Below are 72,089 nucleotides of genomic sequence, written 5' to 3' on the forward strand. Positions count from 1 at the left end.
AACTGCAGAGAGTATTCTAGCCAGGTGCACACACACTGACATGCTGGTGCCTCCTCCGTACTCTGCCTTCTCCCCACTCTAAGTTCCATGCAGGTTGCTACACCTGGATCACCTGGTCTTCAGCTGTCGTTAAGACTGCGCCGATCACAACACGTCTGCCATTCTTCTCACACTCTTGCCTTTCTTCTCCACGTTTGTCCGAAACGTTTAACAATGTAATTTTCCCATTTTCTTGGAGGCCGACCGGGTGGTTTTTTCTGTTCTCATGGGTACCACTCAGCAATGCTTGCGATCCACCTATTTTCTGTGAGCCGTGCTGTGTGGGCTGCCCATCGCATCTTGTTATGTCTGCTTTCCATGACAATATCTTTCACACCGCTGTGTTCTCTGATCATTTCATTTGGGATGTGATCCAGAAGGGAAATTCCCAACATAGCTTGTTCCATTGCCCTTTCAGCTACTGACAGCCGCTGTTCATCTCTCTTCGTCAGTGCCCACGTTTCACTGCCATATAGCATGGCTGACAGCACTGTTGAATTGAAGATATTTGTACGTGTGGTCTTGTCGATTTTTCCTTTGAGGACATCCTTAATGGAATTAAATGTACACCATCCTGCCCAAATCCTTCTCAAGAGTTCTCCATTCAGGTCTTGGCACATATTAACTTCTCGGCCCAAATATATGTAGTGTTCCACGTCTTCAGTTTCTTCTCCTGTTACCATTATTCAGGCTTTTTGTAAGACGTCTGATCGCACATATTTCATTTTGCAGCGGTTCATTTTCAGGCTGACCTGACTGCTTTTCTTGTCGAGTCTTCGTAGCATGCTCTGCCATTGGTTGGTACTTTTGGCTATTAGTACGATGTCATCTGCGAATCTGCGATGGGATAGTCATTCTTCATTTATGTTGACACCACTCCTCCAGTTGATCTTGTTCATAACCATTTCGAGGCAGGAGGTGAATAGTTTTGGTGAAATCATATCTCCAAGCTTTACGCCCTTCTCGATTGGGATGCGGAGGGGAGTTTCGAGGAGAGTAATGTCTGTTGTACATCCAGTATTCGCTTCTTTCAACAAACTGATGTACTGTATGTTAATGCCCTGCTCTGCGAGCGACTTTAATATTGCGTTAAACTTGACGCTATTGAAGGCCTTTTCATAGTCGACGAAAGCAACGCACAGCGGGAGTTTGTATTCCCTCGCTCTTTCTAGGAGCTGGCTAAGGGTAAATATATGGTCGATCGTGCTGAAATTTCTTCGAAACCTTGCTTGCTCTCTCAGCTGTTGTTCATCCAGACTCTGCGAGAGTCAGTTCATTATCACCTTTGTAAAGAGCTTGTAGATGTGAGTGAGCAGGCAAATAGGGCGGTAGTTCTTAAGATTTTCTCAATTGCCCTTCTTGTGCAGCAAGATGGTATTTGACTCCTTCCAGCTTGATGGTACCATCAAGCAGGTTGCTACAATAATAATTAATTAATGATACCTGAAAAACAAATCTGCTCTGTCTTTATGCCGGCGTGTAGGGAGGGGGGTGCAATGTAGCTTATGAACAGATTACCTGTGATTTTAAGAAAAGGCAGTTGTACTGGTTGGAGGTGAGGAAAGACATGCTACATTGTTTTATCTTGCTTTCCAAGGGCCGCATCCAAAAGCCACTTAAGTCATTGATGAGAGATGAGGTCTCATGTATATCCTCCTGCTGAAAGCTTGGACTCAAACGTCTTCCCCCCACTCATAATCTTTCTATTAACCTCACACCCACGATGAATTGACACACAGAAGAATCCCTCCTACCTGCAGGCTTGGTCCCCAACACTGTGGGCTTGATCCTGAAAGGCCATGTTGACCATTGCACTGGGGATTGAACTGAGGCCTCCACAGGTAAAAGCATGAGTTGCAACAGCTTGAGCAAAAAGGCCAAGCATCCCTAGCTCGGGCTGTAACAGACTCCTGTCCTCTGCAAATCAGGAACAGATTGGGACCCGCAACACACGCTCATCAGTAGGTTACACTGAGAACTTTGGCCCTGCATAGCATTTAAGCACGCAGTTAACTTGGAGCATATACATAGTGCCATTGAGGCCAATGTCAGTGGGCCCTCAATCCCACAGCACAGTCTCTGCCCAGAAAGTATTTACTGTTTATTAGTATTCAGTTTGTACCCGCAGTGTGATGAGTCAGACCAGGCTCTGACACCCCCCTACCTTGCTATGACCATGCGAGCACACATTTCTCTCTTTTACCTCCCCACTCGGTTTTATCATTTAAACTTCTTAGTGGTGGTGGTTGCTCTTATGGGACGCATAAGGGACACCTGGAAAAACTGATAGCACTGACTGATGCTGGCGTGGTTTATAAGGAGGGATGGATTTTGAAGTGCCCGAGAGGAGTCCTGCAGATGGTGTCAGGCCCAAAGTCTTCCTAGTGAGAACCTGTATTCATAGCATGAACAAATATGCATCCTTAAATCCCCTATCTAAGCGAGAGTTGCCATGATGCATGTTAAACAGTATCGACCATTCTGCCAGTAAATGGTGACGGCTAAGGTTAATGATAATTTCTAATTTTAAATAGTTTATGGAGGAAAGATGTTTGATACCTTCTAACAAGGCAGCTATTTGAACTCGCTGCTCTGTCTACTGACTTGCATATCATTGATCTTTTCTCTTGAAATGATTATCCCCAGGCAATCTATAAATCTTACTAACGTGGGCTCAAAAGTCCTGGACGATGTAGTAAACGGCTGTGAGGGCAGAGGCAAGGAATTGGGTTAGCACTTATGAACTAGTGGTACATGTGCTTGAACTGTGTGTGTGTGTGTGTGTGTGTAAATCCTCAAGGTGAAATTTTTAATTAAAAATTAGTTGTTAGCTTCAAGTTCGCTATACAGTGTCAGTTTTAGATTCTGTTAACTATAATGGGCCTGATAGCAGTCTGGGATACGTGAGCATGCATCAGCATTTATCTTGAAGTGTCTTCGACTATGCATGTATCTGCAAGGGCAATACCAGATCTATTGCTTCAGTTAAAATGAACATCCCAAAAGTCAACATCCAGGGGCTTTGGTTAAAATATAAGTAATAAAGCTGAGTTCCTAACCCCTATTGATTTCAGTAGGAATTAGGTGCCGAAGTACCTTTGAGAATCTGGGCTTGAATGTCCACCCTCAGCCACACTTTCACTCAGACATCAAATTAAACTTCACAAAGGCCAGAAGGGCTCATATGATCCTCTAGTCTGACCTCCTGCACAACACAGGCCAAAAAACCTCATCCAGTAATTTCTGCATCAAGCACGTAACTTTTGTTTGAGCTAGTGCAACTCATTTAAAAAGACATTCAGTGTCAATTTAAAGTCTTCAAGTGATGAAGAATCCACCATGTCCCTGGATAAATTATTCAATGGTTAATTACCCTCACTGTTAAAATGTTGCGCCTTATTTCTAATCTGAATGTGTCTAGCTTCTGCTTCTAGCCATTGAATTTCATTATGCCCTTTTCTGCTAGATTAATAGAAGTGTAGAAATCTGATCAGAGTTAGTCAGGAAGTTATTTTTCCTGCTTAACATTTTTTGATGAAAACCAATTTTTTCTTCATTTTCTTGATTTTTTTCTATGAAATTTTGCAGTTTTTTCTCAAATGAGGAAAATTTTAAAAATTGTTTTCTGTTGCCAGTTTTGTTTGTTTTGCTTTCAGGTTTTTTGCTGGGGAGGAGAGGATAAAAACCAAAAACAAACAATTTAGAAGAAAATGGACATGTTTTTCCCACTAAGAATTCCATTTTTTTGTCAAAAAGCCCAAGATGGAAAATTTTAGATCAGCACTAGAAAATACTCATTCTTACTCAACCCCTAATGGAGGATAGTCCATTCTTACTCCTCCTCCTCCCCCTATGACTGTCCTCCAGCCAGACCCACCAGCCTTTGCTTTCTTCCACTTTTAAGAGAGCTCATTCAGTGGCCAGCACCCCCTGCAATCTCTCTCTGATGAAACTTAGCTCAGGTCAGCTCAAATCTTGTGTGTTCTGTGGCAGGCAACGTTCTCTTGAGTGTACAGAACTGGATTTGCATGAAGGGATAGCAGGTCCCAACAGAGAGTACTCCAGAAATGTTGGGTCTTGCTGATGCTGCTAGAAGAAGCCATGAACTTCACAAAACTTTGGCCTCAGCCATTCTGCGGAAAAGCTAATTAGCTACTCTAAGGGTGGAGAGGAACCTAGGGAGAAGCCATGATGACACCTCTAGTAGAGGGCTTCTTCTCATGAGAACTGCTTGTAAGATTTCTGTTCCATCAGCCTCGAACCCCAAACTAAACACAGATTTACCCTGAAAGTCTGAATTGCTAGGTCTGAAAGCTAATTCCAGGCCACCTCTTTGGCCCAACTCTCTGCGTATGGCTGAGATTAGAATGAAGGCAACAGAGGTATTTCAAAGGCCTCATTTGTCAGTGGAAATCACCAATGTTTAGATGGAGTATTCTAATTAAAATGACAGGCATCAGGGGGTAGCCATGTTAGTCTGTATCCACAAAAACAATAAGGAGTCCGGTGGCTCCTTAAAGACTAACAGATTTATTTGAGCATAAGCTTTCGTGGGTAAAAACCTCACTTCTTCACAAAAGCTTATGCTCAAATAAATCTGTTAGTCTTTAAGGTGCCACCGGACTCCTTGTTTTCCTAATTAAAATGATCTCCCTGATTCTCTAGCAGTGATGATGCAAGGCCTAATTCGACTCACAGTCACACCAGCATAAATCAGGAATAACTCTGCTGAGGCCATTAGAGATACACCTCTGTAAAATCAGAATTGGACACAACAAATATCTCCTAGGCCATTATAAGGAGATTGCTAAAAGGGTAAAATTGCACGCTGGTTATAGTCAATGGGAATTTAACCAGTCACCTTACCAAATACTGCTACCTTCTGTAACTATAACTAGACTTGGAAAGTTGGTGTCTGTAATGCTGCCTGTTTTATTTTCTAATCTATAGCACTCATCACTGTGTTATTGGAGCATTTGGCCAACATCTATCAACGTCTTTCTACAACACCTCTAGACAAGTATTATCCCCATATTACAGGTATGGAACTGAGGCAGATAGAGACTAAGTGACTTGTCCCAGGTTACACAGGGAGTCTGTGACAGACCCAGATCTCCTGACTTCCAGTCCAGTGCCCTAAACTCCCTTTTGTTTAAGATACAGATCAATGACCACCAACTGATGGATTAAAGCAGTGGTATGGGAGGAAAAAATTAAGTGTATAAACCTGGATAAAATACTGAGAATGTTACTAAAAGGTGAAATAAGGTAAGAAGAGAATTGCAGCCACAGCCATATTTCATTAATGCATTAAGAGGGAAGACACTGAGTGAGGTAGAGGGAAAGAACCTGCATAATATCCCTGAAGTCATTAATGAGAGCCTTCAAGGGTGGTGGAGGCACCAGAAAGGTGGTTTAAATCTTTGACATGTTGGCATTTCTGCAGTATTCACAAAGCTGTTCAAGCCCTCAGGACTAGGACTAACAGTCAATTTTGCACTAAGGGCTTTACAGGTGTTAAGTTGATCAGGAAGTTAGCGTCAATTTAGCTGTGTTCTATGGCAGCATTAGAACAGTAATGCTGCACAGTGCACTCTTTAATGCTGCAATAAGCAGGAGAAGCCCCTGGAGTACTTACCTGTCACTGAACTCCATTCAGGGCCTTTCCATGATGCTAATGAGCAGCTGGAATGAGCAGCTCCTCTTCCTTTGTGCTAGCAACACCTTGAAAGGATCAGACAGAGTCAATCAGAAAGGATGTTTGTCAACACCATTATTTTTAATGGGTCAAAAAGATAATAACATTGGCAGTCCTTAAACCCCAGACAGCAATCACAAATATAAATCTCCCTAGGCAAACCAGTGTAAAGTACTGATGCACTTTATAAGCTGTAAACTCTGTTTTTATTAGCCATTTATAGGCCACTTTTCACAATGCTCCTTTAATATTAAACAATAAAGCTCACAATACACTTCTAAAATAGATAAATAGACTCCCTCATTTACTTTGGATTGGAAGTGTGGCATCACTTGATCATGTGAAATCAGTGCTGATCGGCTAATACAATTTGGGTTGCATATTGTTCATGCCTGGTACATGATGTGGATATATAAAGACACATAACGCAATCTCATAGTGAGGCTGGCAGGAGAGGTTTGGAAGCATACAGCTACTAAAAGAAAATATTTGATTGAACTGGTAGAAAGCGATGAACAACCTCGGAGAGCCACAAAAGCAAGCACACAGCCTCTGAAGTGACATTTTCCTGCAACTGTTATTATTTATTATTTGTATTGCAATAGTTTCTGGATGTCTCACCTGAGATCAGAGCCCCATTGTGCTAGGTGCTGCACGTACATGTACTAAGAGACAAAAACCCTGGTGCTGGAGCTCAAACTAAATAGAAAAAGACAAAGCATGGTGGAAATGAAGTATTCTTTTCCTCATTTTACAAATGGGAAGTGGAATCACAGAGCGATTAAGGCCCAGATCCTGAAAGGTATTTAGGCATCTGACTCCAATTGACTTCCATTGAAATCAATGCAAAAGTGGGAAACTAATGTGAGTTAGCACAGTTGAGGGTCTGGGCCTAAGTCACTTGCCCAAGGTCACACAGGGAATCTGTTGCAGAACCAGGAAAAGAATGCAGATCTATTGAGTACCAATCTGGGGTCTTAAACACAAGATCATCTGTCCTCTTTTTTCACATGAAACATAACAGTCTGGGGAAACCACAGACTGCAAAGCTCATTCATGCGAGTAATCCCAGTGAAGTCAACCAGTTGTGAGTGAAGGATGATTTGCAGAAGTACACATTGCAAGATCAGGTCCCAGTTTGGGGAATTGTAAGTATGTATTTTCCTTGTAGTGCACCATCTAAAATAGGGCTGTGCATGTAAGGGGTTATTATACTCTGCGGGAAGTTAGACAACTACTTGAGCTGTGTGTAACTCAACAGTGCCAGCCCATGCTGCTTTATCCATTCACCTGGTACAAATGCCCTGATTTTCACATAGAGGTTTGGCTTCAGACCTCCAAAGAGAAACCCACTTTTTCAGTTTCCTCGTCTGAGATGGAAGCCACATGCTCTGGGTCCCACGCCAAGCCACAACCCGGCTTTGTAATAAAATCCTAACCAGACAGGCCAAAACTCACCAAGTTTGGCATTTATTTCAGACAATTCAAGTAAGAGGCAAGATAGAAGAATTAGGGTTTTCTTGCTCAGTGAGCAAGCATGCCTTGTTGATGGAAAATCAGGTTCTAAAATGAGATATAATATAAAATGTCCATTAGCGTCACTGCGGATAGTGGGGTTTTAAGAACCAAAGGCAGCAACAGGTGTATGAGGCAAAACATATTGCAGAATAGTGATCACAATTTAACAACACAATCTGGGCTTCATGCTACCCCCCACTCCTACTCTGGGTAGGGATAGGACTACAATTTGTACCCCATCTATTTGTGCATGCGGTGCACTGAAGGGGCATTCATCCCTGGGAAACTGGTAGTAGTACCATGACCACCCTCCCACAGAGGTTCTGCCAAAGGAGGGCAGGTTTCATTTATAGCCAGACTTCCATGGACGCCCACCTGTGGGAGAGATTCTGAACCAGTACAGTATTTTTCCTAGATGGCTTAACCCCACTGACACTCTGGTGGTAGGTCCCACTCCCTTTTGGAGCTGCCCTTACTAGCTACAGTGCCTCTGAATTGTTTGGTAGGGTTGCTGTGTGCTGCTAAACTGTTGGAGAGACAAGATGGGTGAGGTAATATCTTTAACTGGACCAACTTCTGTTGGAGAGAGAGGGACAAGCTTTCGAGCTTACCCAGAGCTCTTCGTCAACTCTGTGTAAGTTCAAAAGCTTGTCATTCAATAAAAGATATTACCTCACTCACCTTGTCTCTCTAATATCTTGGGACCAACACGGCTCAACAACACTGCCTTAAACTGTTGCTAAGTTTCACCTAAAGATGGATGAGCAAATCCCTATACAGAAGGTGTCTATCAGTTTGTAAAGCACTTTGGTATCCTTTAAGAAGAAATATACCATATAAATTATAATATATTGTTATTTTGATTATTAGAAATAGGCCTGGACCACTATCTCAGATCCAAACCTCATCAAATGTCATAGAGACTGAGAATCCACAAGTAGGTGCACATCCAAATCCTATGGCTGATCTACTCCCTGTGCCAAGAAAATCCCCCAGATCTGAACTCTCAGACCTGGAACTGCTCAAAGTCCAGATCCCAATTAGAATTTTGCAGCTTGGGCCCATTTATTATGAGTATTAAAAAAGCAAATTCAATTCCTGACATTTCCATTCCAACAGACTTCATTGCTCATGCACATCATATGGAAACCTCTTCATGAAACTTATATTTTAAAATATATATATAAAAATCATTAAAGGGATATGGGGTGGGAGGGGAGGAGGGAACAGATTAGAAATGACACCTGCTCTCCTGGGATGAAATTCACCTCTCTGCAGCAAATGTTTATGCACCATTTTATTCCCACTCAAGCCATCAAAATCGGATTCAAATAGGACTTCAGTGTGATGCATATGCCTTATGCTAGTTGTCTGTGAAGGGGTGGATTTTACCGATGATGCCTTTGAGAATCTCTTACTTTCCAAATAAGCAACTACTCTGCTTTTGAAAATCCTAATAGATGGAGGATGGGTGACAGGTGGCCAAGTATGTCCACCTTGAATTTTAAATTATGTCTTGGATTTATTAACTACAATTTTACCTTGAACATTTTCTAGATGAGAACTTTGATCCAAAACAATACACTATACATCTCCATCAGTTAAACATCCTGAATTTTAAAGGAGTTGGAGAATTGACCAATATATTGCTAAGATGCCCACTGGATTTACTGCAGTCATTTTCCTCCCCGCCCCCAACCTCCTAAAGTAAACTGTCTAGACTATTCAATATAATGTTATTTTTCTTATTTGCTGCCAGTTGCCTGACTGTTATTAAGACTCATCTTACATGTGGGTAATTGACAGAATTTCAGTCCTAAAGTATTGCACATGGCAGTCACTGAGTCCTGTTTGCATTGTACCTACAGATTCATCAGTCAGCTGTGTCACTGCACCCATGAGGTTTGTGTAGTCTTGAGTGACCAGGGAAGACAGACTGCTGTTTTCTCAATGAAGTGAGAGTGGAAGGCTGCTTGTTTTAAGTGGATTAAACAATTATTGACACTGTCACAGAAAAGGGCTTTTGGATTTTGTCTGCTAAAAGAAGAATAGTGAATGGATTTTTTTTTGAGCTTTCAGAATTTTTATCTCATATTGGTTATTAGAGAAGTCTAGAGAGACACTGTATAAAAATAGTTTTTAATTGAACAATGTGATTCATGAAGTAAAGTAGTCACAAATCAGCTACTGGAGATAGAGCTTGGTTGTCTTTTAAAGAAAAACTGCTTGTATTTAGTTAAGCCCAGCAGCAATTGTCACAATGAATCCAAGGAATAATATATATTAGATAGATATATTAATTACAGTTGGCATTTCTGAGATGTGTGCTGGGGACTGCCATCTTATAGAAAATTGCTGTCATTTTTCTAACCCTGCGGATATGAAAATTCCACAAAAGTGACTGTAAACTAGTTTCCAACCTGCTTTAATATTGGCTTAACAATTTGGAGAGAAAGTTTAAGCTTTAATATAGAGCTGAACAAATAATTTATTTGTCAGTTCAGTGGCTGAAAAATGCCCCCCAAAGTTGGTTTTGGTTTGATCCAAAATGGAGAATTTGAGGGGTGTTGTTTTGGCAAGAAGTCGCCGCAAAATTCCATTTCAAGTTGACCCAAAATAATTTTTTGTTCGTATTTTTGTTTTGTTTGCTGCTGGGGGCTTGTTAAAAACCTTTTTTTTGGGGGGGGGCGGGTTAAAAATAAATCTAATTACATTATGAAACAAAATGTCATTTAAAACAAAAAAGTTGAAATGTTTTATTTCAAAAATGTCAAAATAAAAGATTTTTACTTTTTCCAAACTAAAGAAAATTCAGCCAAAACATTTTGCCATATTTGACCTGAATTTGCAAAGAGTTTGGCAGTCCTGAAAACTGCATTTTCTGAGAAATAGACTAAAAAAAATGTTGACTCACTTTAATTAACAAGGCCAGGTCTAGTCCCTATATTTTTTCACACTTTAATCTCAGTTGATGGGTGGTAAGCTATGAGAGCCAAGATGGGTGGTACTAGTCAATTACAGGATGCTATTGATCAGCCAGAAGATCTTGTGGTAAAGGCACTGGAGTAGGATGCAGAATTAAAGGGTTCAATTCCTGGCTCTTCCACAGACTTGTCATGTGACCTTGGGCAAGTCACTTAGGTGTAAACTTTTTAAAGTATCTACTAATTTTGGATGTTTCAGATTTTGGGGGCCTAACTTTGACCTGGATGGGGCCTGATTTTCAGAAGCACTGAAGGCATTGGGAGCAGAGGCTGTTTAGCACTTCTGAAAATCAAGGCCTAAGTATCTCGGGCAGAGCAGCGAAAACCAATAGACCCTTTTGCTAATGTCAGCCTTAGTCTGAGCCTCAGCTCCCCATCAGTGAAATAAGCTTATTAATACATGCCTCCCTCAGGGAATTTTTGAGGATGGTTTCATTAATGTTTGTGAGGTGCTCAAATACTAGAATGATGGGGTACCTAGATGTGTATAGATATAGGGTAGTTCTGACCTGGGGCAGTTTTATGCAGAAAAAATGGCCTGAGTCACAAAATTCAGATGTGGCTCTGGATGTAGATTCCAACATTGTCTAAATTTGAAAGAGTGGGGGGGTTCTGGTCTGGTCTGGTCTGGTCCCCCTCTGTCTAGTTCTCACATGCAAAGCTTAGAACAGTGTTTCACTAGTGAAAACAGTGACACACCCAAACCCTGACTCAAAACATTTTTCAAATGAAAAGTTGGGATTTTAACTGAGCTGATTGGCAGAACTAGCCAAAAACTACCCAGTGGGAACTGCCCAGCTCCTTCTTCATAAGGCAAATAGGTTTTGGAACTGATGTGCCTATTTAAAAGTAGAAGGGAAACAAAGCTATATCCTCCTCATTCATTTTTAAGCTAATACAGAGGAAATAAGCGGCTCTGTTACTGATAACATCATAAAAGGAATCTATTGCTGTTGGTGAGCAGGTCCTTTTGACACACATGACAACTTGCCTGTTTTATGACTCTGTGTCTGGGAAATGTACCTGAAATCTAAAAGAATGCAATTGTTGGTTCATTGTGACATTAATTCGTAGCCCCAGTGCTGAGAGTGCATTCTCCTTGTGCTTTGATTTAGAGATTTTGGTAGATTCTTCCCATCTCCATACATATATATTTGATGTATTGTTCAGTAAGGCATTTGTTATCTTCTCAGAGAACATGCATGTAACTTGGTAAATCTATTTTCAGACTGTCTTTTAAGACGGATAGCACAAGGGTTGCTTCTGAGGCATCAATTTATCTGATACAGCAAAGGAGGCTTGTGACAAATGCAGAGGCCTCCAAGGTGATGGTATTATATGTCACACCTATGTGGTGTTTAGGATGCTGTTTGCTGGTTTGTTTTGATAAAGTTGTTATACTAATGAGTTCCCTTGCCACTATACTCCCAATAAAATTGGGTAGAACTAACAGATCCTTCAATTTCATTGTGATCTAGCAAACCAAGGTATTTTGGCTGTTACTAGTTCATTATGACAGGTTTCAGAGTAGCAGCCGTGTTAGTCTGTAGTCGCAAAAAGAAAAGGAGGACTTGTGGCACCTTAGAGACTAACACATTTATTAGAGCATAAGCTTTCGATGAAGTGAGCTGTAGCTCACGAAAGCTCATGTTCTAATAAATTTGTTAGTCTCTAAGGTGCCACAAGTCCTCCTTTTCTTTTTACTAGTTCATTAGTTTCTTCCCTCTTGCCACATTTTATCTTTACCTTAAAGAGTACTAATGGCAGAAGGAATGGCGATGTCACCCTAAGACAGTGGTTCTCAACTGTGGTCCACTGCTTGTTCAGGGAAAGCCCCTGGCACGCCAGGCCGGTTTACCTGCCACGCAGGTTCGGCCGAGGCTGCAGGAAGGGCAGCCAGCACATCCCTCAGCCTGCGCCACTTCCCGCAGCCCCCATTGGCCTGGAGCGGCGAACCGCGGCCAGTGGGAGCTGCGATCGGCCGAGCCTGTGGACGTGGCAGGTAAACAAACCGGCCTGGCGCGCCGGGGCTTTCCCTGCACAAGCGGTGGAACAAGTTTGGGAACCACTGCCCTAGGAGACCTAACCACTCTATAGCAATACATCTTATTAAATTACTTATATATTTTATCCCCACTACTGGAATGATTCAGTTCCTGTTGTCAATATAGCTGTCAGGCAACCAGATCATAGATGGTCATGCCTAGTGGTCGGAGCCCGAATGCCAGACCCCAAGGTCAAGGCAGAGTCAGAGTCAGGGATGGGAGCCAAAAACCAAAGTCAGAGTCTGAATGTCCAAGCCCAGGATTGAGACAGAGTCGGAGCCAGGAATCAGAGCCGAGGGTCAGAACCACATTACCTGGCGTCAGAGAAGGCAGAAGCAGGGTTGGGACAGGACTGGAACGAGGCCAGGTGCAGGGCAGGGTCTAGGCTAGAGAGAGGCTCCGTGCTGGGGTTGCAATGAGGCGAGCACAGGGAGGCAGAGAATACGTAAAAGTATGTGTTGAGCAGCCACTGAGCCTCTGCAGCTGCTGGGCTTCAGAGCAAGCCACCGGACTGCCTTAGCCAACTGGGTGATTCTGCTGTGGCCCAGCTGTGCGCACTGGCTGCCTGGCAACCGGGCAGGTGCAGCTGCAGGCCCTCATTCCTGACAGGAGCATTATATCATGTTGGTTCGAGTTACCAACTCTGTTATTATTCTGTCTACTTATGTGCCCCCTCCTGTGTTCTCTAGTATCTGAGCACCTCACAACCTGTCACAGTGACACTTGTGTGGGGTAGGGAAGTGCTCTTATCACCATTTTATAGGGAACTTAGGGCACAGAGCAGCTAAATGATTTGCCCAGGGTCACAAATAAAATTCTTTCCAGAGCAGGAATTTGACCCCAAGTCTCCTTAGCCCTAGGTTAATACCCTAACCACTGGACCATCCACTGGTACCTAGGAGGCCTAGATGCCATTGTGTTAGGCTGTTTTGAGGACAAGATTGTGATCTAACCACATTTCCATTACAATCTCTCTCTTCCTCCTCCCCCTGCTTCTTTCTGCTCCTTTTAGCTTAGTATCTCTCTATTTATTTGTCACTTGGTCCACTTTTTGATGAGGGTTGCCAACTGTCTAATCACACAAATCCAGACCCCCTTGCCCCACCCCCTTCCCCAAGGCTCCGCCCCCTCCCTTCATCCCTCCCCTCCCCCCCGTCGCTTGCTCTCCCTGACCACCACTCACTTTCATCGGACTGGGGCAGGGGATTGGGGTGTAGGAGGGGGTGTAGGGTGCAAGCTCTGGGAGGGGGCTCAGGGATGGGGTAGGGGCGAGGGTTGCAGGCTCCAGGAGGAGGCTCAGGGATGGGACAGGGGATTGGGGAATGGCAGGGGCTGAGGGGTGCATGAGGGGGCTTAGGGATGGGGCAGGGGATTAGGGTGTAGGAGGGGGTGTAGGGTGCAAGCTCTGGGAGGGGGCTCAGGGATGGGGTAGGGGTGAGGGTTGCAGGCTCCAGGAGGAGGCTCAGGGGTGGGACAGGGGATTGGGGAATGGCAGGGGCTGAGGGGTGCATGAAGGGGCTTAGGGATGGGGCAGGGGATTGGGGTGCAGGAGGGGGTGTGGGGTGCAGGCTCTGGGAGGGAGTTTGGGTGCAGGAGGGGGTCTCAGGGCTGGGGCAGAGTGTTGGGGTGCGGGAGGGGGTGCAAGGTTTGGGAGGGGGCTCAAGGCTGGGGCAGGGGGTTGGGGTCCAGGAGGGGGTGCAGAGTGTGAGCTCTGGGAGGGAGTTTGGGTGTAGGAGGGGGCTCAGGGCTGGGGCAGAGGGTTGGAGTGTGGGAGGGGGTGCATGGTTCGGGAGGGGGCCCAAGCCTGGGGCAGGGGATTAGGGTGCAGGAGGGGGTGAAGGATATGGATTCCAGCCAGTTGGCACTTACCTCGGCCGGCTCCAGGGCAGTGGTGCAATGGGACTAAGGGATGCTCCCTGCCTGATCTGGCCCCACGCTGCTCCCAAAAGCATCCAGCACATCCCTGCAGCCCCTGGGGGAGGGGGGGAGGAGTCTCCGTGTGCTGCCCCTGCCTGCAGGCACCACCCCCACAGCTCCCATTAGCTGCAGTTCCTGGCCAATGGGAGCTGCAGACTCGGGGCTTGGGTGGGGGCAGAGTGCAGAGACCTCCTGGCTCCCCCTCTGCAGAGGATGCAGGGACATGCTGGCCACTTCCGGGACTGGTGCATAATTGGGACTGTATTTTCCAGTGTGCATTACTTTGCATTTATCAACACCAAATTTCATCTGCCATTTCGTTGCCCAGTCACCCAATTTTGTGAGATCCCTTTGTAACTCTTTGCAGTCAGCTTTGGACTTAACTATCATGAGTGATTTTGCATCATCTGCAAATTTTGCAACTTCATTGCTCACCACTTTTCCCAGATCATTTATGAATATGTTGAACAGCACTGGTCCCGGATTATTGTGGGGACCCCTGCTATTTACCTTTCTCCACTGACCAGGCATCATACAAAGTAACTGGCAAAGCCCTTATTGAAATTCGTTTGTCCTGACTCCTAACCTCATGGTCAAGCCACTATATCATATTGAATCACAAGTTAATTTACTTCCGTTCACCAGATTTTCTAATGCCATTCCATATAACTATGAGTAACTGGAAATGAGTACAAGTGGCTACGAGCTACTATTTCCAGTGACTCACAGTTATCTGGAATGGCATTGGAAAATGTAAGAGATCTGGTGAAAGGAATGAAATTAAAATTCTGTCCTTCTGACTGTGCTGATTACAAGTTGTTCCTCATGCTTACCCTGTGCTGTACACGGTGGTAGTAATTAGTAATTAGGCCCTTCATTTTGTTTTAATCCATCAATTGTTGGCCATTGTTTCATATCTTTAACGGGAAGGAGGAGGATTTTGGGGTTAGGGCACTGGGCTGGGAGTCAGGAAATCTAGGATCATTTCCCAGTTGTGCCACAAACTGCTGTAAAACCTCCCATTGAATTGAATGGGAATTGGACACCTAAATACCTAAAGCCCAATTCTGCAATTATCTGAGCATCTCTTGCAAGGGGATTTCAATGAGAGTTGAGGATGTTCAACATCTTGCAGGATCAGTCCCATAACAAGTTTAAAACAGTGGAAAAGAAAAGTGTGTGTTCTTTTCGGCACAATCTGTGCCTTATAATCAAGCCTAAATATTCACAACTTGTTCAGATCATAATTGGGAGAGACTTAAATGTAGAATGTTCTGCTCTTGTCTACAGGTTTACAGAAATGAAATTAAATGTAGGCTTTCTATTACAAAACAATAGGCAAATTGAAGGCCAATTATGCAAACCCATCAGAGAACTTGGTGAACTGTAGAGAATTTTGCATTTCTGAGGCGGAATGACTTTTTAGATGAAAGAACTCTACCACAAGAAACTGAGAACATCTGTGCCATCAAAGAAAGAATGCGGTGAATAATTGGACAATCATAGACAAGCAGCCATTTGAATATGAAACTGTTTGTAATGTTGCAATGGAAGGGAAATTAAAGAATACCAATGGTACTCAGTTGTCAAATGCTCACACTTTTCCATATTATTATGGCACATTGGGCGCTTATCCTGCAAAGTCTGAAGGGCTGACAGGAGGGGCATTTGGATCCATTATTTTTCACATCACACACACGCTCACACACAGAGGAAAAAGTCATAGGAACTCTATTTCTATGAGCATCCAACTACTAACCACCCCTTTTAACCTTTCGTCGGCAGACAATCCCACCTGCAGCCATCTCCCAGATGAGAAACCCACAGTGAGCAGCAAGCTTATTCAGCGTCCCAGCTGAAAAATTTTGGGAAACAACTTGCCCCAAGTGGCAATATTAACTGGCTTCCAGCTGGCAAATTTTCTTACCACACTCCTGAGGGAAAAACACTCTGTACAGGTTCATTAGCTGGGAAGTGAGTCAAAGTCCCATCCCATCTCAGCTGATGACCCCACTGGAGACCCCATTCTCTGCCAACTACTACTGGAGGTGCCATTTGAGGCACAGTGGTGGCCCAGTCTTCCCCAAAGTGGATAAGGGAGGGGTGAGGCTATTCTTTGCACCATTCAGTATTGCTAATCCTGCAACAAGTGGTGGGGGGGTTAGATATGGCAGACTCTTGGATGGTGGTGTGTGGCTATCCTTCCAAGTGGCTGCAGAAGGCATTGATCAACCTATCTAGTAAGTGTCTCAAGCATATTGCTTCCAGGAGGTTAGTAGTTGGATGCTCATAGAAATAGAGTTCCTATGACTTTTTCCTCTGTGTGTGAGCGTGTGTGTGATGTGAAAAATAATCTAAGCTAGGGTGCTTGACCTCAACTTTGATCTCAAACATGGACTATGTTGCAGTGCAACAATTGAACCCATTAGTCTTTTCTATACATAATCAATGGAAGTACAGTATTAAGACAAATTTTCCACAGACAAATGTTTCGGGAAGCCTTAATTCCCCCAACAAAAGTTGGGGGGAAAGGTTCAACTTTGTTATGATTTTATGGCGAGTTGCACAGACATTCACATGTTACTTTGCACAGTCAGTCTAATAACAAGCTTTCAGAAGGACAGAGTGTAATGAACGGGATGTAAAACATCTCATAAAAACATTATAGCGTGTCTCAGAGCCTTTGTTAGCCGCTCTTGATTTACTGGGAGCCCCTGTTTTACGTTCTTATAATTTGCACATTTCCTATTAAAAAACAAGCTTTCAATGTGCACACAATTTATTTTAACCCCTCTTCCCCGCCACAAGATGATAAAACTTTTACCGCCATGAACAGTGGGATTATAGTCACAAGATTCATTGTACAATAATTAATACATGTCAAGTATACTGTAAATATTTTGTTGTAATGAGTTTAAGTAAATATATAGTGTACATTGGCAGTACCCATTAAGTGCCATGTAAAATGAAAATGTTACTAATTAATCTATTTTAAAAGGCTAATGTCAATTTGGATATTTAAAAATTATAATACAGAGTTCTGAAAGTAAACAGTGAGTCAGTTAACATCTGATTATGTATCTTTGACATTAATGGCTACTTTTCTGGTTCCTTTGGACACATGTACCTGTATCCCAGAAGAAAGTGGCATTTTCATTGTTATAGAAGAACCATGAAGCTACGATAATATACCCCATTATCAACTCTCAGGTCGGCTGAGAACTGACACACAGATTATTACCAAAGCATCCCCTTGCAAAAGTGCCTAAAACTTGAGCTTTTATTAATCTATTCTAAGCAGACAATGCAGGTACTGGAACGCTGATTTCACGAGGAATAGTTGGGCCTCTGCTGTGGTTTTGTCAATTTGATACATGATATCACTTTATGAAGGGACCACGGCTGCCTCAGCTATGCAATGGCAGAAGCAGCAGCTTTGTTCTGCTCTCAGCTGGAGGCTTAGACACCAAGCACTTCCTTTTGTCCTATACAATGCTTTGTTTCCCTCATCAAAGAGTAGCCCCTCACAAAACGACCAGCCATTTAACGATGTCAGTCACTTTGTATAGTCCTAAACCAAAGCAGCTGGAGCAAATCCCTGAGTTGATACAGGATATATATTATGCAGGCCCCTGACATCCTGCACCTTACTTCATACTCCGTCACTGGCTATAGGAGGAGTGGGGAAAAATTAACCTCCGAGAGGCAGTGCAGTGCAAAGGCGAGTGGCACAGGTAAGAGGCATGGCCTGTGACTGGAAATAGGAGATTTGTGTTCTATTCTGGGGTCTCACACAGATTTCCAGGGTGAACGAGAGTAAATCATTTAACATCCCCAGGCCTCAGTTTCCCCATCTGTTAAATAGCTATAATACCTGCCTGCCTCTTAGACATGTTGTGGGACTTAACCAGTTAATATTTGCACTTGGAGAGCCACAGTTGGAAGCTGCTTTTAAAGCTATTCTATAGCATGTACCCACACTCTCATCTGAAGGATATATTTAGGAGCACAGGGGTACATCGGAGTACAAAGTCTGCTTGTGTCACAATTTGGGCTTGTTAAGCAGGGAGTTCTTATCTTGTAGCAATCCCTTCTTTTAGCCACCATGGCTCAGCTCTTCAATGCTTAAGAGTTTATATGCTTTTTTTTTTTTCGTGATTTGCAGGTGGTTGTGATTTTTATTGTCCCTCATACACATTTGCCTTCAATTGAACAGCAGAAGGACATGAAAACCTGCTCTTATGTTCAGAGAGAAGTGCCCAGCACTGTTGTTTGTACTATTTACCAAGGGTGTTAACCTAAAATTAACATTCAAACTCAGGACAAATGCTGCCTATTTCACACATATGGGTAGTGCATGAGAGCCCTTTCAGCAACAGAAGCAAACAGAGCTACAATCAAGGAGCTCAAGGCGCAACCCTCTAATAGTGCAGTAATCAGTGATAATCACCCACACTCTTTATGTACAGTAAGACCTATCAGAATGGAGCTATTCTACAGTGAATACATTTTCATTTATAGGACTAAATGAAAGCATACATTATCTACTTAATTAAAATCTAAATTCTCAAGCCAACCATTTGCTCTCTCTCCTGGCTGCATGTTATATACATTACTGGTGTTTTCTTGAAATCTACTGCTAATGGATTAAAATAACTTGACACAATGCCTCCCTGCTGCACTCGGGTAGGAAAGAACTCAAAAATCATCTGGTAGCATGCATACAAAGAACTCACTTCCATTGTTATTCTAAGGCTATGTCTACACTACTGTGGTAAGTCAACCTATGCTACGCAACTCCAGGTACGTGAATAACGCGATAAATCGACCCCCGAGCACTCTCCCGTTGACTCCTATACTCCACCGCCATGAGAGGTGCAGGCAGAGTCAATGGGGGAGCGGCACCAGTCGACTCACCGCAGTGAAGACACCGTGGTAAGTCGATCTACGTACGTCGACTTCAGCTACGTTATTCACGTAGCTGAAGTTGCGTAACTTAGATCGACACCCCTCCCCACCCCGGAGTGTAGACCAGGCCAGAGTCTACACTGCTTGGGGGGGCAGGGGGGGCGTCGATGGGAGAAACTCTCCGTCAACTTACCTTACTCTTCTCATCAGGGGGTAGAGTACAGGGGTCGACTGGAGAGCAATCTGCTGTTGATTTGGCAGGTCTTCACTAGACCCGCTAAATCAACTGCCAGTGGATCGATCTCAGAGCGTCAATCCCAGCTGAAGTGTAGATGTAGCCTAAATCACTGATTTCCACTTTTCCTTACCAGGTCTCTCCCTGAGGATCCCTCCAATATAGGAAAGGCAGGGAGGTTGTCACCCTCCCATAGCTGTTTGCAGATCCCCATGTCATGTTCTAAGTATTTGATCAGCAGTTGGCAAGGAGTGGAAGAAAACTTCTGCAATACAGGCAAACACTGAGTCTAGTCATTGGTATGTTCGCTGTGCTAATAACTGTCAAATAAAAAAATTGAATGTATTTATTATCCTTGAATGATAATGGTAGTCATGTCTGTGTACCAGAGGAGGGGAAAAAAAGCCCCCCTAAGTGCTTTGGGTCACAGGCTTTCTTGTCCCAAAAGAAAAAAGAAACATACTATTGCTAGAGTTTGAAAATCACAGCTTCACTGGCACTGAAATGATCCACTTTCATCATCTCTCAGAACATGGATCCTTCTAATTTTTTACCATTCACTGACTAGATGGATCCAGTGCCGTCACACATCTGCTTCAGACCCTTACCTTTGTACCTTGGGCTCATCGCTAATCTATTAGGTGGAGCATCTGTCCAAATGATGATCTTGTAAGGGTGTAGACCTAAGAGCCCCTCAGTGTCAAATGGCAAAAGGCTTGCTGTTCTGTAAATACAACTGTTACCGGGCCTGACAAACTCATTGCACATAATACATTGTTGTCATAATATTTATCCAAAAAAATATCTTGGAAGGTTTCAAATGCAAACTGGAGACCTTCTGGTGATTAATATTATTGTGTGATGTATGTATGAGTTATGTATGTGTGCATGAAATATGTTCCTAAAATATGTCCAGACGAAGCAATCTGAGTAGAATGAACAAACAGGTTTCTCTGAGACAAAGCAATGTGGATTTGTCAGTCTGCCTGGGTCAAGTCTGTAAGTTAGAGACAATGAAAGTACATTTGAAGTTAAACAAGGTAATCAAACCAACAGAAAGAGCTAATTAACAAGAGGCTGAAAAAGCGACATTGGACCTGTACCCCAAAGAACAAGCAGCAGCAGAAAAGAACTTTGTCTGGGGTAACTTTCAAAAAATAATTTCAAAAGTTTTCTGACCTATAAGAAGGGGAGGGAAGGTAGGGTGACCAGATGTCCCGATTTATAGGGACAGTCCCTATATTCAGTGCTTTTTCTTGTGTAGGTGCCTATTATCCCCCACCCCTTGTCCCGATTTTTCACCCTTTCTATCTGGTCACCCTAAGGGGAGGGGAACATTGTGGTTATCCATCACTTAAGGGACAAAGAGGCCAACTCTCTGGGAATCTGGGAAAGGTGGGTCCGTCAGCCATGTGGGTTGAGGACACAGAGAACTGACTGTAGGTGAGAAATTGCCTGTTTTATTTTTGGTTTATTTTTAACCATTTTCTGTTTCTATTTTCCTTGCTTACTCTCATTGAAATCTCTGTTCTTTATTAAGAAACGTGTGTTTTGTTTGACTATAAAATCATCTCAGTGCAGTGCATTAAAGTATGGGTCCTTAGTGAAACTAACAAGCTGGTGTGTGCACTGTCTCTTGGAGGCAGAGGATTTAGTAATTTCTCTGCATGTCCAGTGATAGGCACTGGATGCTGCAAAGGAATGCTTTTCAGGAGGGTTTGGGAACTGGGGTTCACTGAATGTTACCTGCACGGCAAGATTAATCCTGGCAGAGTCTTGAGGAGTTTGCTGGTGAGGCAGACAGGCTGGTGTGGCAGGGAACTGACATACAGTTTAAGCTCTCACTGAGACAGAGGGGTAACACAGTGGTTTAAGGGTCTGAGCACCCCAAGAAAGTGTGACAAAGGGTCATACTCTTCTCCAGTGGTGCTACCCCGGCTATAAATTCCAACTCTCTTCGCGACCTACAAGCTGATCCTTCCTCTCCTTTCTTCCATGATCATCTTCTCTCTTAGCCTCCTCTGCAGTAACAAAGTATGTGAACTAGTCTGAGTGGCATGAAGCATCATTCTGCCACGCGTGGGCAGGTGGGCATGTCAGTATAAAATTAGGACGGACACAAGGAGAGGGGATAAGACCCTCCAGCTTCATTTCTTTACTACAAATCAGAGGGATCTGAAGTATTTCAAATACGTACCACCAAGAATTGTGTTTTGCTTCCAGCAGACGTAAAGGAAAAGGGCACCTCCTTCATGCCTGTCAATCTATGCTCTTCTCCAAGGGGCAGTGCCCACCCTATGTGACCTTGTCTGTGTACACTGTAAACTCAGTGAAACAGCCTGCTTCCTACTATGTACCTGGATAGTGCCTAGCTCAATGGGGCCCTGTTCTCAATTGGGGTCTCTAGGTGCTACAGCAATTTAATAATAATAGTGTCTAAATGTGTTGTTTTGTAAAGGAGACCTAAGCTGTTCCAATCCCTGAGACTATACATATTATTGTCCTACCCCGCTTCTTGATATAGCTTGCTGCCTAATTAGCCATTTTACTATTGTTATAGTTTTTATTATATTGCATGGACTTGTTTACAGCAGTTTGTATACATCCAGCCTGACATTGTTGTAAATTAGGTTTATCCCAATGAGTGCTGATGTTGTTTACTGAGAACAGAGAAGTAAATATAACACCTCAAAAGATTAGCTCACATTACTTTCTTAGATGGCCTGTGGCCGTAATAGCAATTCGTAGTGGATGCCACATCTTTGGAACTAGTTTAAGAGGCCAAAAATGTCATGTGAACAACAACGTTGCATTGATCAAACACAACATATGGACATGCAAAGGTAAGATGACAAATCCAGTGTGTGTTTCCTACCAAAAGACTCACAAAGGCCAAATTGGTGCAACAGAGCAATTATTACTAAAAATTGGAAATGAGTCAGAACAAAAGCTCCCTGGCCCATGGGAGCATCTGAAATGTAGGCTCAGGTCCAACTGTTGCAATCGAACCTTACTGATATTATAAAGGGACAAACTAGGTATTTATAGGTCCCTCACAATCTTTAAGGTACTTATCCTCACAACTCAGTGGGAGATAGGGAGCACAATTAGCTCCATTTTACAAATGTGGAATTGAGAAACAAAGTAAGTTGCCCATCATAGAGAATGGGCAGATCATAGAATTGACCAGGATGTCTTAAGTGCCAGGCTAACACCCTGAGCACTAGGCAGTCCTTTCTCTTTAAAATCACTAATTCAAACATCCCTCTCAAATGTTGAGGCATTCAAAATCCAACTAGGAATTCTATGGTTTGTGTTCATCTCTGATTTTAAAAAAAGAAAGAGTTTATTTATGTAACAGCTGCCCTGTTAGCTGACACCAGGAATTGACTCAGGGACCAGAGCCAAGACTCAATAACTATAATGGTAACAACTCATATCCTCTGAAGACTGGCACAGAGGACTGGGCTCTATTCTAGGATCCTCTAACATCTAAATTCTAATTCCAGCTCTGCCATTAACTAGCTACATTGCCTTGAGCAAATTGCTCTTAACCTTTTGGTGTCTTCAGTTCCCCATCTGGAAAATTGGGATATTGATGCTGGCTGCACAATTGATGGATGGACCTGTTACAGTTTCCACTGTATTAGACAAGAGCTGAGTGCTTCTTATTAATTATCTTCTTATTATCATTATTAATGTTTCTTGTGTCCCTTGTGAAAAGCTCAGCAGAAGCTACAAGATTTCTCCCAAATTGAGGCAGGTGAATCCCCTGCAAAATTGACAGTTTCATTGTGGGGTGGGGGTGGGGGTCAAAACAAATTGGCTCTTTGCAAAAATAATTGTACATCAGTACAGTAATCTGTCCCAAATTAGAGCTGGTTGGGAATCTTCCACTGGAATAATTTTCTGAGAGAAAATGTTTTTTTCACAAAATTGGGAAAATTTCAACTTTGCTGAAAAGTTTGGCGTTTTCCATCCTGAAAATTGAAATGACTACACCTGGGCTGCACCCCTGGAAGGCTCTTCCCAGCTCCCTGCAGTCTTGCCACTGGAGAGAGGTTCAGCCTCCCCACTTTTTCACAGCTGGCTCGATATTGACAAAAGCCTTCCAGGTAGGCAGTTGACAAGTCAAAAAAAAATCTGCTTTGGTTCTCCCAACATGGAATTTTTCTGGAAATACTTTCCCGCAAAAAATGTTTCATTTTGGTCTGTTCATTCTGATTTGGTACTATTTTTTTTTCAAAAACATGACATTTTTCTTGGGAAGAGATTTTCAATAATACCCTAAAGAAGTATTATACACCATAGCTAATGAAGCACATGATTAACCACAGTCACCTCTGGCTTACATTTAGACCTAGTATTCTAATTTCAGTGCCTTTTTCCTTTTGTCCTAGTTTATTTCCTGAGTCTATCCCCTGAACATCACATGGAAAAGAGTGATATATGCCATCATGTGCCCCTCTGCCATGTACATTGGCCAAACTGGACAGTCTCTACGTAAAAGAATAAATGGACACAAATCAGACGTCAAGAATTATAACATTCAAAAACCAGACGGAGAACACTTCAATCTCCCTGGTTACTCGATTACAGACCTAAAAGTCGCAATATTACAACAAAAAACTTCAAAAACAGACTCCAGTAAGAGACTGCTGAATTGAAATTAATTTGCAAACTGGACACCATTAAATTAGGCTTGAATAGAGACTGGGAGTGGATGGGTCATTGCACAAAGTAAAACTATTTACCCATGTTTATTCCCCCCCTACTGTTACTCTCACCTTCTTGTCAACTGTTAGAAATGGGCCATCCTGATTATCACTACAAAAGGTTTTTTTCTCCTGATCATAATAGCTCACCTTAATTGATCACTCTCGTTATAGTGTGTATGGCAACACCTATTTTTTCATGTTCTCTGTGTGTATATATCTATATCTTTCTTCCTACTGTATTTACCACTGCATGCATCTGATGAAGTGGGTTTTAGCCTACGAAAGCTTATGCTCAAATAAATTTGTTAGTCCCTAAGGTGCCACAAGTACTCCTGTTCTTTTTATGTAAAAGAGAGATGGTCTCAAGCTACAAGGATACAGATCTCAAACAGTCCAAAATTTAGTGTATTTGAATCTTGGGTTTTGGTTATATTTGCAAAATTCAGATCCGGAAGCAGATGATTACTACTTATGTATATTACAATAGCTCTGAAAGGTCCCATTCAAAAATGAAGTTAAATTGTGCTAACTAAGTGCTGTATATATATAATGAACTGGTGAGTGTGTATGTTTCAGGTCTTAAGGTCACTAAGGTCACACAGGGAGCTCTCCTGAGTCCAGTGCCCCTACCACAAAGCCATCCTCCCTCCTTTTTGGACACCCCACCATGCAGGGGTGGGAAAGTCTGGGATTTGCACACAACTCAGCAAGTGAGAGACGAATTATCATAATCCTTAACACCCTGAGAGAGAGAAATCTAATGACAATGCTTCAAAGCATATTATGCTATGCATCAAAGATATGTCAAAATAGCTTCTTAAAAGAAAAAAATTACTCAATTCACCAAATAATCCACATGCTCATAGCCCTGGTTGTTTTATATCCAAGAATGGATGTATTATATTTCTAGCATTAAATTATAATTTCATTATGTGTATAATCAAGTGCTCAGAGTGAGCAGGAATTAAAGGAGTCTCCAGAATTAGAATAAGCGGTTCTTACTGCTTGCGCCTGCTTTATTTGAACAGGAGACGAGAAAAATGAATGCAGAGAAGGAAAGGAAGAGAGAGAGAGAGAGGGTTTCAGGAAATAAAATCCGGAAAAGCAGAAGGGAAGAGAAAATGTTGGAATGGGCTTGTTCTTCAGGGCTTGCTCCGACAGTACTTCATCCTGTCCCCCTCTGATCTCTACTCCTCTGTGTCCAAGACTTTGCCACATTCCTCTACGGCCCCTGTCTTGTACATTAATCCACCCCACTCTGTCCCCTGCTCCCACTGTATCCCACACGTTAACCCATCCTTCACTGGCCTCCTCTCCTCCATGTCCCCTACATGAGCCCATTCCTCAGTGACCTCTGCTTCCCTATGTCTGCACATTATCACATCTCCCACTGGCCTCTGCTCATATGTCCCTTCTAATCCCCAGCTCCAAATCTACAATGCAGCTTCTCAAAATGTCCCGTGACAGATATTGCCACCCTGTGCAGTACCTTTGGGGGCCATTGTATTAAATTTATGAATGGTTTATATATGGTTGTATTATTCTCCATGGAGGAAGGTGTCTACAAATCCTCCAGGAACTAAAAATAGTGGTGAGTGATTAAGGCTAAACACTGAGACTAAACCATTCCAGATAGGTACCACCTCCTGGGGTGGTTTGCATGTACTGGTTTAAGATGGGTTTTCCGGAGAGTAGTAGACAAAGAAAAGGTTTTGACATAAAAGGATGGGCTTGATGTGATTCATAGATTCATAGATATTTAGGTCAGAAGGGACCATTATGATCATCTAGTCTGACCTCCTGCACAACGCAGGCCACAGAATTTCACCCACCACTCCCACAAAAAAACCTCACACCTATATCTGTGCTATTGAAGTCCTCAAATTGTAGTTCAAAGACCTCAAGGAGCAGAGAATCCTCCAGCAAGTGATCCGTGCCCCATGCTACAGAGGAAGGCGAAAAACCTCCAGGGCCTTCCAATCTGCCCTGGAGGAAAATTCCTTCCCGACCCCAAATATGGCGATCAGCTAAACCCTGAGCATATGGGCAAGATTCATCAGCCAGATACTACAGAAAATTCTTTCCCAGGTAACTTGGATCTTTCTTTCTGATACAGGGCTTTCTTTCTGATCCAGAAAATGGACAGGACTGTCTGTCCCGGGGGGGGGCTCCCAACCATGGAGAAAGTTTGGGAAAACTTTGGCTTACTAGGGCCCCATAAGACTGATGGGTGACACCAGGTATGTGTGTGTTTAAATCGGTTTAGTATTTTATATGTTTTTTTCTGTAATACTTTTACTTTAAGAATAAATGTGCTTGCTTGGAAAGATCTGTGTGATAACTTGTAACTGCTGGCAATACACTAATCATAGCCCTCAGAGAGAAAGCAATGCACAAGTGCTGGCCATTAGGCAGAATGGCTTGCTGGGGATATCATAAGGTAGAGAGCTCTGCAGCCTTAAAACCCCTGAATCAGCATGGAGTGGGGCAAGGTAATGGCTGGAGACCTGATACCTGACCGGGCACTCCTTGAATGGATCATGGAGGGGGCATACTGGTGCAGTTACCCTGAAACGGTGATTTTTCCCTCCCATTCTGAATGCTCTGTATTATAAAGATCAGAACTGGAGAGGGATCCTAGCGAACCTCTTATGTGCTGCAGTTCTTATAGGCCCTGCTCTTTCCACTGCCAAAGGCAGACTGCTCTCCATCTGTGCAGCACAAAAGAGACAGCTCACTTCAGACTCTTTTTATCACTAGGGGAACTCATCAACCCGCTCACATATTCTCTCTCAAGCAAAATAATTTCCTATGCCCTCAGCGAATCTGATGTTGAGAAGCGGGACAGTTGGACTGCCCCGGGTGAGACCACAGCACATGGAGAGACAAGTGGAAGGAGCTGGGCTATAAGAATTGGATGTGTTTGGGCCAAGCCCTCCAGTACTCACTAAAGAATAAAACTCCCATGATCCCAGCAAGGGCTGAAAGATTAGGTTCTTGTGATTGCTTTGGACCTGATCCAGCCAAGTCCTGCATGCATCCTGTGATGCACTGAGTGCTTTCAGTATCCCCATCAGCTTCAGCAAGATGCACAGCAGCTCCCCAGCTCAGATCATCAAAAGTATTTAGGCTCCTAACATCCACTGATTTCAATAGACGTTAGGAGCCTAAGTAGCTTTGAGGATCTGGGCCTCAGTACCGCACAGGATCAGGCTGATAATGTCCTGCCACAATGGCATCTGACCTTCCATTTTTAACACCCATGTCAGTTTTAAAGATGTATTTATCCAAAGATACAGTAAGAAAGGATGGTCTTGTGGTTAAGGCACTGGGTTGGGATTCAGAACATCTGTGTTCACTTCCTACCTCTGCCATAGACTTGCTTGGGCAAGGCTCTTAATTTCTCTGTGTCTCTGCCAAATGGGGAAAATAATAGTTCCTTTATCTGTTTAGACTGTCACCTGAGAGGGGCAGGGATGGTCTCCTATTCTGTGCCTGTACGGAACCTTGCACAAGGTAGCCTTGATCTTGGTCAAAGGCCTCTGAGCATCACTGTAGTACAAATAATGGATAATAATGGGGCATTAACTGGTATAAACAATACAGGCACTGGCTGGCCCAACAAAGCATTCTGCATGCTTGGCTGGATATTCAACACTTGTATGGTGCATTTTATTGTCAATAAACAATTGAGAAGAACATGTCCACCCTCCCGCTTAAGACACCAAAATAAATACCACATGACTTCTCTAGCTTTAGTTTAAAATAAAGGGAAGCAGAGCTGGCTCACTTCGGCCAACCTCCACTTTCCCACTGATATCTAGATCTCCTTTGCCATGGGTTCCTTTGTGGTGTTTATTGCATGAGCAGAGATATTAGCTATAGTGACCTGACAATACAAGCCAGTCTTCCATGGAATCTGCTACTTGCCTCTAATGAGCATTCCTAGCCAGGAGTATCTGCTAATCCACCCATGCTGATTAGCAGAGAACAGGCTTGCAACTTGGGAGGCATTTTAGCCCCAGAGGCTGAGTCCCTTGATTCCCAACTGAACCAGCTCGCCCCTCATTAAAAGAGATGTACATACAAAAGCTAAACTCTGACTTTGATAAGCACACAGAAGTAATGCAAGATAAATCACAGGAGGATCAAAATCTGCCCACAACAAAGTCATCTTAGGATCATACATGGATGTTGCAAGTATCAACTATTCAATGTTTAATGCCAGAGACATGCAAACCATAGTTAATGACCATCTTTCATAAATCCTTGCACGTTTTCTGGGATGGATGCGCTTAGAAATACATTGAAAAGAGTTATTCTGCAACACTGATTATTTGATGGAGTATTTCCCACTAGTGAGAAGTTATCTTCAGTAGGATGCTTATATTTTTCTTTCTGAATTGACTAGTACTATATTTCCATTTGATAGATTTATTCATAAATCATTTAATTCATTGCTGATTTGCATATAAAACTGCTGTTTCCAACGCTCCTGATCTCCTACCTCTCCTTAGATTAAAGATTCCCATTCTATATCTTCAAAAGTGACTACTAGTGGCTTTGAGTGCCCCAGTTATTGAACACTCAATTTAAAACAAATTAAAGTGGCTTGAATTTCAGAAAGAGGTGCTCAGCGTTTCTCAAAATCAGATCTTTTAAGATGTCTGAAAATGGGCTATCCAAAACCAAGGGACCTAAAATAATCACTCACTTTTGAAAATATAGGGCTCTCCCCTCTGTAATCTTGAGAATGAGAAACCAGAATTCCTATCTTTATTATTGGTTTCAGAGTAGCAGCCGTGTTAGTCTGTATTCACAAAAAGAAAAGGAGTACTTGTGGTACCTTAGAGACTAACAAATTTATTTGAGCATAAGCTTTCATGAGCTTCATCGATGAAGTGAGCTGTAAGCTTATGCTCAAATAAATTTGTTAGTCTCTAAGGTGCCACAAGTACTCCTTTTCTTTTATCTTTATTATTGAAATCCCAATAATGCGTCTGGAGCTGTACATGAAACTAAAGCAGACAGTACCTACCCCCACCCCAAAACCTTACAATCTAAACAGCAATAATATCTATGTGTTATATATATCTATGTATATCTATATATCACATTTCATCAGTAGATCTCAAAGTGTTTTTTACAAAGGAGGTCAGTATCATTATCCCCATTTTACAGATAGGGAAACTGAGGCACAGGGGGGTATGACTTGCCCAAGGTCACCCAGCAGTAGAATAGAACTGGGAATAGAACTGGAGGCTATTAAGTCCCAGTCCAGTGTTCGATCCACTAGGCAACACTTATAGTCAAGACTACTGTAGAATAGACAGGATAAACTGGGAAGCCCCAGATGGGGAAATGAATGGTAAAAAAGAAACACATTATTACTATTATCTTTGACTATCACCTTATTATGCACATCATGGCAGATTGAGACATTAGGAGGCATTTGAATAAAGCGGGAATTCTGGGTTAGCCTCATCTAAAATGTGAACAGGAAATTTTGTTAGGGAAGTGTTTAAACTTGTTTTCTCCTCTGTTTTTCCAGGGCAGTAAAAATTTAAAAAATTAAAATGCAGACAGCCATATTTTTATTTTTCTGTGAAGTGTTTAGCTACCTGAAGTGATATTTAAAATAAAATAGGTCATTGGCATCCCAAATGTGGGGTATGAGAAGCGTGAGAAACCCATTATTTTCAATGAAGCACTAGGCCTGAAATAATGGACTCTACAGATTATATCTCGTTTCCTTGGTCAGCAAACCCAGATAGATTTTCTGGGGTTGAATCCCACTCTGCAGATTCTTGTACAATTAGGGTGCAGTATAATAATATTTTGACAGATGGCACTGTTACCCATAGTCTTTCAAGTTCTTTTGCATGTGAGCAAATTTTTAGTCTTGGAAGAAATGTGAATATCATTAATGTGGTTATACAAGGGTCCTTTGAGAGAAGCTGTGGCAAGCACTTCTGGATGAGCATGCTGTTTGGCTGCTTCTGTTCCAGGCTCAGCGTGTGTGTGTTAGTAAAGCAAGTTACACTTATAATAGACTCTGCATCTCTGAGTTCTCCTCCATTTGCAAAGGTGACTTGCAAGGTCCTGGAATAATATTACTGCCTGGCAGAGGGGCGATGCTGTTTTCAGAAATGGGGCACTTGCATTGGAAGATAGGGCAATGCTTATTTAAAAACAGATACTCTAATATATCTGAGAGCAACAATATCCTATCCAGATTTATATTGGCCTTTCCAGTCCAGTCTCACCCCCTAGAGGGAACACTAATGTGTTACCAACCCTGTCAGGAAACAATAAATAAAGAGGACAAAGGCCTCTTTGTAGATACACATGTTGTATCAGGGCTTACAGTATGTTACATTGTTCTACACCGACATTTATTGTTCTAAAACCATTGCTTAGTGGCAATCGGGTCTTAAGCTCACTCAGCACAGCTGCTTACCTTGAAGAGAGGGCAACTTTTGACTCAAGGAAGCAAGCTGTCATTTGCTTCTGCAAAGAAGGTCAGAGAGCTAAAACGTCAAGAAAAATTAGACCAAATAAAGACATGAGCCAGAGCTTAGTAGGCTTAATAGTTAGCAAATGTGCAGCAGAGAGTTGAACTGGGCTAAATATAGAGGACCAGATCCTGAGTTGGTGTAAGTCAGTGTTGCTCCATTTAAGTCAGAGGAACAACTCCAAGCTACAGCAGCTGAGGATGTGATCCAGAGTTCTCTGCCTCACAGTTAAAGGCTCCTGCAATTTCTAATGACCTTAGCAGAAAGGGGAGAGAACTTTTTTCCCCCCAGGGGTTCCTCTGAAGTAAATTAAAATAATGTTGTACAATTAATTCATTGCCCAAAATGCAACATTTAATGCACCCAGCTCTATTAGAAGGCATCTCCCCAGGAATAGGTGACCATAAGCATCCTGTCCCCACCTCTGTCGTCCTCCCAGTTCTCTAGTTTTCAGTACAGAGCTGCTACTCCTTCTCTGAGTCCCAGCTGCTTCCCTAAGTGCAGGCGAGGCCTAGCAGCGGGCAGAGGGAGGAGTGGCAAGTCCATATAGGCTGCTCAACCTAGGATTTCCAATTCAGCCTCTTCCCTCTACAGTCACACACACTCCCTGAAACCGCCCTCTCTAGATTAGAAAACTCATCTAACAAGTCAACTTAGATTTTCATACAACACTGAGCTTTTGATAATTCATACAAAAGTGCAGCTTTGGAGCCTGGTACTAAAGCAAGCTGAATACCCGCAACCCCCCTTGCAGGAGACATTCAACACCTTGCAGAATCACAGTATGTTAGGCTGTTTTGATACACAATGAACAGTGTGTTAGATTGCTCACCAATGCACCCATGTGTGCTATTTTAAAAGCTGTTCCCCTAATGTACCCAGCTGTTGCAGCTCATTTGGGGTTAAAACATTCTCTGCCTTTCTCTCCCTCTCTTCCCCATTGACAAACTAATAAAATCCTTTCTGATGTGGGCCGGATCTGCTTGCCTTACCCAGGGGAACAATTCCATTGACTTCAGTGGGGCTACTTTTCTGAGTAAAGCAAATGGAATTTGGCCCCTGGTCATGAACTACTGGGATCTTCACAAAGACCCTGTCTGAAGGTTTGTGCTTGTGCACAGAGTCAGCTAAGCTTTGCCTCCTGAGCTGCCATTGAGAGCCAGCTGTCTACCATTTATATTGTTAATTCATTAAAACCAGTTCTTTATCCTCTCAGGAAATCACGGCAGCCCTACTTACTGGCAGACAATAACATTTGAGGGCTTGCTGCTGCAATTGCTGACAATATCAATTATTTAGTTTTCTGCCAATTCCTATTAGACTTTTCAGGCTAGAGCATTTACACTGTGTTATTGAATTAAAAAAAGCAGCTAAAAGCTTTAGGGAATCCAAACTAATTAGCTGGCATTTGTAAACCCCTTTGTTCATGGTAATTTGTTTACAAGAGTAGCTCAACCTTTTAATTATGGGCACACTCATCGGCCACATACTGTACCATTACAGACTTTTTTTTTTTTTGTTTGGTGCAAAGAGGGCAAATATGGGAAGTTAATTTTTGTGCTAATGAGCTGTGATGACCCAGACTGGCACTGTGCAACAGAAAATATAAGTGTGTCTATAATTATAACTAAGGAAAAATAAAACTCCATCTGCTGCCAGTTGGTCCAGAAATGATCAGCATCCAATCCATGTCAACAAGACACCTCCATAGCTTTCCACCTCATTGAATCTTCAGCTTTTTTTCAGATCTCTTCTCCAGACATCTCTTTTCTCTTCTTGCCTAATGCTCGTAAAAAAAATGTTTTCCTTTTGCTTTTGACCTCAAAGCCCAATAGTCCTAGTCAATCACATAAAGAGCTAGATTCTCATCTGGTGTAAAAGTGATGTAGCTCAAATTTACAACAGCTAACAATCTGGCCACTCATCTTTAGATTGTATGCATCTTGGGACAAAGAACCTTATTTATCTGTACTGTAATGTGCCAAGCCCATCTATTACCCTTCATACAAAGTAATGTTATGGTAGGAGACACCAGGGGGCACAGTTACCCATAATGTTACAAGTTCTTTTTCTTCCTGTGCAAGAAAGATTTGTCTTGGGAGCAATGCAGTGTTGTTGGGGGGTTTTAGAGCAGTTCTTTGAGGATGTTGTGTTACACAGCAAGGAAATCGTCTCTCTTTCTTAAACTCTCTAACTAGAGTAAATTCTTGGAGGTGCTCCCTGGGAACTGGGCATTGGTGTTGAGGCTGAGCTTCCTGGAAGAAGGCATTGCCTGCATACTGTTTGTGACCACTTGTATCTATGTGTAAATGAAACAAGTTACACTAAGAATATACCTAGATTCAGCATGGGCTAGGGTCTAGTGCAGGGGTGGCCAACCTGTGGCTCTGGAGCCACATGCGGCTCTTCAGAAGATAATATGCAGCTCCTTGTATAGGCACCGACTTGGGGCTGGAGTTACAGGTGCCAACTTTCCAATGTGCTGGAGGGTGCTCACTGCTCAATCCCTGGCTCTTTCACAGGCCCTGCCCCCACTCCACCCCTTCCCACGCCCTCCCCTGAACCTGCCATGCCTTTGCTCCTCTCCCTCCGAGTCTCCTACACGCCACGAAACAGCTGATCGGGAGGGAGGGAGTGGGAGGCGCTGATCGGCGGGGCTGCCAGTGGGCGGGAGGTGCTGGAAGCGGGGTGGGAGAGCTGATGGGGGGCTGCTGACGTATTACTGTGGCTCTTTGGCAATGTACATTGGTAAATTCTGGCTCTCTCTCAGGCTCCGGTTGGCCACCCCGGTCTAGTATACATGGCACTGGGCTGGCAGTCAGAATTCCTTATTTCTAGTCTTGTCTCTGCCATTGACTTGCAGTGGGACCTTGGTCAGGTCAGGTCCCCGCTCTGTGCCTCAGTTTTCCCACCTGTAAAATGGTGTTAAGGATTCTTTGCCCATATTTGTAAAGTGCTTTGAGGTCAGTTACAAACTGCTATGTATTATATTTCATTTAACTGACATTTGACTCTTTAATTTAAAGGAAGCTGCCTCTCAGAGATATGTTTCAATAAAGTAATTGACGTAAAGTAATCTTTCTGAGTTTTGCCACAGCTCTTTTGAACTCTCTGCTTCTATTGTTAAAAAATTAAAAGCGTCTTCAAGTTGCCCAGTTTTCCTTAGGATTTGGATTCAAAGTTCTGGGTTTTCAAACCCATCTGTTTAGTTAAAATACAATTAATGGTGCAGCATGTTTGACAAGTATGTTTGACAGCACTGGCCATATGGAAAGCATAAATATTAATACTGTATATTGCAGCCATTTGCAAGAAACAGCATTAATCCCTTGAAGGTTAATGAGAATTATTCATGTGCATCTCAGGGAGAGAAGTACTTCACTTTAGAAATTGATCTACTTGACATGCCTGTTTTTTTCAATTACCAATAAATATGAAAATAGAAAATGGATGGACATCTCAATACCGTGCATGAACCAGAGTCCTATTAAAAAACTCCCAGGTTTGTTTTTCCAAATCAATATTTTATATCATTAATAGATGCAGTTCCAGGAATCAGTAACATAATAAATCATCCTTGGTCATAGGCAGTTCACCAAAACGTGGGATATTCTTGCAGGAAAGGAAAAATAGCTGTCAAGGAAAGCAGTACAAACGTGTTTTATTTTGCAATGTGGGGCCCTTTAGTTACATATGTGACAGATAAAAAGCCAGCAACAGAGCCTCTTTCTATTTTGATCCAAATATTTTAATTCTAAGGGCTGTCGATAAGACAGTCAAGCCTATTCAGAGACCATTCAAGGGATAAACACATATGGAGCAAATTGCATTACTGAAGTTAATGGAACTATGCCAATTTATACCCGCTAAGGATCTGGCCCAATCAGTTTGGAGATCAGTTTCTCTCTTTAATACAGGAGGTGGCCTAATAAGGGTGATCTCTGGTGCAAATGTCACCGTAGTTAGTTTATTATGAACTTCTTTGAAAACTGTGTTCTTATGCCATGATGTTAAATGATCTAACTGCATCAGTACAGTTCAGAGTACTGGTACAACTATTCAGAACTAAAGCTGATCAAAAGTCTCACAGTTCTTGATGAAAAAAAAAACTATTTCCCCATGTTTATTCCCCCCGCTGTTCCTCAGACGTTCTTGTCAACTGCTGGAAATGGCTCACCTTGATCATCACTACAAAAATTCTCCCCCCAGCTCTCCTACTGGTAATAGCTCACCTTACCTGATCACTCTCGTTATAGTGTGCATGGTAAAACCCATTGTTTCATGTTCTCTGTGTATATAAATCTCCCCACTGTGTTTTCCACTGAATGTATCCGATGAAGTGAGCTGTAGCTCACGAAAGCTTATGCTCAAATAAATTTGTTAGTCTCTAAGGTGCCACAAGTACTCCTTTTCTTAAAACAATACTATCTCCAGAAGGTGAAGATAAAGGGATAGGTGCCATTTCTGCAGAGGGGCTAGACAGAGCTTTATTTCACTGCGGGCATGTGTAGGGGATACTGGAGTTACAGTTTACTGTACAAAGAAAAGGAGGACTTGTGGCACCTTAGAGACTAACAAATTTATTAGAGCATAAGTTTTTGTGAGCTACAGCTCACTAGCTCACGAAAGCTTATGCTCTAATAAATGTGTTAGTCTCTAAGGTGCCACAAGTCCTCCTTTTCTTTTTACAGATACAGACTAACACGGCTGCTACTCTGAAACCTGTCCGTTTACTGTACATTTGCTTTTGTCATGTGGGTTGTCACTGCTTTTACTGCTTCAGGAAAAAAATGTACTGTGCATAATAATGGCAGCAAGATCCCGTGTGTCACACCACATGGCTTTTTCTTCTTTCTGAAGCTTCTTGATTTCCAATTCTAATGCTTCACAAATGTGAAGGGAGTCTGAAATGGAAGCAAAAATGTCCCCCTGGAACACATTGGGGCTCACTGGGGAAACTCTTTCTGGCCTGAGGCATCCTCCTCCATTTTCTGCACTGGGAGGGACCCTGTTGTCTGTGCAATAGCGCAGTGATGTGCTCAGGCCAGAGGCAATCATGTAGGCAGCCAGCTACAGCTCCCAAGGAATGTTTATGGAATTCTGCACAGATCCACATCCTAGCTGGGTCTTGTGGGTTGCCATTCGCTGAACTCCAGTAAAGTGTATGTGCTGAATACTTACTCCATTTTGTTGAGGCTCAGGTAAACCAGCTGAGCCAGTCACACTTTATATTAAAGGTATATTTAGAGCTTGTCCACACAGGGAAATTAGCCTGGAGTAAGCTAGGGTATGAATTTAAAAAACTCTCTAGCTACTCCACATTACTCCGCATTAACTCTCCATCTAGACACATTTACTCTGCACTACGGGCTGGTCAACACTGGGAACTTTCATCAGCATGGTTACATTTCTCAGGGGTAAATCCACGCTGTTGACAGATGTAGCTATGCCAGCTAACCCCTGGTGTAGACAGCGCTAGGTCGACAGAAGAATTCTTCCATCGACCTAGCTACTGCCTCTGGGAGAGATGGATTACCTAACAGTGATGGGAGAACCCCTCTCATTGGCGTAGGTAGTGTCTACACTGAAGTGCTACAGCAGTGCATGTCCCCTCATGTCTGTAAAGTGCTTGTAATATCTATTATTAACCCTTTGTCAACTATTCACGCATGTACCCTTCATATAAAGTGTGACTGTGGAGCCTTCTTGCAGATTCAGCTAATCCAGGAAATTGGGACTCTTTGGGTATGGCTACGCTGTGATAAAAAACCCACGGCACCAAGTCTCAGAGCCCAGATCAGCTGACCCGAGACCCTCTTCTTCACAGGTTTCAGAGCCAGGTTCCAGCCCAGGCTGGAACATCTGCTATTTTTAGCCCCGCAACCCGAGCCCTGTGAGCCCGAATCAATTGACTCAGGTCTGAAACTTGGTTCCATTGGCCTTTTATTGCAATAAAGACATGCCCTTTAAAGAGGCTGATGCTGCCTAGGAATCAGGTAGACAGTAAAACTCCAGTAAAGGAGAATTTTGCCCTGCTCTCATTGAGACAGCACACTATCACTGTTAACCCACATGAGGGAAAACAGCAGGTGATTCTGGACCATGTTTTTTTTTTTATTCTGAGCCATTTACCACCTCCTTTAAACAATCCCAGCAGCCCCCACAGCGGTTTTCTTTTACACCATTGCACGGCTCATGAGTGTCTGTTTCTGGCCTCCTCCTGCTTTTCAGTTTACATTCTGGACTGCATCCACATGTAAAAACTTTTTCAAGAATTGGACCGGATTCAGAGCTGAGATAAATCTGAGTTGCTCTATTGACTCCAGTCAAGCTGTGCACAGTCACATCAGTTGAGGCTCTTTACTTTTAAATATCACCTTAATATTGCTTTCACCAACAATTATAAAGCCTAATTTGAGTGTGACTGAAGGATCCTGCATTGAGGAAAGCCTTGAAGTTTGTTCCAAGGTCCCCAAACATTTTTCCAAACCATGGATCTCTATAGCATCTTCCTGTTTGGGGCTGTCACCATCTATTACTAAAACATAAAATAACATTAATAATTAATATTATGCACTTGATACCCTGGCCAGGGATTTTAAATGTACATTACAAATATTTAAACCCTGTAATGCAGCTACCTGCTGTTATCCCTATTTTACAGACGAGGAAACTCAGGCACAGAATACTGAGGGACAGCTTTTCAAAAAATTAGGTGCAAAATGTGCATTGCAAATATCATTATGTGAGAAATGGCCAGTTATGTTTTACCAACTATATGCATACAACCAACTCTGTACACAATACTGGTAACTAAGTTGGTGTGCAATTGCACACACAATTGGATATCTAACTTTTTGAAAACCAGAGTATAAGTGACTCAGGATTCAGGTGTCATTGTGCCAGGTGGGCTCCCCTTGTGAGCCCCACAAAGCCATTACACGCTATCTTTAAACCCTATTACCATTCTGCTTTGCATTGGTTCATGCCCCTGTATTTTTGTGCTCCAGTGAAGCCAAAAAGAGGTCCTAGTTTTGCATCCAAACTCTACAAAGCCAACTGATGCAAAACAAAACAAACAAACATACATGAGTGAAACCAACCTGTTCTGCCCCAACGGTCCAATTTTTTTTTTTGAAAGGGAAATCTGGTCTGAGTGGCAAGTTTGCAATGATCCCAGAAACTAGGCACAGGTGCTGGAACTACGGGTGCTGGAGCACCTCCTGGCTTGAAGTGGTTTCCATCATGTACGGGGCTTAGAGTTCGGTTCAGTGGCTCTCAGCACGCCCACTATACAAATTGTTCCAGCACCCCTGAAACTAGATGAGTCCTGCACAACTGTTAAATATCCAAACTGAGAATAACATAGCTTGTCTGGCAAATGAGTTCCTTGCATCACATCTGTTGTGTACTATTTGGAAGAGAGGGAGTGAATGGAAAGTCAGCATATCACTCACTCCCTTACAGCATTTTTGACATGTTGCCCAGCTGTGACTAACTGCTGAGCTTTACTCAAAGGTGGATGTGTCATTTATAGATTGAAGATTTTCTTGTCTCATAATCTGTTGACCTCAGTATTAACCTTTTGAGACACTGATCTGTTGTGGGTTTTTTACAGATTTATCATACAAGCCACCAAATGTGTCTCTCAATATATAGGACAGTTTCTGACTGGAATATTGGCAACCTCCCTCTTCCATGGTTTCTTTTTCATCCCAAATGCCATCTTCTGATTTTTAAGATAATGAAAGCTTTCATTTCACTTCGGGGAAAGTAGCGGTATGAGAACACATTTAGTTAAAACTAAGGAACATTCAGCTCTTCTGATCTCTTGGTGCTGTTAATATGCTGCCCACAGTTGCAGCAATCGGTCTCTCTAAATAAGTGATGCAATTCTGTATGGCAAATTAGCCTCTTCTTAATAAAGACCTGTTGTTCCCGATGAGTCAGCATTTTGGAGGAGAGATTTAATAGTCGTTTATTATCTCTATCCCCATTGCGGTGCCTGGATTTAATTTTACTCTTATTATCAGTAGCAATGATAGGAGTGAGTCTCTCGAACATGTGTACGAGGTGGCCTCAGAGGTCTGATTGAGAGGTGTCTTCCATCTGGTGAGCTTGTTCACTGCAGGGTGATATGATGAAGGGGATTAATTATGAAACACTGGGTCTCTCTTAAAACGGCACTAAGCTACAGGGGGGATGGGCATGATGAGTGAAATTCACCCCTTTGGAGAAGGTCAGCGTAAGGCATTTTTGCCACTTAAGGACAGATAGATTTTTATTCCTCCCCACAGAAATGAAATCACAGCTCTTGCACTGAGTTCATAGAGATATTACAAGGCATTCATTCTGTCTGACTATATGCTAAAGATGAGCTTGTGGCACAAAATCCATATTTGGACCCAGGGTTTTGGTTTGGACCCATCTCTTCTAAAAATGGAGTTTCACTATATCAGAGTTCAGAATACTACTATGTATTTGATGTTATAGCATAATACTATTCCTGCTCCTAATTAGTGCTTATGTAGTGCTCAAATATGCTATTGAGGCATAGTAATAAACGAAGGATGGTGCAAATGCCTCCATACCCCCACCCTCACTCTGCCCATACAAGCCACCTCGAGCGCATCCACTACCAGCCATGATAGCATGCTCACTCCACCCAGAGACACACCCTCTGGAGTAACTGTCATATGTCAGCATCACTAACTGGTGCACTCCGTATGCGTGCCACAGAACTGTCTGTCTGTCTGTCCACTGTATAGATATGGTGTGGGAAGAAGGTGTGAGCTCTGACCCTTTACTGCAGGGGTTATAATTTGCAGTGTGGGTTCCAATGTTCCTTGACAGAGGGCGGGATAAAGTCAGATTTTCTGGCCTAATCTTATGAGAAGTACTAAACCGTTTAATCAGAATGAAACCAGTAGATTTATCAAAAATAGAAATAGGGCCCTACTAGAAATTATGGTCTTTTTTATAGAGAGTGAGATCCTTCCATTTCAAATCCTCCTATGGAAATCTGTAGCAGAAATATATAGTTCTCTATAGAATTCTCGGACTCTTCAGAAAAACGGTCAATTTTCTATCCAATTCTATAGGACAATTCTAATGGTTGGTCGCAATTCTTATTTTAATGTAGAGCAATTTTATTGGGGCTAAAATGAATTTCCCCTGTATTTTGCTTACAGAAGCATATGTTTGTTTGTCAGAACTAATCAAAGGTTTTTAATTCATCACGCCTATATGAACTGTGGAAACTCTGGATAAATCATCCCGTCACCTTTTAGAGAGATGATGAAATGTAGCTCACTGCAATTCTTTTATATATATTCCCTTAACTCAGTGTTACTGCCATAAGCATGATATTTTCCGTTCGTCACTGTTACCAGTCATGCTTTCCTGGCTCATTTGGTCCAAACAAGATAAATCAATTTTCATCCAATTAGGCTACGCCTGAAGAATTAATTTGTTACACTTTAGATGTAGAATTTTGTATGTTCCTAAATGCAATTAGAAAACTTTAATTTAATCTTACATGCCAAATATGATTGTCTTGTACATAAGACAGTCCTTTTGTGGCTTGTACGGCATGTGATCCTAGTTGTCATGCATTGGAAAAAAAAATTTTTTTAACATATATCTTAATATTGCATGTCTTTTTTATTTGCTTTGGGCCTTGATCCTGCAAACACATAGAACAGGAAAAACTTTCTACATGTTTGTAGCCCCATTGAATTCAGTGGGCATATTCATGTGCTTAAATATTCACAGGTTGGGGCTTGCTTGGTCCCAAACCAGTCCAGTAAATTCAAACGAGAACATTGGAGCTTTTACCATTTTTCAGAATCACCAGGGGCAAATTTGTAAAGGTATTTAGGAGCCTAAAGATGTAGATAGATGTCTAGATGGGATTTTCAAAAGAACCTAGTCCCATATACTACAAAACCCATTGATTTAATCTAAATACCTGGAAGATCTAGGCCTAGGCTCTTTTGCAAATCCCTCTAGGAACATATTGCATCTTCAAGCAGGTAAATGTCTTTGAAAATCTGGCTCAAGGTGCTTAGTTACCACTGGGTTAGATACAGAGATAGCTTTTCTGTAGAGATCTGGGAGGGTATTCCTGTGAGTAGCCAGTGACAGTGGCTGGATATCACCGGGGATCTCTTCAAGAAGGCTCAGGGACCAGAGTGCACCTATTGCTAACCTGCGGAGCAAACAAGGGCTGGCATGATTGCCCTGAGGAGGTTGTTTGGGTTGTTAATAGGCTGGTGTTGCCAGGGAGCTGACACCCTGGATCACCAGAACGTTTCTCCCTCACACTAGAGGCAGAGGGGTAACAAGATGACTCAGTCCTGGGCACTCCAAGAAGTGTCATTCTTTGGAAGTATTTTGTGATGATATTGTTGCTTTTTAAACAATTCAAAAATAAAATAGTAATAAATCTGCTGAGTTCAGCCACGAATATACCACCATCTCTCCTTTTTAAAGGCAGAGCACAACTGGAAAGCGGACTGTGGCTGGGCATAACAGAATCCTAACGCCTCAGCTTTTATCCACCCATTTCCCAGAAGTGTTTGTATTTGAAACCATGGTGAGATAACATGAATTAAAGAAACATGATCTCACTTTTAGCTGTAGGTAAAGGATTTTTCTCTGGATGACATGGGGGCAAGTCAGAAATACACCTCACAGCCATTCTGATTTTTCACAGCATGTAGTTCCCACTGTTTCAGTGGGAAAGAGAATTTAAGAGAGGTGAAATGGACAACATGAAAATATTTAATGCAACACAGGAGATTGTGCCTATAAATTTTCCTCAGGTTTATTTTTGGTTTTGTTATGAGCAAAAGGTAGGGGGAATTTCCATCATGTGTGTTTGATATTTTTTAATAGTGTCAGATGAAATGCTAAGCTCAGTGGCAGGCACAGTACAATGAGGCTTTGAGGTGACATAATAAATGTCCGTGCTTCAGAAGAGAGGTTGAAACAGCTTGGAAAATTCACTAAAAAAAGTGCCCCAAACCATAGAACAACCATTATTATGAAGCACAGTTCCGGATAAGCCAGTTGTTGATTTAAAGCAGAAGCACACAGTGTTTTCATCCACTGCCATGCTGGATTTTGAAAGGAACAAAAGGAGATGTTAAAAGGACAATGATTTCATGTCCAAGGCTTCAGATTTCCTTTCTTCAATTAAAAGTGGCTAGCTAGGATTTTGCCCCCTCTCATTCTCCACCAGACTGTCTCAATTTAGTAGGTCAGGAGAGGGAAGAGACAGGAAATGCATTTCTTTATAAAACATTTATATTAACATTAGAAGAGGGCCGACTCTGCACTCAGTCCCTGATCAGGACTCATGCTGATGTCATTGAAAGTTTCTGGCAAAGCTAGAGAATAAAATATGACCTTAAGTACGTATATGCTAGCCATTAACTTTTCAGCACCGTTCATGAAGTTCATTGCCTCTGCTTCAGCTGTATCCCTACATAACTCGGCCTCTTCTTTTTCCTCTGCCTGTCCTGTACCACTCTCCCCAAAAACGTTCACTATCCTGCACTCTGCCTCCACTTATGAGCCTCTAAGGTGAGTGTACCAGACAGGTAACCCCAAGAGCCATAACTAACCATTTGGACCAGGGTTTCAGTTGACTGGAGTTTGATTAATTGAGGTTGACTTTAGACACATTTGAATAAGCAGGTACTAGCAAAGTGGGCAAGAGGGCGCTATTCAATACACTGGACCATCTTGGTCCAGATCCTGATCCTAATGCAGGGCTTGATTCAATGTTATTTAATGTTGAGGGCAAGACTCCCATTGGCTCAGATTTTGCACTGGATCAGGCCCCATGTCAAGAAGTTCATTGTCTCTTCACTTTTCAAACCCATTAATAACTTTACTTTGTAGGTGGGCATAGGGGGCCATGAGAAGCAGATCTTAATTTAGAACAGGCCTGGGGCTTTTCTAATTTATCAGGGTCTGGGCAGGCCCCTGCTCATTGCCAGAACTTTGCCCTGTGCCTTTCCATCCCTGGCCCAAGGACTGGAACAGAGTCACTGAGAGGTGACCATTGAGAAGTTAAATGTCTTGGCCAAGGCCACTCAGGAAGTCTGTGGTAGGGCTGGCAACTGAACCCAAATCTCTTTTTTCCTGTCCCCTGCTGTAACCACTAGACTTATTATTGGATTCCTCCCAGAAGGCTTTAATACCCTGGGAAATCACTTACCATTTCTGTTTGAGTAGCTCATTTGTAGATGAGCTAGAGACGGTTAGCAGCTCATCTTTCTAAGTAGTCAGGTCAGGGTAAGAAGGGATAGCAGACTCTGCCAGTTCTCCTTCACATTGTCTAAGGCTTGTCTATACCTGAAATACTACAGCAGCGCCACTGCAGTGCTTCATGTAGACACTAAGTCGACCTGAGGGGTTCTCCCAGTGGCACGGGTATACCACGTCTCCAAGAGGTGGTAGCTAGGTTCACAGAATTCTTCCATCAATGTAGCGCTGTCCACACCGAGGATTAGGTCAGTTTAACTATGCTGCTCAGGGGCCTGGGATTTTTCACACCCCTGAACGATGTAGCTGGATCAACCTAACGTTTTAGTGTAGGCCAGGCCTGTGGCTACTTCTACACTACGAGCTAGCGGTAACTCATGCTACCTCTAACTGTGCTTGCACGAGTATAAATAGCTCTCTCGTACCAGTGGAGGTATGGCTGAGCCATTCCAAGTATGGGTACGTACTCGGCAAGGCTCAGCCATGCTGCCTCTGTAGATGCCTGCGTTACCGTGGATATGCTGCTATCTATTCTCGCACTGGCTCTCAGACATAGCGCGAGTGTGTCTACATAGAATCATAGAATATCAGGGTTGGAAGGGACCTCAGGAGGTCATCTAGTCCAACCCCCTGCTCGAAGCAGGACCAAGTCCCAGTTAAATCATCCCAGCCAGGGCTTTGTCAAGCCTGACCTTAAAAACCTCTAAGGAAGGAGATTCTACCACCTCCCTAGGTAACGCATTCCAGTGTTTCACCACCCTCTTAGTGAAAAAGTTTTTCCTAATATCCAACCTAAATCTCCCCCACTGCAACTTGAGACCATTACTCCTCGTTCTGTCATCTGCTACCATTGAGAACAGTCTAGAGCCATCCTCTTTGGAACCCCCTTTCAGGTAGTTGAAAGCAGCTATCAAATCCCCCCTCATTCTTCTCTTCTGTAGACTAAACAATCCCAGTTCCCTCAGCCTCTCCTCATAAGTCATGTGTTCTAGACCCCTAATCATTTTTGTTGCCCTTCACTGGACTCTCTCCAATTTATCCACATCAGCAGGCGAATCACACCCTGCGCTCGTAGGGCAGACATAGCCTAAACAAAGAGCTTATTATCCTTTTAGAAAGGAGTAGCAGCACTCCAAATATTAAAGCAGCATTTAAAGGCCCTGACTCAGGAAATCACTTAGGCACATGGTTAATTTTAAGCATGTGAGTAATCCACTGAAGCATGTACTTAAGTTTATGCATGTAAAGCAGTCCTATTAACTTCAATAGGAGTCATGCCAATGCTCACATGCTCTAAATTAAGCATGTGCTTATGGACTTCACAGGTTTAGGGCAGTAGTCTATCTATTTCTTTTTAATACACCAGGTGTTCTTGAATTGCACTTTCAAAATGTTCATTTTCCCAAATATTACATTTCTTGTCATACTATTTTAATGTATCAGGAGAGCTTTGACTAAATTGCTTAATCCCATTTGATCTACAAACAGAGCTGCAACATGACAGGTTGGATTAATACATCTGGCATTTGCGAAATTATAGATCTCAAACTGCAAACAGACAGCAACTGCTGCTACAATATTCCCCCCCTCCCCACCCCTGCCTGTAACACAGGGCTGAACTAAAATAAACCCTCTTCCTATATCTACATTTGATTGAGCGATAGACATGTAAGAAAGGGTGAAGTATCCTTAGTGATGGGCTCAGTGGGATATTGAATTTCTGTCTATGCTTTGACACTTCAGGGTTTCGTTTTCTGCTCCTGAGTAGAATTAATTCTGTTCCCCACAGGGACCAATCTCATATTCTGCATGAAGCCACACATTTTATTGTTTTAAGTCCAGGTTTCAGGGAAAGACAAAAGATCCAGAGGAAACAGGAGGAGTAAGAGGTAGAGAGGGGAACTTTTACAGCCCAGATCCGTAAAGTCCCTTTTTAATAAACAAAATGGAGCTCGGTGTTTCTTCATTTCAAAAAAGAAAAGAGGTTTTTTTTAAAGAGGCCCTTGAATCGTCATTTTCAATTCCATGTTCTGCCTGACAATCCTTTACGTTCTATTCTTGACAGTTATACAACTGACGACATTACCTTTGAAATACCCAGCTCACATAGGGCCTGATCCAGTGCTCATTGGGACAGAATCCCATCTGACGTAAGTGGGCTTTGAAGCAGGCTCTTAGATTCCCTGCACCGTCACTAACATACTTTTGAGTGAGTTGAGTAACCTTTCCCCAACAGCGTGGAACCAATGAAATACTGCTACCAGAATCTGGCCAAGTCTAATCAGCATTCACTGCTGTTGCTTCCATAGCATGAGGGAAGAAACACAGAAGCCAAAGTATATATAAAAAGAAAGCAATGAATAGAAAAAACAAAATTAGTTTTTCATAGATTCACAGATATTTAGGTCAGAAGGGACCATTATGATCATCTAGTCTGACCTCCTGCACAATGCAGGCCACAGAATTTCACCCACCACTCCTACAAAAAAACCTCACACCTATATCTGTGCTATGGAAGTCCTCAAATCGTAGTTTAAAAACTTCAAGGAGCAGAGAATCCTCCAGCAAGTGACCCGTGCCCCATGCTACAGAGGAAGGCGAAAAACCTCCAGGGCCTCTTCCAATCTGCCCTGGAGGAAAATTCCTTCCTGACCCCAAATATGGCGATCAGCTAAACCCTGAGCATATGGGCAAGATTCATCAGCCAGATACTACAGAAAATTCTTTTAAACTGGAGAGAAGGTAGAGAAGGGCAGTGATACAGCCCTGAGTGCTTTGTTTGCAAGAATCTTCCTCAAGTGATGCAATGCAGCTGATACTAATGTCGTGCTTCTACGAATTCTTTTCAGTGTTTTCATTGTAATACAGGAGATGAGTTATTTAATAAAAAACTTTTATGAACATAAGTTTTATGGATATAAATTTTATAAAAAACATTCCAAAAGTTCAGATAACAATAAATCAACATTAAACAACAGCCTAATTTCTCTGGCATCCCCAGGCAGTATTGATGTGTTTTTCAGGGTTTTCCCCAACATCTTCTGAACAACAGTCTGTTGGGCTTGAAAAGCAGGAGAAGTGGGTCTCTTGGAATCTCCAGGTATGTCTACACTACGAAATTAGGTCAATATTATAGAAGTCGATTTTTAGAAATTGATTTTATACAGTCAATTGCGTATGTCCACACTAAGTGCATTAACTCAGCGGAGTGCATTCTCACTACCGTGGCTAGCATCGACTTACAGAGCGGTGCACTGTGGGTAGCTATCCCACAGTTCCCGCAGTCTCTGCCACCCATTGGAATTCTGGGTTAAGCTCCCAATGCCTAGTGGGGCAAAAACATTGTCGTGGGTGGTTTTGGGTACATGTCGTCAGTCGCCCCTCCCTCCGTGAAAGCAACGGCAGACAATCGTTTCGCGCCTTTTTTCCATGCAGACGCCATACTGCTTTCAGCAGGCGGTGCAGTAGGACTACTAACTGTCGTCATCCACCGTTTCTGCTGCAACTCTGCTCTGCTGCTATTGTCTCAAGAGCAAATTTCTCCATGTTGTCTGTCATGGGCTCCCGGTTACGTGTGTTCTTCCTCGGGGGCCTAGGATTGTCTGCGGTGCTAACTGTCGTCCTCCACCACTTCCGCTGCAACTCTGCTCTCGTGCTCTCATGAATTCACCTCGCAGATCCTCTGATCGTTCTCTATAAATATCTATTCTCAGAAGCTAGAAAGTTTGGTCATTGATTTAGAAACCAATGATGAGAGTCAGGGGGAGTTGAGAGTGCACAGTAGCTTGTAGGTTGGAGCCATCTCCAATGGGAGTTTTTCCATTGACTTCAGGAGGAGTTGGACCAGGCTCGTAATGAGCAGGGAGAACCCAGGGCTCAATCCTGCAAGATTGGTCCCAATCCAGCACCCTGTGCCCAGAGGCAAGACTGTCGAATCCCTGTGAGGGAAGCTTTCTAGTGTTCACAGCAAGGGTGAACACAAGCCGAGGCACATTACCCCTTTTGACCTAAATGGATAACCAAAGTTCAGGACCCTGCAAGTCATTTCCATGAGGAAGAGAAAACAAGGAGCAAGCCCATTACTTGTGAGTCTGGCTTTGGGGTGTGGGTCTCTGAACTATTTCACGATGGCTGATCACAATGGCTTCTTTACATTTATCCTAAATGTAAGGTGGTGGTTACGCCTTACCCATAACAACAAGGATTAACCCAATCCATAACAGGCAGTAGAGATTTCCACTTAGGACCCCATTTCCTGGGGTGAAATGTGGGCCCTAATGAAGTGGGGTCAGGCTGTCACCTCTAGAATCATCAGCTTTCAGCTAGAAAAAAGATTTATGTTTCTAACAGTCTTGGTTGCAAAGATAAACTGGAAAACCAGACTTGAGCATAGCCAAGGCAAAGGTGTAGGCCTGAGTTTGCAGACAGCCTGGAGCAATACCTCTGACAGATTTGAATTGTACTGTTCATCTGAACAGGATGTTAACTCTGAAATCAACTGTTCTCTGGGTCACCTGCCAGTTACACTTCAGTAGAGCCCTTGCTCCATTATGGATCAACTGGGGCCCCCCTGACCAAGTCCTTTGCTAAACTGAGCAGGGGATAAGTCCCACCTCTTCTATAAACATAGCTGAAGAGACCTCAATTTGGTCTGGGACCCAGAATGTCCAACAGACATTATATATGTCATCCCTGCCATTCTGTAGAGGAACATGGGCCTAGGATTTTCTTAATGCGGTCCTGTTCACAACCTGTGATGTGCAAATGGCTCTAAGCTATTCTGGCACTAATTAAAACAAATCTCTCATAAAACGGGCTGGATTCATCAGCAGTAAGCAAAGAGATATTTTTCATTTTTTTTCCTGAGAATTTTAATGAATAAACAGCAATTCCTATTCATTATTTATCTACTTCTGAATTTTAATGAATAGTTCCCAGTGCTCATTAACAAATCCCTGTATTTATGGCAAACTGACACTTCATAAATATCAAATTGTGCTATTTTATGTGCTGGTTTTATATAAATATAGAAATTTAGTAATCATCACTTGAACTGTTCATTAAAATTCAAAAGCAGATAAATAATAAGCTGAAGCTTTCTGTCTTATTAGTGAGACAAAATATAAAGATACCATGTCTCGTTGCGTGCCATGCCCTTTCTGCTGGTTGGTAGATGGAACCTGTTTGCTTTGGAGTCAGTTCCTTTCTAATAAGGTTTTATTATTTTGGGGATTTTTTTGGGCATTGTGTTGAGTGATTTCTTTGTTTCCTCTTGAACCCTTTCTCTCCCTGTGCCCCAGCATATCGCTGTTTGGTGTATTATAATGTGACCTGGGTTTCTCTTGCCTGCATCCTTGCATCTGCAGGTCGTTATTTAGCTTTCTGGCTTTGTCATTCTCATTCAGCGTTGCTCTGTCCTTCTTTCTGATATTATTTTTGTTTTGTTACAGCATGAACCGTCAGTCAGTTTATGCAAATCCATGTGTGGAATTTCAAGTCCATAAAATCCAATTACAACTTACACAATGATGTAATTGGCTGGAGCTGCATTGTTAGAAACAGCTGGAAGACAAAAAGAAAAGAAAACCACTTCCTCAATGTTTGGAGTGCTGCATAAGCTAGATCTTGATCTCATCTGCACAGGGGTAAGTCGGGAGTGACTCTGCTGCAGTCAGTGCAGCTCCTCCAGTTTTATGTCAGTGTACTTGAGATCAGAATCTGGTCTCACATGTCTATCATCCACATCAGTAAAAAGGGTAATAACATCATAGTGCACTGAGGCCTAGTGGATAGAGCACTGGACTGGAACTCAGGAGATCGGGCTTCTTTTCATGGCTCTGGCCTTCTGGGTGACCTTGGACAAGACAGATAGAGCAATGTTGAGTGACATACTTCATATCACAGAAGGAATCCATGTCAGAGTAAGAACTACAATGCTTACTCCGCAAGGAATTGTTCATGTGTATTTGAAAAGCAGACAGAATTATGAGTCTTATAAAGGGAAACATACAGTTAACCTACAAAAGCAGGAGCATTTTCAGCTTATATTATACAAGCACAGTAGTTGTCATTGTGCTAACTGCTGTCTCCTTAAATATCAAGCCAAAGACCAATGCTTAATTTGTAATGAAAGAGGTGCTCAAGCCATTTTTTTTTAACTCTCATAACTGATGCGGCAAGCTCAGAGACACCTGGGCTATGAACTGCCAAGCCTAGAGGTGCCAGGGTTCAGCCCTGGCAAGCCCCGGCACAAATTAAGCACTGCCAAAGACTGTCATTCCATTTAACGGCAGTCTGCTCTCCAGGTGCCTCAAACAGTGACCATTGGCTCTCAAAGCTGCTACACATCACTCGTCAGAGATCTGTGTGCAGTGCTTTCCTCAGGATTGTGTAAGATCGGTGCCATAACGGATGGAGCGGGGAGTAGCAACTTAAATAAAGCAGAGACAGGTGTGACAATTAGCATTAACTGATGTGTTCCCTGACTTGTGTGCAATGTTCACGTTCCCTTAGCATGGTTTTTTTTTTGCGGGGGGGGTGGTAATAGAAATATAAACATATTTAGCTCTTCTGTGGATCACTCCAACTGCCCTTGGTAACAAAGTGGAACTTGGGCTGCTAAATTTTGAGTGTCACTGTCTTAGTGTCCAATTTATCAACCTTACCACGTGAAAATCTATTTTTGTTTGTCCTAATAGGTCTTAAAGTGGTGCATAGGCCTAGAGCGGGAGTAGCACCGGGCATATTTCACCCACATGGTCTGTGCAGCATGTATTTGTTCTCCACATCTAGAGTTGATTGATATTTTTCAAATTTCAAAATTACATTGAAATTTGAAATTTCAACATTGTAACATGGCGTGGGAGGGGGGAAACAGACATTTTCTCTATATTTTTGTCCCCACTTTTTGGACATTCTGTTCATCATTCACCCTGCACCTTCTACAGTGTTTATCAGTGGACTTCAGAGTACTGGTAGAGTTGCATGTACTTACTTTTCTCTTACCCCCTTTGACACTGTATAAAGCTAAGTTGTTATGCTGAGCAGTGTTGTTTCACTGTTTCCTTGTGGTCTCCAAATGTCCATCTGTATCCACTTGTCTCTTGTCTTATATTATAAGCTCTCTGGGGCAGCGACCATCTTTTTGATCAATATTTGTACAGCGCCTAACACAATGACTGGCCTGTGACTGGGGCTCGAGTGCTACCACAATACAAATAATAACTAAGAATAATAATAAGAGGGTGCTAACTATGGTGCTCAACTACACAGGATGGGTGTGATTTTCACAGCTTGAGAGATTGGCTGCCCAGTTTCCATTAGAAATTAATGAGAACTGTGCATGCAAAATCCCACAATAACTACATCCCTGACTAAGAAAATTGCTAACTAGCTGCTGCCAAATAGAAACCCTTCCTCTCTCAGCTGCTTATTTCTCCCTTTTTCTCTTATTATTTTTAATTCCATCTCCGCTTTTTCAGTCTGACCCTTCCCCCCCGCATTGTGTGCAGCTTCTCCACAGTGCTGCCAGCTGCTATTCAGTGAGTCTGCAACACGGCTGAAGGTTTCATTATAGCAAAGCCCTCCTAATGTTGTGCATTGTGCAGGTTCAGCAGTGCAGTCATTAATCCTCTCCCACAGCTCTCTGCTATCCCTGGGGGAGGTTCCACTCCAGGAAGCATATCTCCTTGGCCTGTCATGTAGAGAGCCAGAAGCTCCTGAATTATTTTTGAATTTATTGTCACAGTTGTAGCAACAGAAACATTTGACTTTTCTGTCTAAATCAATACTGGATTTCGTTCCTTTAGTTTCTTTTCTTTTTTTAGGGACATATGCCTACACAACCAATTCACTGCCAAGCTCTTCAAAGCTCAGTCAGAGTAAGAAAGAGACAGTGGCTTATTCCAGTGGAGGCTTCAGTACATCTTTCAATTGCCCCTCTTCAAGCAGGTCATTCTTGCCGTTTTGATCCACATTTCCCCTCCATCCCAGGTTTGATGTTGGCCTACTTTTCTGTGCTATCATCCCCCTTAGCATTAGGGTAATAAAACAAGAAAAAAAATCCAACAAGTACCAAGTTGTTTCCACAGCCTTTTTTATTCACTGTGCTCATGCCCTTTCATTATATACAATAAGAAGATAATGATGTCGCTTTTCAGTTCTCTGTCTCCTTCTGTCTGAGGATCCCAAAGCACTTTGGGAACACAAGAATTGCCATGCTTTATCAAAGCAGAGGTTCATCCAGTCTAGTATCTAACAGTGATGTTTCAGAGGAAGGTGCAAAAAATGCTACACTAGGCGTTTATGGAACAACATAACCATATGGAACATTTCTCCCCAACCACCTTTAGCATAAGCTTTATTCCCTTTCCCAAACTCTTGGCTTTGTTTAATCCTTCCTGTTGTAACTCTGGGTGTCCTTGTTATCCATATTAATGAATTCAGCTGCACAATACCCGAATAAGGCGGCATTTGTAAATCGGGGAGCTGTAGCTCAGAAAAGTTAGCAGACCAAAGTAATTTAGTAAGCCTTTGGCAAAGCTGGGAACAGAGCCCATCTCTCCTGGTTATTTTATCTGATCCCTTGCAATAACTCAAGGGCTCCCTGTTTAGAATGTTCTGTTGCCATCTTCCAAAAGAGTCACACTGGGGATTTGGAGTTTCATAATCCCTGATACGTCAAGCTGTAGGGGATTGAGAGATTCTCTCTTAGATAGCCAGGTCCTAGCCTCTTAGAGTACATCTACACAGCCCACAGCAGTGAACCTCCCAGCATGGATTGACAGTTTTGGACTAGTGTGGGTTGCGCTAGCACTCTAAGAACAGCTGTGAAGTTTGGCTGGGGCTGGAGCTCAGACTCTGAAGCCCACCTTCCTCTCTAGGTGTCGGAGCCCAAGCTCCATCCCAAGCAGCAACTTCAAAGTGCTGGCTATACAGCTATTTTTGGGGTGCTACCATGAGCCCCATGAGCCCAAGCCTCTCAGGTGTGTAGACGTGTCCTGAATGGGTTTAAAGTGTAGTTTCAGGACCTCGAGTCAGATACAGGATCAAATGGGGAAACCAAGGGAGCTGTCAAGGTTCCTTCCCCACTCTGAACTCTAGGGTACAGATGTGGGGACCTGCATGAAAACCTCCTAAGCTTACTTTTACCAGCTTAGGTTAAAACTTCCCCAAGGTACAAACTATTTTACCCTTTGCCCTTGGACTTCCACTGCCACCACCAAATGTTTATCTGGGTGTATTGGGAAAACGCTGTTTGGAAACATCTTTCCCCACAAAATCCTCCCAACCCTTGCCCCCCACTTTCTGGGGAAGGTTTGGTAAAAATCCTCACCAATTTGCATAGGTGACCACATACCCAAACCCTTGGATCTTAGAACAATGAAAAAAACATTCAGTTCTTGAAAAGAAACATTTGAATAGAAGAAACAGTAAAAAGAATCACCTCTGTAAAATCAGGATGGTAAATACCTTACAGGGTAATTAGATTCAAAACATAGAGAATCCCTCTAGGCAAAACCTTAATTTACAAAAAGACACACAGACAGGAATATTCATTCTATTCAGCACAACTTAATTTCTCAGCCATTTATAGAAATCATAATCTAACGCATATCTAGCTAGATTACTTACTAAGTTCTAAGATTCCATTCCTGTTCTGTCCCCAGCAAAAGCATCACACAGACAGACACATACCCTTTGTTTTTCTCCCTCCTCCCAACTTTTGAAAGTAACTTGTCTCCTCATTGGTCATTTTGGTCAGGTGCCAGCGAGGTTATCCTAGCTTCTTAACCCTTTACAGGTGAAAGGGTTTTTCCTCTGGCCAGGAGGGATTTTAAAGGGGTTTACCTTCCCTTTATATTTATGACAGGAGCCTACGGAGTACAACTGTGATTGGCACTCGTCAATCTTTCCTGCCAAAGCCGTGGGCAACCACACATTACAGGAGCTGCACCTTGCAACTGACTTTACCCAAAGCCCTGGATTGAGTGAGTCCCCACAGTCCAACCTAAAAGTGGTGACAATTTGCTCACAGAGACTAGAGGCATGGATGCAGTGTCTGAGCCAACTGGACACAGGGACCCAATGGCTTCTCTAACTCCCATATTAACATTGTCAGTGCTGCTTAATGCCGCCACATACAGTCTTCCTAAGTTTGGGCTTGGTCTAGAAGGCATGGAAGGGAGCTAGCTATGCTAGACAGAGTGACTGTACAGAGTGAAAGTGAAATATTTGTAGAGCCATATTTGGCTTCAGCAATAATTTATTTTGGCCAACAACAACATAGGGCATTCACATTGAATCCCCAAATATGCACAGCATAACCTGGAAAGGCCTGAAATTGTCTAAGATCAGTTATGAGTAGGGCTGTCAAGCGTTTAAAAAATTGCAATGAATTATGCAATCAAAAAATTAATCGCGATTCATTGCGTGATTAATCATGCTGTTAAACAATAATAGAATACCATTTATGTATTTTGGGATGTTTCCTACATTTTCAAATATATTTATTTCAATTATAAAGCAGAATACAAAGCATACAGTGCTCACTTTATATTTATTTTTATTACAAATATTTGCATTGTAGAAAACAAAAGAAATAGTATTTTTCAATTCTCCCATTACAAGTATTGTTGTGCAATCTCTTTATCATGAAGGTTGAACTTACAAATGTAGAATTATGTATATAAAAAAACTGCATGCAAAAACAAAAATGTAAAACTTTAGAGCCTACACGTCCACTCACTCCTACTTCAGCCAATCGCTCAGACTGGCTGAACAAGTTTGTTTACATTTACAGGAGGTAATGCTGCTGGCTTCTTTTTTTTTACAATGTCACCTGAAAGTGGGAACTGGCGTTCACATGGCACTGTTGTAGCGGTGTCGCAAAATGCGCTAAAGATTCATATGCTTCAACCACCATTCCAGAGGACACGCTGATGACGGGTTCTGCTTGATAATGATCCAATGCAGTGCAGACTGATGCATGTTCATTTTCATCGTCTGAGTCAGATGCCACCAGCAGAAGGTTGATTTTCTTTTTTGGTGGTTCGGGTTCTGTAGTTTCTGCATCACAATGTTGCTCTTTTAAGACTTCTGAAAGCATGCTCCTCGCCTCGTCCCTCTCAGATTTTGGACGGCATTTCAGATTCTTAAACCTTGGGTCAAGTGCTGTAGCAATCTTTAGAAATCTCACATTGGTACCTTCTTTGCGTTTTGTCAAATCTGCAGTGAAAGTGTTCTTAAAAACGAACAACATGTGCTAGATCATCATCCGAGACTGCTATAACATGAAATATATGGCAGAATGCAGGTAAAACAGAACAAGAGACATACAATTCTCCCCCAAGGAGTTCAGTCACATATTTAATTAACACATTATTTTTTTAACAAGCGTGATTAGCATGGAAGCATGTCCCCTGGAATGGTGGCTGAAGCATGAAGGGGCATACAAATGTTTAGCATATCTGGTACGTAAATACCTTGCACGCCAGCTACAAAAGTGCTATGCGAACACCCTTTCTCACTTTCAGGTGATATTGTAAATAAGAAGCGGGGCAGCATTATCTCCTGTAAATGTAAACAAAATTGTTTGTTTTAGCCATTGGCTGAACAAGAAGTAGGAATGAGTGGACTTGTAGGCTCAAAGTTTACTTTTTTTTGTTTTTGGGTGCAGTTATATAACAAAAAATATCTACATTTGTAAGTCGCACTTTCACGATAAAGGGATTGCAGCACAGTACTTGTATGACGTGAACTGAAAAATACTATTTCTTTTGTTTATCATTTTTACAGTGCAAATATTTGTAAGCAATATAAAGTGAGCACTGTCCTCTTTCTAGTCTGTGCTGTAATCGAAATCAATATATTTGAAAATGTAGAAAAACACCCAAAAATAGTTGTTAAATTTCATTTGGTATTCTATTGTTTAACCAGTGCGATTAAAAGGGCAATTAATCACAGTTAATTTTTTTAATTGTGATTAATTTTTTTGAGTTAATCGCGTGAGTTGACTGCAATTAGTCGACAGCTCTAATTATGAGGGGTATTTTATAATGATTCTTGAAACAACACCCTTTTGATTTATCAACAAAAAAATCAGCAGAGTTAAAATAAAAATCAGAGCAAGTATAAATGGGAGCAGGTCCACTGTCTTCAGTGGAGTTGTGACACCAGCTTACAACAGGATTGAATTTGGTCCCCAAGATGTTTTTAACAGTCGCACAGTCCTGTTTTGATAAGTGAGCTTCCATCCATCGTACTCTTTAGGGAATTCCTGCTGAATCAAAGTAAGTTTTCACTGCATGCATGAGTTTTAGAGGACATGAACAAACCTACCTTAGGAGTTTTTCTGAGTAACTATAGTGTTATTCCTCCTTAAAAACATGTGACCAGAGACAAAATTTCAAGCCAAAATACAGGATCATTGGTTTTTTGTTTGTTTTTGAAGGGGGAGACTGTAAAACTTTTTTTTTAAACAAACATTATAAACAATGTCAGTTTTAAAAAAATTATTATGAACTGTAGCAGGAGGAAGTATTTGTTATAAAATTACGATATTGGTCCCTTTATCTTTTTGCAAATTATTGATGAACTGATTGTGATTTTTTTTCTGAAACATTTTTATGTGTTGGTATTAGCTGAGTGGTTAATACAGATAACTTTCAACCTATGGAGTGCTCATGAACTGTTAAGTTCCATTGTAATTGAAATGTATATTGATGTGCCATATATGGAGAGTGGCTACCTTCCCCCATGGATGTGCATATTTCTCAGCTGTTAGAAAGATTTGGTTCTGGCCTCATGCTGCACCAATGCATTTGAGTGCTTAAATTGGATGAGCCTCTAATTGGGTAATGTTACATTATACAGATACTTTAAAATTCTTGGTAAAGTCATTTTAGCCTTTATCAGCAATTGCTGAAGTGACCCAATGGAAAACAAAAGCAAAAAAGATGTAGCGAAGTTTATTAACGATGCAAGAAAAAATGGCTTTGTTAGATGATGCAACTTTTTGGAAACATGTTTTAAACAATGTTAAGTAGTTAATTTCCTCCAGATAAGGGAATGAAATTAGAGTTGGGCTCAGATCCGGGTGATGATCCTAATTCACAGCTCAAATCCATCTTTCTTAGTTTAGAAGTTGGTGTAAATAGGCTCCCCTGAAGTCAACGGAGGTATGTTGATTTGCACCAGTTCTGGATCTGGCTATGTGAGTTTACCCTTACTGTAAAATGTTAAAAAAAAAAAAAAAAGCCTTCCTCCTGAGGCCAGCTACTGGCAGCAAAAGGTAGCTGCAGGCAGCTGCAAGGAGATGGCTTTGGCTCATCTGCAACAGCTACTTCCTCAAAGTCCTGTGGGTCATAGTTTGGAAGTAACATGCAAGATGCAAATGCAGCAAGCCCAGCCATAGTGGGGGTGGTGGAGCTTTGCAAACTGAAGCACTTGAAAGTAGGATTTTCAAAAGCATTTAAGGGAGTCAGGAGCACAAGTCCTATTGAAAACCATAGGTGCTTTTGAAAATCTCCTCTTATTAGTTCAGTCCACCTGGCCAGAAGCAGTCAGACCATGAATTCCGCTTACACTGTATGAGAAACAGGCGCAAAACAGGAACCACAAAGAATCAACCTACCACTGGACTTTAAGGGGAGGATTTGAAATCCTGATGCTACTATTGTGCATCCGGTACATTCCCAACTAGTGGTATAGGTACTGAGAAATGTATTGGTAAAGGGAAGTCCTCAGGGACAGACTGATTCTAAGTGAAAATCAGTTGTGCAAATCAGAGCAATACAGCTAGAAAAGGAAGGGGTCTCTGCTCTCATTAATGAGAGTTTGAGCATGCATCAAAGAGAGGATAGACTTGCCAGGTAATTTGAGACCTATTTGGAAGTGAACTTGTGGAAAGAGAGCTTGATTTCAGGGGCAGTTTTGTCACATGGCATGATAACCTTTCCAACCAGGCTAGGCAGGTGCAAACACCTCTCCAAACATCTGAGGATTCTGCTGGGTGGAAAGGAGATTAAGTTTGATAAATGCCTAAACCCATGTAGACTGACTGACATGACAGGAGGCAGAACCGGAGGCTATCTACTGCTGTTGAGTTGCTTAAGCAGACTATCCTCCCTTTGAAGTTTTTATGTGTGGTTTTGCTCAGCTTAATGCAGCTCTCTCAACATTCGTCTCTGGAGCATCAGAATAGCCAGGGACTTTTGTTCGCATTGTACATATAAGTAGACCCCAATTTAATTTAATGTAAATCCTGAATGGTTCAGCATTCCTTCAAATTCAGGCATTCCGTCTCTCTGGTCACATTTCCCTCCCAATCTGGGTACCATGACTTGATGCCCTAATAGAGAATCACTACTAGCATTACATTAGCATTATATACTTGCAACAGTTATAATATCTAGCAGTGCTAAGCTTCTGACCCGACATTTAGGGGAGAGACCCTCTAATTTCAATAGGCTTTGGAACAGGCCATAACACTCTCACTGACATCTCACACAAGTAGTGTGGGCTTCTGATCATTGCTTAGCTCTTTCTATCTCCCCAGCATTTGAGATCACTTGGTTATTCTTGATCTCTGCTCTAGTTGAATGTCTGGGTGCCAGTGGCAGAGTTTTTCCAACAGGAATACCTCAGCTGGCCCAATAAAGTTTGAGTTGGGCTTCAGGAGTATAAATCCCCTCTGTTCGCTGTGGATCTTGACTGAAGTGGTGATGAGAGAGTATATTTTTGTCCATAACTGGATACAGAGCTGAGCTGACACTGTTCATCTAATTGCAACAACATCTTTATCCAGAGAAGTCCATGAGCCCAGAGTGAGTATAATGATGGCAATTTGAGTTGCTTAGGCAGAGAGACAGGGTGCTGTTATGGTCAAGGCTCTGCACTGGGATGCAGGAGACCTAAGCTGAGTTCCCAGTTCTTCCACAGATTCCCTGTTTGACCTTGACCAGGTCAGCTAGGGACTGATTTTCAGAACACCCCAGTCCGTTGGAAATTTGGGTGCTCAGCATCAGTAGTGCAGTCAAGAGCAAAAGCAGGTAAATGGTGTTTACCCACTTCTCATTTGGGGAATAAGGAATTCAGTTTTGGTTAGTTTACCCACTTTATATATATATATATCACTACACCACTGCTTAGCACCTTTACAAATCAGGCCCTTAATGTCTGTTCTTCCATTCCCCATCTACTGAAACAGGGACAGAGGTCATATGATTTGTCTATCTGGCTTACTTAGATTGCAAGGTCTTCAGGGCAGGTCCTGCTTCTTATGAAGTGTTTCTACAGTAGCTAACACAATGGGCCTCCAGTCTGGTCTAGGCCTCTAGGAAATAACCTAACTCTAGTAACAAACCATAAGAAAGCTCTGGTATTGGCTTTACTAGAGATGCAGAGTGTAGGAGTGCTGGAGCAGAGACAGGCTTCATTTGCATAGGACTCAGCCATAAAGGACCCTCCCAAATCACTGTCTCATGATCAAAATATGCCAGGGAAAAAAGATTCTAATCCTCTGAAAATACATTTGGAAGATTATGCAGTTTGACTCATGGGCACATTTAATGAGTTTCTGGCAGAGCGACTGCACCTCCCCATTGAACTGCTCAGAACGAAGACAGAATTTTAGTCATACAGAAATTACATCAAAAGGAAAAGCCAGATGTTTTGTGAATCCCACCACTAATGAGCCACAAGGGCTGTTTTTTTCCCATTGTACAAGAAAATTATGAATTTTTAAACATATACAAAACAAATTGTTTGTGATTACATTAGACCTTCAAAAGATAGTGTGAACATAAATTCAGAGATGAATAGAGTAATATTGGATGCTTGCCTCACTGCTTGACTTCAATAACTTATCTCAATAAATCCCCCAGCAGAAAGCATCTTATGTACTTCAAGTCTGGAGAAGATGAGACACGAATGCTGGAGGAATTACAAGACAGAGGGGCTTTATTGCAACAGTGAACAAGCTGAAAAATTACAAGGTAATGGAAACTCAGCAAGAGACCCTCCTACCCTGCCATTAGCTAACTTCTACAATGATTGCCTCAGAAAACACTTAGGTTATGCAAGCACTATACACTGCTTCTGCACTTTGCATCTCCAGCCAACTAAGCCCAGAGACAATTTAATTGGATAAGAGGAGATACCCGAGCAATGGAGACTTTGGCTTAACCAACCAAGCAGCACTACCTGCCTTGTGAGTATTCCTAACCTAACCGGCAGGGATCCCTCATTCCAAGGGAATGTCTGCCTGTGTTTAATACATTGATCGTGGTATTTGCTTGGGCATGGGCTACACAGATTAGTTTATTAAAAGATTTATCATATTTAAGTCATATATCAGTGACTGTAATGCTCAGGGAAATGAAGAGCTATTAACAGTAGAACAGCTGAACTGGGTATAGTGCAGGCGGCCACACGGCCAGCTTCCTCATTCTTCTCTGACATTGGCACCACAATCTTGATCTGGAGTAATTCCCTCCAGGCCTGGGTATAAGGCAGGTACAAGCTTGAGCTTCTCCATGTTGCAGCTCTGTTAAGCAGCCAGGAAGTCAGGGAGGAAGGAGAAATAAACCATCCCCACTCTGAAATTAGGAAGGGAAGAGGAAACCCAAGTCTGCCCCTCTCCCAGCAGAGGAGAAGCGGGAGGATAGATCCCCAAGCAGCTGGGAAGGTAAGAGGGAGTGAGAGGCGAACATCTTCTCTCAACAGCTGGAAAACGGACACAGAAGAGACACCTTTTGCCCAGAACTTGGGGTCAGGACACAGAGAAGGTAGAGGAGAGAGTCCCTCAACCTCCCCCCAGAATCTGTAGGCAGTAATGGGCTGAAGGAGATTGCCGTACCATACTTGGAGTGCCAGGTGCTGGCACCCTGTCACACTGTTCACATCTGGCTACTGTGACAGGAGAAGAGGGGGCACAATGAGGGGGGCACTTTGCAGGCAGCTTGCTCTGTGGCTCCATTCAATGACAAAACATCTCCTCTGTTCTTTGAGTGCCACTAGCTAGACACCAGCAGGTGAATTCTGCCCTCACATTAAAGACTTTCTATCTCCTTTATCCAGTCACTCCTGGTTGCTCACTCATTTAAATGGCAGGGCTTTAAATAATCTTCCTCCAACCCCAAAGAAAAGAAAAATGTAGTGTGGGATCCTGGAGATAAGAGGTGGGATTCTCAAAGGAGCCTAAGGGAGTTAGATGCCCAAATCCCATTGAATTTCATATTTCAAATCTCTCTCCATGTACAGTTCCATACAATCCACACAATACTGTGTACGGTGGAAAATAGTGCCCCTTCTACTAGACACACAGCAGGAGAAGGCTCCTCCTCCCAGGGAATGCAGCAAATGTTGCAGATGCTATTCCAGCCTGCCACCTAGCAGCCCAGGAGGAATTTGATCCTTCTCGTCCTGCAAGACCTCACCTATCCATTTGAGTTATGACAGTGCATCACTAGCACAGGCCAAGGAAAATCAAGTCCTCAGCCAAATTTTTGATCCCAAGTAAACACCTAAATCTATATGTAGGCAGCTACTTCAGCACTTATCTGCCTACAACCAGTATTTACATTAGGCAGTTACATTGCAAAGTTTGACTTGTCTACATAGTGCGGCAATGTGTACCAGAAGGGTGTGAATTTTAATGCACAAGATTCTAATTCTAATGTGGAGGTTGTTTGGTTGGGGGTTATTGGCTTAAATATAATCAATCATTTAATAAACTAATCTGTGTAGCCAGTGCCCGAGCAAATACCAAGATGAAGATGTGCTGCACACTCACTGGCCCATGTAGACTCTGCTGGCGTGCACTAAAAATTCCCTAATGTGTGTGGATGAAGTTCTGTTTCAAACAGTACTATGTTGTCATAGGCGCCTAACAACCTTTGTGGATCTAGGACTTAGGCTCCTAAGTCTTTTGCCTTCTGTACCCTCTCTCTTCTGACAGTTGGGGGGAGATCATGTGATGTGAAATTGGTGGTGTGCCCGGGGTGTTTGTTTGGGTGGGTTCAAAACTGGCCCGTGAAAAAGGTGATTTAGTTGGAGATTGGTCCTGCTTTAAGGAGGGGGTTGGGCTAGATGACCTCCTGAGGCCCCTTCCAACCCTGATATTCTATGATTCTATGACTAGTACTCACTAGAAATCAGACTGGTAAGTCGGTTTCACTCACTAGCCCACACTCCCATCTGTTTGGATATTGTGTAAAATGGATTCCTGTCTGACGTGAATAGACAGTGTAAATATTTGATCAGCACAGCTTCGGCTTGCAGTACCTGCACCTGAGTCACCCCACAAATAGTCTGCTGTCTTGTCTAGCATAGATATTGGTGCTACAATGGAGTTCTTGCAGACTCAGCGTATTATTAAATCAAGACGCTCTGTCATGTACAACAGAGACCAGTTGAAATGTTTCCTGTTTCCTATCATTATGCAACATGTTAATTCCACATCCCTATTCCCAGCAATAGAAATCTACTGCCAATTTTTCTCTCTAACACCAGCCCCTGTCAACTAAATGACAGCAAATAAACTGCAATTTTAACATCTCTCCTTAACTAACCAAAATGACTTCACAACGTTCTTTGCTTTTACTGCTCTCTCATGCCACATCACTTTTATGCAATCCTGGAAAACAGCCCCAAAAGGAGAAGAGAAAATTTCAGAGAAGGAAATAAACATAGCAAAAGCAGATTCCCTCCGTATATTTACCCAGACTGCCCCCTTTCCTACAATGAGCAGCCATCAAAGCACTCATTGAGTTAGTAGTTGGATAGTAAGATTGGTGAAGCTATTTTTATCCTTGTTTTATTATTATTCACTCTTTAGATAGTCACTTAGTGCTGGACACCAGATAAGTAGAAGAACAGTACAGAGATGTATTTTATGTGGCTTGTTCCCTCTGGTTGCTCTGAATCTGAGTGCAAAAAATTACAAGAACCCGTCATTTTTAAAAGCAGATCATATATCAGGAGTCTTGGCAGTGGGGAGTCTGAATCTTGGAAATCCGAGGGTCAATGACTCCAAAATGTATACCACAGATACAACCTCTGTCCTTGATGTGGCATAGCAATCTTCAAGTTCATCTACCTAAACGTGTATGTTAGCACACTTGAAAAATTGGCTCTTAGCAGAACTTCTGTTGTAACCTTAACTATGGAATCTCTTCTGCAACTCCACAAAAAGATACAACAAATGGGCAAACATTTCTGGTTGTGTTTAATTCTTTTTCAGGTAGCCCAGTCACAAGCCAAGCTTAGCAGGGATGAAAGCCAGAGCTACACGAATGAAAATAACGTAAAAGCCCTCCTAGAGTAGACTGGGGAACTAACGTTAATCCATGTTCAAATGAAAGATGCACTACAATCCAGGTCATCTAATGGGGTGTTTTTAGCTAAACTATATTTGCCACATCTTGCATACCACAGCCTATGTTTTGTTTTGTTTTGTTTTGTTCTAATGCCTTCATGTAATGTACATAAGGCCACTGATATTACAATACACTCCAGATGCAGTAGGAAACATAACTAGGGCCTAATCAGAAGAGGGGCTGAGCACCCCCACTGAGAAATCTACTGGAAAATGAATGAATAGATGAATAATTCAACTTCATGTTAAAGGAAGCTTATTCCACTATAGGTTTATTCCTGTTCTGGTTGATGCTGAAGGGCTCATGTATTGAGAGCTGAGGAAGTGCTTTTAATGATATGTTTACTTCCAGTATATAATTTAGACGCTAGTTGTCTCTGTGAGCTATAGAGACGTCCAGAGAGGCTGTGAATTCTGGTAACAAAAGGGACAAAGCTAGAATTCAAGCTATGTGGAAGTCTGCTTGTCAGTGTCTATAGTTTTTAGCTGTTTTCTTTAATAAACACTTCCTGTATAAGATGATATATCAAGACAATACTCAGCCCCTTGGAGGATCAGACCTTAAAGGACTGGGGCCTGTTTAAGATGATATATCAAGATATTACTCAGCTCCTTTTTGGAATCATACCCTAAGGGTTTGAGGCCCAACCCAGTTGTTACTGAAATCAATGAGGGTTGTGTTGTTGACGTCAGTGGGGGTAGGATACAGAATACTGAACATTCATAATTCCCATTAACTTCAGTGATGGACCCTGTGAGTACTTAGAAACTCTTTGGCTCAGGACCTAAGGGAAGAACTGATGGTAAAAAAGAAGGTGCTCCGGAAAGCACATCAGGTTTAGTTTGATCTTGCTAAACAAGGAGTCTAGTGAAATCCACAGTATCCATTTTATTGAGCTTTTGCCTAATCTACTGTGTGCAGTAATTTGTAATCATGTACCCTCACATTTTTGCAATAAGAAGAGGGTGATAGGAAGGGGCCAGCGAATTAACTGAAATGTCTGTAAATGGCACTGGAGACACAGGTATCTAAGAACCACTGAGGGGGTCTGGAAATATTTAGTTAAATTGATTGAAAACAACTCTGGCTAGTACTTTGCTTACCATTAAGCAATAAGCCATTCAGTGCCTTTCCCTATTCTCTGCTGGAGATGTGAGATATTCTGTCAGAGATCTACAAATGTATCAGTACCCTTCAACACTAAAGCAGATTGGTCTACTTCATAATTGATTTTCTACAGACAATTGATTTGAACTTTTTAAATCCCTTGTGATGTTGGGATCAGATCTGTGTCTTTTTTCTGTGCCATCCAGTTAGCATGATGAACTCTGAGCTAAATTTCTGTTGGGTTTTGCTTAATTGGAGGAAAGGGACAGAGTTTCAGGATAAACCAACAGAAGTTATGTTATTTAAACACAACCCTAAAGAACATGTAATGAGAGAAAGTGCCTTTCTCATTCTCCTTAGTACAAATGCCAGCTGCCGAGGTTCAATTCCATTTACCTCTCATGGGTAGGTGGCCAATGCAGAAACTCCTGTTTAATCTCACATGCATCAGTTAAGGGAGGTGTATTTATTATGCGCTTCATTACAACACTCCTTGCACCGTCCTTTCAAGGTATGAACGAGGTGTCTATTTAGGGACCGCTGTAGCACCTATTGCTGTTAATGGGAATCTTTCCATTCACTTCACTGGACATTGCATCAGGCCCTTATTGCCTATTGCAGTATGCTGGCTAACACAGCTGAGTGAAAGTGAAGGAAATATTTTTGTTCAGTACATTGGTATAAAATGCAACTTTGTTCCAGCTTATTTTGTTACTCAGAAATATTATGTTGCTCATTTCCACATCTAAACTAGGCAGGAATTCAAAATCCACCATGTTTCCTAAATTAAACCCATTTTCTTTTGAAAGATATTTTGAATTTCAATTTCAAAAAGTTGGTTGTGTTCCACTTAATGTCAGGGCCGCCATCATCACTTGTGTACATAATGCTGCTTTTGAGGAGGGGAAAAAAAAAGTACATTTCTATGGTATTTCCAAAACCTTACACCATTCTCTAACTCAATATTAAATCTGAAAAACTTCACTTTGCAAAGTTTTCAAATTCAGTTTCTGATTTGTCACACACCTCTTCCAGCTAGTGTGTACGTGTACCCTTGCCATCTATTGCACGCAATGTGACACCTCCTTTAGTGTGTGACCATACTGCCCTCTAAGGACAAGATCACAAAGGATAAAATTCCCATTGTTGGTACAGCAAATAAAGATGCTGCTTTAACTCAAGAGATTGAGGTCTGGGCTTTTGGGGGATTGGTATAAAAAAAATGGTTGTGGATTCTGCCCGATCCCACATGTGGTATAGCTGAGAACTGTATGTAGGTAATAACAGAATTGTTATACTAATTTCACAAACCTATTTATCTTCTGATTGTAAAGCACATCTCTGAAATGATTAATACTATTTGAAATTTTTTAAACATTTTTGATGGACATTATTCTCAAAATTTTGATTTTTGAAAAAAAGGGATGGCAGATTTTGTGAATTTCCCTCCCCCACCCCCTCTGTCTTTGACTAACTCTAGACATGTTTTATTCCCCCTCCGCTTTCTCCTTTTAACTTGACCCATGGACAGATATTGATTTTTTGGGAGGAAAGTCTAAGTGATTTTCCACATGAAGTCAGCAATACCTTTGTGTTCAAAAAGAGAATAGACCATTGATTTATTAATAAGTGGCATCTGTGAATTACAATAATTTATAGCTGAAAATAGCCCCTGGATTACTATGTAAGATGTACTACGTGGTCCATCAGTCTGGAAACAACAAAGAGGCTGATCCTGCAAGCTCTGCGTGCCTCCTGTGTAGTGCTAGACCTCAGCAACAAGATGCAGGTCTTCAGCCCTTTGCTGGAGGGAATCAGTGCCTTGCAGGCATGTACCCCAAATCGTTGTACGCAAAATAATAATAATTATTTTTTATCCGTGGCTCTCACAGTGCTTTACAAAGGAGGTAAGTACTATCATCCACATTTTACAAATGGGGGATGAGGGAGGTGAAGTGACTTGCCCAACATTACCCAGCAAGGCAGTGGCAGGGCTAGGACTAGCATCCATCTCTCCTGAGTACCAGTCCAGCGGTCTATCCACTAGGCTAGGCTGCTGTCTAGTTCCAAGTGCACAAGGTGACATTCTCCACTGCACAGCATGCAATCACAAGAGCAACACACCATTTAAGGACCATGTGAGCTCAGATTGCTTCCTAGGACTTGTGCTGGCTCTCTTCAGAGTGGTAAGTTTTACCCATTGTGTCCACTTCCTGCTTCCTCCTGTAATATTCAGTAGCCAAATAATTAGCGTCAGGGCCTGTAATGATCAATTCGGGAAAAAGCCAAATGTAATTGCTATTGTCTTCTACATCATCATCGTAATACTGCTGCTCCAGTAAAAAGTGGTATTTCACCACATAAAAACTGTACTACTTGTTTCTATTTACAGTGACAGTCACTCTGAATTAATACATGAACTAGTCGATGGAAAGGTTACTCCTCACGGGAGGCATTCAGGACACCCAACTGACAAGGTGTTTTTAACATTATAACAACTAGATTTTTAATGGAGTTTAAATGTCTTTAATCACACAGGCTAAACGGCACTACGCACAAGTTCAAGGTGATTCCGACAGCTCTTATTCTACATCTGCATTTTTATCTTCCTTAGATTAATTCATATTTTAATTGCTCATATCACTGATTGAAGTACCAGAGAAGGGAGCACTTTAATTCCTTTGATCTCCTACTTTCGCTACCTAATAGCAAGGTCAGTCACCAGGCAGGCCTGCGATGTTGCTGGGCTTCTGGGGTGGGACGAAGAGTATGATGGACTTCAATTAGGCAGCGTGTATTACAGGTAGAGCTGGAAGCAACATCTAAATTTAAGTTGCCTAATGCTTCCCATATTAGCAATCGCTATAGCTTTGCCAGCATGCTAATCATCATTGCTGGAACTTTGCAAAAACATGAAAAGCTTTTGTTAAAATAAAAATTTATTATGCAATGGCAAATTCCACCACAAAGTAATGCAAAATCCCAGACTGTGCATTGTCATCAGTTCAAACTGATTTTCATCTGAAACTGTTGAATGTGGGGCTGCAACCCTTCTGTTGTTGAGTAACGTGTGAATGGCGGAAAAAAACTCTCATATGAAGAGAGATTGAAAAGATTGGGATTGTTACCTTAGAAAGGAGATGAATAAGCAGAGACATGATAAACATATATATCTCAGGTTTCAGAGTAGCAGCCGTGTTTGTCTGTATCCGCAAAAAAAAAAGGAGGACTTGTGGCACCTTAGAGACTAACAAATTTATTTGAGCTACAACTCACTTCATCGGATGCATTCACCCAGTAACCCAGTGGTCAAATGACTCCAAATTTGGAACACTAACCTTAGCTAATACTTCTATGAGGCACATCAGATTTCAAGGCAATCTGAGGAACTGTAATGATTAGAGCACTTAGAAGGATTGAGCTTTATAGAGAAAGCTCATCTAAACCTTAACTATAGCAGACCTGGTGGTTTGCTATAATAAAATAATTAATAGTCTAGTGAAGGGAGATTGGATGCTTCTGTTCTCCCTGTCTCATAATACAAGAGCAAGGGGACAGTCTGCAAAAGTAAAAAGTGGGAAATTCAAAGCTGATACAAGGAAATAAATTTTGTATACATGTGTAATTAGATGATGGAACTCACTGCTACAGTAAGTTGTTGAAGTTAAGAAAGTAACAAGATTCAAAAAGGCACTGAATATTTATATGGCTATCAAAGATATCCAGAGTTATCATAATCAATGACAATAGTTTTTTTGGAAGTGATATTAAACCTTGTACTTTAAGCCAGTCTCTAACTAGGATGAGGCCTAGTGGCCCAGGAGGAGGGAGAGTATATCTCCTCACACCTGCCTGTTGAGGGGTTCTTGTGCCATTTTCTCTGACACATCTGGTGCTATCCACTGTCAGAGACAGGATCCTGGACTTTATGAACAACTGTCTTGTTCAGCTCTGGCAATTCCTATGTTCCTAATCAGAACCAACCTCAGTGAGTGAGTTAGTGCAACTTATGAGTAAAGACTGTACCATCAGGCCAATTGAAAATATCACACATGTCACTCAAAAAGATAAGCATTTCCTACTGACCTCAGTCCTATGTTTGAGCAATAGCTGCTCCTGGTTTGTTTTTTGTTTTTGTTTTTTTCAGAACTGGGAAGGTGCTGTATCTTAACTCTGAACAATAAGCACCAGGCACTCCCTGCTTGGCAAATTCAGGATGTTTCCACCATCAGCTACACCCTTGATTTCAGAAGAGGTCTGCATACTGTGCCCCATCAAATGAAATGAATCAGTTTTAGCAGAAGATGCTCAGCATGAACCCACGGCCTCTGCTAACTATTCCTGCTATGGCGTGTTTCAAAACAGGGATGTGAGAACTGGCAACTGCATAGCCCAGCCCCTTGACATTTAGATTGAAGTGGAACCTGAACCTAAACCAGCACCGAGGACCTTTCTTTTGGCAGGAGAGTTTCTTGGGCCTTTGGTAGATAATTCTGTCAACTGTTCTGTTTCCTTCTTCCAGTTCCTTTTGGATTGTTGTTTTCCTTCCTCTCTCCTCCAAAACGCTTTGTCCAGCTTTAGATACATTTGCACATCCTCCCTTAATTTGATTAGTGACAGATGCTATTATCTGAGGAAATCTAAATGGCCTCTTCCTGTGCTAATGAATTACTGTACTATGTGTATGGGGATTTGAGAACAAGATGGATTTATTAATGAGCTCCTAATTAAAGGGACAGTTCCAGTGTTCTTGCTATATTTGGTTGAGAAGGGGGCGGGGCACAGATCACCAGTTCTAACTAAAATCAGACATTTATGTCTGTACATTTATTTTTCATGTACTGCAAATATTTTAACTGTAATCTTGGATTTCCTTATTAAACCTAAAAATTCAGAGGTTACACAAGAAACTGAAGGCTGAAAGTAATTAAAATACAGCATCTATAGAGCTCCAATACAGTCACTGTTGGGGTGGGCGGACTAGGAATTTGCTTGTTTCTGTGGTGTATACTCATCTCTTGTATAGCACTTCTCCCCTGTAGCTAACTGAGTACTTGATTATTCCCATTTTACAGCTGGGTAAAATGAGGCACACAAAATGAAGTGACTTGCCAAACATCTAGCACATCAGTGGCAACAGCAGGGGTACAGCCCATGTCTCCTGACTCCTTGTCCTGTACTCACTAAAACATCCTGTCCTTTCTTGGGAAGTCCTGAGTAACCCACTCAGGTTTCCTCTCTATCTTAGGCCTGGTCAACACTAGGGGTGGTGGAATCGATCTAAGTTATGCAACTTCAGCTATGTGAATAACGTACTTAGATCTACTCTCCGCCTGCGCCTCTCACTCCAGTGGAGTACGGGAGTCGATGGGAGAGTGCTCGGCAGCTGATTTATCGCGTCTAGTCTAGACGCGATAAATCGACCCCCGCTGGATCAATCGCTGCCTGTCCATCCTGCGGGTAATGTAGACAAGCCCTAAGGCCTTGAGTTGCAGCCATCATAGTTGACACCTCAGTTGCCTAAACCAGCTTCTCTTCAAAATTCCCCACAATGTTATTCCCTAACTGGCCAGCAGGGGGACTAATGAGCAATGTCCCTAGATTTTTACAATGGTGCCCAGCACTGTAGTAGGTGAACATGCTAGCTTATAACATATATAGTTTAGAAAACTCTCTCTCTCTCTGATAATGGAAAGGCCATGACTGAAAACATCACGATGCCTCTCTCTGTACTTATCCAACTCCTTGTATTTTTAGAAACGAGTAACATTTTCAGACAGACCTAAATGCAAATGATGGATGTGCCAGCCATTTTGTGGGTCTTTGTTTACTCCAGAAATAGTGTCTGTATCTGCCTGCTTCAGAGCTGCATTGAGAAGGAACCAAGAGCAAGGACAGCCACGAGAACTATCTACCGACACAGAAATGTGTGTGAGGGTTCTAAGCAAACATGCCTCACCATGTGGTGGGCCCCGCGTTTTTGCCATCTCACTGGATCCTGGTGCCCACTAGAATGCAGCACCTGCTCCCTTCCTTTGATGGGAACATGATGAGCATGGTGCTTTGTTAAGCCGTCCCATGGCAGCACCGAGGGTATGTCCACTGGAGCTGGAGTGTAATTTCCAGCTCAGGTGGACATACGTGTGTTAGCTCTGATCAGCCTAACACACTAATAATAGCAGTTGTAGCCACAGCTACATGGCCAGTGAGATGGGGCTAATCACCCCCAAAGGTTGCAGATGACTACTCTGCTATTTGCAGTGCGCTAGCTCAATCAGAGCAAGTGTGGGTATGTCTAACTGAGCTGGAAATTACTTCTTCTGCTTCAGTGTAGACATACCCTGATCTGGCCTTTTGCAGTTCTGACCACAGCCTTGCAGGACTCACTAAAATGCATGGAAGCAGGGAATGAGCAATCTGGCATATTTCAAACTTGGGTCCAGATTTTAATGTCAGATGTGGGCCATTCATCACTGCTTCAGTCACCCTTGAGTGACAGATAAAGGGATGTGCTGCTAATTTATCATATGCTATCTAATTTCAGCACCTCATCGTTTCACCTTTCTTCTTTGTTATTTACACTTTTTGCATTTTTATTGTGCTGCTTCTGAGGAGGAGACACAGCAAAACTCGGTGTTCGAGATACAATTCTGAGCACCAGGAAAAATCTTCAAGGATGTAATGATTTTCTAAACCTTGAAGGGTGCTCCAGGAGGCAGCAATGTCTAGTGGACAGGGCACTGGAAGGAACTAAGGAGAGCTGGACAGTATTCCATACATCTGCCACTGGTCTTCTGTGTGAACTTTGGCAAGTCTCTTAATTCTCTTTGCACTTCGGTTTCCTTTCCTAACCTTTGTCTGTCTTGTCCATTTTGCTTGTAAGCTCTTAGGGACCATCTCTCACTATGGGTTTGTACAGTGCCTAGCATGGTAGAGCCTCAGTCTTGGTTGGGGCCTCTGGGCACTACTATATTACAAACTGATGTTAAGCATGGATCGTTAAAGAAGTTAAGAGTCTTCATCTCCTTCCCACGATTACTGACTGTATGCAGCCTGCTGGCTCTCAAGAGAACTCCCTGTTCTAGTACCAGGATAGAATCTGCACTCCCACAGTAGAGAGCCCCTGGCCTAGCAGTATGTACAATCTAACGTCAGAGAGATCCCAGGAGAAATGGGCTGGCAGCAGAAACTAGAGTGGACTCCCACTGGTAATGAGTGGGTGATGCAGGCAGAGAGCACCTTGACATGGAAGAATGTGCATGCTGCCTCTTTCAAGAGACATGTATATATAAGAGTAGGGCCACAATATTCCAGAGTGACTACTGATTTGGGGTGCCTCCATTTGAGACACATTACAGAGGTGTGGTTTACAGGGTGTAGGTACTCAGGACTTTCTGAAAATTAGGACCTTTTAAGATATTTCAAATTAAGCTTCCCAAAATTGCTGGCCACTGTGTAAAATTTTGGCTTAGAGGTCTGTAAGCTGAGCCTAACTGCAGTAACCACAAACATACATGGCAAAAATGAACACTGAATCTGTAATGCCCTGAAGAGTTATGGTAACTTAACCTAGTGTTGTGTACTCAGTAAAGAGTAAGAAATGCAGTTTAAACTGTCTCCATGTGATATTCTTCTGAGCCTATTTCTAACATTTATCCAGAGGACTGACTTCCAGAAACCACTTTAAAGTTGTAATGGAGGAACCTCGTCTCCTGCTACAGAACTCAGCGAGGAATGGGACTGGCCAGGAATTACATTGCAAGGTCTCCAAGTTCACAGCCTGAGGCAGCACTGTATTTCAATCCACCAGAGAAACGTCCAAGGAAAAAAATATGAACACAGAAATGTCTCTCCGACGGATCGCACTGTGGAATCTCCAGATAGGCTTAAGTAAATGTGGGCAGCTTTCTCTTCAAATTATATCTAATGGGCAAATTCCAACAGGTTATCCAAGCAAAATTAGAGTCTCTCTACCAGTATTAGAGACCCTTTATCACACTGGGATTGCACAGGTATAAATGAGGTGAGAATTTGACCCAGAACCTCAGGTATGAAGCAGCTCACTGTATCTCTCGTTAAAATGCTTTCAGAAGCATGATGTGGGTCCTTGCCAGTCACTCTGTGTGTGGTGTCTAGCAGGGAAGGCTAAGACAGACAGTAAAGAAATAAAAGGCAATCAGGTTTTTGACTCTGCAAGTGAGATCGCTTTCAGGATGCCAGTGACTACAAGAGAGAAAAGAGTCTGCATCTCCGTCCCATGTCCCATTGAGGTACTTCACACAGAAAGTTACTCAGATGTCTCCTCCTAGGAGCATAGAATCAGGTGAGTTTTCTTTCTTGAACTCTTTGTCACTGATGCATCCACTGCACATGCTAATAGTGCTAAAGAAGTGTGTGTATGTGTGTGTGTATATTCCAGCTGGAAATCCTAACTGTTCCTCCCCACCAAAGATTAATATATATAAGATAAGATATCTTGTTCATTTGTACAGCTCTCTGGGGTACCTCCAAATCAAGTTGATTTATACAGCTCTCTGGGGTACGTCAAATCACTTCTGTGGGTAACCCTCCTGCAACGAGTAGGTTTCCAGTTCAGCAGAAACTATCTTTACCCAGAGACCCTAGGCACCTTCATAGAATGCTCCAGTCAATAATTCTGTCACAGGGGCTCATGCAGAGGTCTAGGGCAGTCTGTCTCCTTGCAGACCGCTTCCTTAGTTATTCATACTGGCCCTGATTTAGCAAAACAC

The sequence above is a fragment of the Chelonia mydas genome, chromosome 17, assembly GCF_015237465.2.
Source record: "Chelonia mydas isolate rCheMyd1 chromosome 17, rCheMyd1.pri.v2, whole genome shotgun sequence".
NCBI classification, from domain to species: domain Eukaryota; kingdom Metazoa; phylum Chordata; order Testudines; family Cheloniidae; genus Chelonia; species Chelonia mydas.